This window comes from Amborella trichopoda, chromosome 2 (genome assembly GCF_054954075.1).
Source record: "Amborella trichopoda isolate Santa Cruz 75 chromosome 2, AtrichopodaSantaCruz75HAP2 v2.0, whole genome shotgun sequence".
In the NCBI taxonomy this organism is placed as follows: Eukaryota; Viridiplantae; Streptophyta; class Magnoliopsida; order Amborellales; family Amborellaceae; genus Amborella; species Amborella trichopoda.
In genome coordinates this window covers 50,176,355-50,248,443 of record NC_142337.1, presented here as the reverse complement: position 1 = coordinate 50,248,443, position 72,089 = coordinate 50,176,355, and the positions used below count along the sequence as shown (strand labels likewise).

At 39.8% G+C, this 72,089-nt stretch overlaps 2 protein-coding genes across 8 annotated transcripts; both read left to right on the top strand.

Annotated features, from left to right (window-relative positions):
- The first annotated feature begins 16,105 nt into the window (after positions 1 to 16,105).
- Positions 16,106 to 40,444, top strand: LOC148783308 (uncharacterized). 7 transcript variants are annotated; one of them, XR_016049488.1, is made up of 4 exons: positions 31,965 to 35,726; positions 35,819 to 35,937; positions 36,028 to 37,835; positions 38,761 to 38,883. XR_016049488.1 is itself a non-coding variant. In XM_088858446.1 (4 exons), the coding sequence occupies exons 1-4, from the start codon at positions 16,877 to 16,879 to the stop codon at positions 39,320 to 39,322; spliced, it is 795 nt and encodes a 264-aa protein (XP_088714572.1). In that variant the 5' UTR covers positions 16,106 to 16,876; the 3' UTR covers positions 39,323 to 40,444. The 7 variants fall into 6 exon arrangements, 5 of the variants coding, with proteins under 5 accessions (XP_088714572.1, XP_088714573.1, XP_088714574.1 ...); XM_088858446.1 differs by lacking the exons at positions 31,965 to 35,726; positions 35,819 to 35,937; positions 36,028 to 37,835 and adding exons at positions 16,106 to 17,159; positions 17,810 to 17,935; positions 39,311 to 40,444 and having other exon boundaries at positions 38,761 to 39,134; XM_088858447.1 differs by lacking the exons at positions 31,965 to 35,726; positions 35,819 to 35,937; positions 36,028 to 37,835 and adding exons at positions 16,179 to 17,159; positions 17,816 to 17,935; positions 39,311 to 40,444 and having other exon boundaries at positions 38,761 to 39,134.
- LOC18431615 (uncharacterized) lies at positions 39,333 to 71,675 on the top strand. Its single transcript, XM_088859854.1, has 6 exons — positions 39,333 to 39,873; positions 40,067 to 40,251; positions 40,473 to 40,621; positions 40,783 to 40,879; positions 40,976 to 41,030; positions 66,568 to 71,675. The coding sequence occupies exons 1-6, from the start codon at positions 39,367 to 39,369 to the stop codon at positions 66,643 to 66,645; spliced, it is 1,071 nt and encodes a 356-aa protein (XP_088715980.1). The 5' UTR covers positions 39,333 to 39,366; the 3' UTR covers positions 66,646 to 71,675.
- The last annotated feature ends 414 nt before the right edge of the window (positions 71,676 to 72,089 follow it).

Here is a 72,089-nt window from a genome sequence, read left to right as displayed (position 1 = left end):
CGTTTGGATACTGTAAAGCTTTTAAGGATATTTACAGTAAAAAAAGACCATAAAGATTATTACAACAATTTTTTTACCGTAAAGATAAAACTAAGCTTTACGGTAAAATAAAAACCGTAATTATTTTTTCACTTTTTAAAAAAAAAAAAAAAATTTGAATATGCCACACATAAATTTGAACATGCCACAACACATTAAGTCTTCATTTTAAAATTGAATATCTTTTTTAAAATTAAACAACACATACTTTTTTAAAATTGAATATCTTTCAAATTAAACAACACATAGCTCAAATCGTTGTAAGGAATTGTGACACATCCAAGCTATCAAAGGTTTTCATTCCAATAAGCATATACGATGCAGTTATCACAAAAATATAAAAATATCACAAAGAATAACGACTACGGCTATTGTACATAACACTATTGCGGCTATTGTCGGCCATATTTTCTTAGATATCAATAATTTTTCAAAATAAATTAATTTCAAAAAAAGAATCAATCCCATAACAAAAAAAAAACATCAATCCCATAAAAAAAAGAATCAATTTACCACATCATGTGAACACTGTATAGAGAAAGAGCGGCAAATCCCATAACAAACCATGAAAAGGATATAAATAAACCTAACATTAACAATATATGATGTATTTACCCTAAATTGGTTGAAATTCTACAAAGTAATCCAAAAAATAAAATTGGGGGAAGATTTCTTGCCTCAAAGATCTGATGAGGTGATGGAAATGATGGAGAGAAAGAACCCGTGAGAGATAAAATTGACAATATATAATGTATTTACCCTAAATTGGTTGAAATGCTACAAAGTACTTAAAAAAATAAAATTGGGGAAAGGTTTCTTACTTCAAAGATCAGATGAGGTAACAGAAATGAGGGAGAAAGAGACCCCATGAGAGATTGACTGCCAAAATTGTTGAGGTGGGAAGGGAGAATAGAGCCCTAAAACAGTAGAAACAAAACCATAAAAGTGAAAATAATATCTAGTTAGGGTTAATAAGGGTCGATAGTATTACGACATTTCGAGTATCGTAATACAAAGTCTACTTTTTACATTAATAAAAATATCGTACAACATGGCTAGAGTTTTACGGTACTTAAAGTACAATAATATTACTTCAAGTTATTATGGTATTTTAAATACAGTATAAAATGTGATACATATTACAGTAGTACGACTATCGTGAAGGTCATTTTAGTAAAAAAAAAATCGAAAATGAGGAAAAATGATGTAAACGAGATTTACGAAAGTTTGGGGTTTTTTTTCAATTAAGTTAAAATTAAGGTATATTTACGATAATTACCCAAAAATAACTTATCTATTATATATTAAGCGAGTGGAATACACCCTCTATTTTTATACCACATGTCCTATTTTTCCTCTTCCTTAATAAATCTCCCCCTTTACCTACAAGATTCAATCTTACCATGTGTTCCATTTTCCCCCTTCCTTAATAAATCTCTCCCCACCCCCGCCCCCCCACCCCCTCTCATCATTTTATCTCTTCACTTGCTCCCAATTACCCCTTTCTTTAAATCTCTTCCCCTCACTTTTGTGCCACATATCCCATATTTCTTCCTTCTTACTTTAAATATCTCCTCCCACTTTTGTACCATGTGTCCCATATTTCCTTGTTCTTAATAAATCACTGCCTCCAACCCCGGCCCCCTACCTTACACGAATTTCTCTCTCTCTCCCTCTTGTACGTTCTCCTTACTTACAAGATTTTATCGTATATTTTTCCTTATTTTGGTGCCACGTCTATTATTGTTCTTCTTCTTTAATAAATCCCATTCCTATACCTACACGATTTTTTTTTTCTCTCTCCCTCTTACAACTTTCCTTAAAAAATATCTTACGTCTTTCTAAAAAAATGTGAAATAGAGAGAGAGGAGATAAAATCGTGTGGGTGTGGGGAGGGGGATTTATTAAGGAAGAAGAAAAATAGGACACATGGAACAAAAATAAGGGGGGAGAGGAAAAATAAGATATATTTCACAAAAATAAAGGGGAGAGAGAAGATGAAATCTAGAAGGTAAGGGGAGAGATTTATTAACGAAGAGGAAAAATAGGACATGTAGCACAAATATAGAGAGGGTATTCCTCTCATTTAATATATAACTAGTAATATGCATGTGCGTTGGACGTGATATTTAATATTAATCACAAAAACCTATTTATCTGTGAAAAATATTTTGAATAAAATATGGTCTTAGATATTATTGATTTTAACGTCATAATTGAATAATTTTAATAAATATTTATGATTTCTTTAAAATTATGAAAGAAATAAATAATTTAGTTATACTATTTGTGATAAAATAAGAGCAACAAGACTCAAAAATTTTAAATGATGGAATTTATCTTTAAAATTGAATATTATATCAAAAAAATTATAAATTTGGGGGTAGGGGTGGGGTTTGGATGCATTGATTTAGTAGGAAGCAGGAAATATGAGACACACACAAAAAAAGGGGAAGATATTTAAAAAAAAAATGTAATAGGGAGAGTGAAGACAGAAAATCATGTGAGTGGGGGAGAGAGATTTATTTAGGAAGAAGAAAATTGAACATGTTACATAAAAATAAGGGGAAGAGATAAGATAAATCATATTGGTAAGGGGAGGAATTTATTAAGCAAGAGGAAAATTAAGACACAGGACACAACAATAGAGGGGGAAGATATTTATTAGGAAGGAGAAAATATGAGACATGTTACACAAAACAGGGGGAAGATGCTTAAAGAAATGTGAAATAGGGAAAAAGTGAAGAGAGAAAATCAGATGGGTAGGGGGAGAGGTTTATTAAGAAAAAAGAAAAATATGACACGTGGCACAAAAATAGGGAGAGAGAGAAGATGAAATCTAGTGCACAAAAATAGAAGGGGTATTCTTCTTGCTTAATATATAACTAGTAATATGTGTGTGCATTGCAGACAATATTTAATATTAATCACTAAAATATATTTATCTGTGAAAAATATTTTGAATAAAATATGTCTTAGATATTATTGAATTTATCCTCATAATTTAATAATTTTATTGAATATTTACAATTTCCTTAAAATTATGAAAGAAATAAATAATTTAGATATATTATTTGTGATAAAATAAGATTACAACGAGACTAAAAAATTTTAAATGATAGAATTTATCTTTAAAATAGAATATTATATTAAAAAATTTATAAATTTGGAGGATGGGGATTGGAGATGGTAATTTATTAGGAAGGAGAAAATGTGATACACGTGGCACAAAAAAGAAAGATGTAATAGGGAGAAAGAGAGGGGAAGATATTTAAAGAAAGGTGTAATAGGGAGAGAATGAAGAGAGATAATCATATGGGTGGGGGAGAGATTTATTAAGGAGGAGAAAAAATGGGATACCACAAAAATAGGGGGGGAAAGAGAGAAGATGAAATCTAGTAGGTAAGGGGAGAGATTAAAGAAAGGTGTAATAGGGAGAGAGTGAAGAGAGACAATTATATAGGTGGGGGAGAGATTTATTAAGGAGGAAAAAAATGGGATACGACAAAAATAGGGGGGGAGAGAGAAGATGAAATCTAGTAGGTAAGGGGAGAGATTTATTAAAGAAGAGAAAAATAAGATACGTGCCACAAAAATAATTGGGAAAGATATTTATTATGTATGAAGATATTTAAAGAAAGGTATAACAGCGAAAGAGTGAAGAGAGAAAATCATATGGGTGGGTGGTGAGATTTGTTAAGGAATAGGGAAAATGGGACAAGTGGCACAAAATTAGGGGGAGAGAGAATATGAAATCTCGTAGGTAAAGGGAGAAATTTATTAACGAAGAGAAAAAATATGACACGTGACATAAAAATAGATGGGGTATTCCTCTCGTTTAATATATAACTAGTATTAACGCACGTGATATTTAATATTAATCACTTAAACATATTTATCTTTAAAATATATTTCAAGAAAATATGGGTTTAAATATTATTGAATTTATCCTCATAATTGAATAATTTTATTAAATATTTACTATTTCTTTAAAATTATAAAAGAAACAAATAATTTAGATATACTATTTGTGATAAAGTAAGATTACAGGGAGAAAAAATGAATGAATTTATCTTTAAAATAGAATATTATATCAAATAATTATAAATTTGATGTATTATTTTGGAAATATCTATTAATTATGTCCATGAATCATGTAAATGGAATTAGTGTTCGTAAATAAAAATCCTAATTTCAAAGTCAGACATGCAAATATTATTATAAAGAATGCAAATATTTAATATATAGCATTAACTGAACAATATAAATTTTTATAATTACCTAAAATCGTAGCTTATTCGAATAGATTGAAAAATCCATAATGAAGGCAAAATGCACATTTATGAAGAAGTTTTCAATTATGACATACCGTAATGAAACCTTAACTTTTTCATTTCATTAGAATTCAATTCAATTATTTCCTAAAAACGGAGTCTTCACATCGAATGAGAGATATTTTGTAGAACTCCAATAAAGAAATACAGTTAAGGGCCAGTTTGGATGTCAAAGAAAAAATATTCACGTTGAAAAAAAATACAATTTTTTTCCTCCTCAATTGAGAAATATTATCGTTTTATTTTATTATGTTGGTAGACTGTTTGGATGTCTATTAAAATATAAGAAGAAAATTTTATTTGTCAGATATGTTTGTTTGGATGCGTTGCAATAAATTCCAAATTCATATTTTTCCTTTATTTTTCTCATTACATAAAAAAGTTTTGACCAACCTTAAATAGCATGCATTTTATATACCTTGGACTCTGAACATGAAATCACATGTCTTTAAGCATTATAAAACAGGGAAATAATATGCTTGAGATAGCATGGTTGCAACAAGTAAGACTTCGAAATTACATGTTTTAATTGTGATCAAACCTTTTCATTTATTGTGCTATAAAAACTTTCCAAATATATTTTTACATAACTTCAAATAAATATCAAATTTGGAAACAAAACTGAAAAAAAAAATTGGGAGAAGCCCTTGAAAAAAATATAATAGGCTGTTGGAAACGATTGAAGAGGTATATTAGTTTAAGCATTATTTTTATTAATCTACTATTGAGGTTACGTTGTGTAATTTTTATTGTTTAAAAATTATTTTATTTGGATTTTATACTACTTTTTTCATGATAGTTGGATTGTATTTCCTTACCACTAATATAGTCATATTATATATATATATATATTTGCTAAAACATGTTTGCACATGAGAGATAAAAAGAATACACTCATATATCAAATCACTCTGTTTAAGACTCGGTTTAAATAGTTTAAACTATCATGGCAAGTCTATGCACGAAAGTACTAATAGACAATTTGAAAAACATCTCTTTCAGGGGAGATATAAGGGTTGTTAAATTTGATTTTCGAGGTGTGTTGTTATTTAGAAAAAAAATTTATAAATACCAACAAAAAAAAAAAGTGAATTTTGTAAAGTTCAATTCTGAATTTTGGAAAAGTATAAGAATCAATTCTCCACAAATTTTTTCTAAAAAATATTATTTGGATTTTTAAATTTTTTTTATTTTATTTTTTGCATCTTCTTGATCTCCATAGATTAGTCGAAAATGGCAGAAAAATAACTCAAAATATGAAATTTTAAAGAAATCGATAAGAAATACCAAACCCAATTTACACAATTTTATAATTTAATTATATTGATTCCTCTCTCTATATCTGCAGTTTATTCTTATAAATATAGGAGACAGAGAATGAGAAGAACCCAGAAAGCAGGAGCAGGGAGAAGTTCAATATTCTTATGAGAGAGAGTAACTTGATGGATGGACAAAAAGAAAGGTGAGACATCATCTACGTACTCAGAAAACTACTCCATTAAATTTAAATAGAGAAACTCTATGTTACAGAGAAAAACTTAACACTGTTTGAGAGTAGGAGGGAGGGCTTTTGTAAATGTGACTTAGAGCGAGAAGGTTTGGGGGAAAGACACGAAAAGGGCAACGAAAAAAAATTTCAGATGAGAGGAGCGAGAAGGTTAGGGGGAAAGGCACGAAAAGGGAAGCGAAAAAAAATTTCAGATGAGAGAAAAAAAGAGTTATGAGACCTACTTGAGAGTGGGAGAGAGGCTTTTATAAGTGCGACTCAGAGTGAAGGTTTGGGGAAAAGGCGCAAAGAGTGAAGAGAAAAAAATTTTGAGCGAAAAATTTTTGAGTCTAATTCAAATGTTTTTCGCTCACATTTTTGGGCAAATTTGGCTTAGCTTCATAATTTGTTTTGTTGGGGAATAAAATCAAATCAAGTTATCCAAACGGTTCCAAATTGTTATCTCAATCTTTTTTTTCTTGTCATTTAAAAATATTGCAATTTTGAGTACATCCAAACTGGCCCTTTTTTTCTTGTCATTTAAAAATATTGCACTTTTAGGTACATTCAAACTGGCCCTAAGGTTTCATTAGATAAATGATATCTTAGGTGAGGGTGAGGGTGGGGCTAGGGGTGGGGGTAAGGGAGATGGGGTTGGAAATGGGTGGAGACGGTGATTTATTAGGAATGAGGAAATATAAAACACATGGAACAAAACCGAGAGAAGATATTTAAAGAAAGGTGGGGGTACGGGTGGAAAAGAGAAAATCATGTGGGTAGGTGGAGAGTTTTATTAAGGAACAGAAAAACAATGAGACACATGGCACAAAAATAAGGGGAGAGTGAAGATGAAATCTGATAAGTAATGGGAGAAATTTATTAAGAAAGAATAAAAATAGAACACCTGCCACAAAAATAGAAGAGGGAGATATTTATTAGGAATGAGGAAATATGAGACACGTGACACAAAAACAAGGGAAAATATTTAAAGATGGGTGTAATAGGGAGAGATTGAAGAGAGAAAATCATGTGGATGGGAGGAGAGATTTATTAAGGATAAGAAAAAATAAGACACGTGGCACAAAAATAGGGTAAAATAGTAGATGAAATTTGGTAGATAAGGGGAGAGATTTATTAAAGAAGAGAAAAAATATGACATGTGACACAAAAATAAAAGGGTATTCCTCTAGCTTAATATATAACTAGTAATATGCATTTGCACGTAATATTTAATATTAATCACTTAAACATATTTATCTTTGAAAAATATTTGGAGTAAAATATTGTCCTAAATATTATTGAATTTATTCTCATAATTGAATAATTTTATTAAATATCTATGATTTCTTTAAAATTATGAAAAACATAAATAATTTAGATATATTATTTGTGATAAAATATGATTACAAGGAGGCTAAAAAAAATTAAATGAAGGAATTTATCGGGAGAGCTGGAGGCGGTAATTTATTAGGAATGAGAAAATATGAGACACGTAGCAGAAAACAGGAGAAGATAAAGAAAGGTGTGTAATATGGAGAGAGTGAAGAGAGAAAATCATGTAGGTGGGGGGGAATATTTATTTAGAGAAAAAATAAGATATGTGACACAAAAAATGGGGGAGAGAGAAGATGAAATCTGGTAGGTAAACGTGGGGAGATTTATTAAGGGAGAGAAGAAATAGTACACATGGTACAAAAATAGAGGTGATAAGATATTTATTACAAATGAGAAAATATGAGACAAGTGCATCAAAACATGGGGAATATATTTTAAAGAAATGTGTAATAGCCAGAGAGTGAAAACAGAAAATCATATCGGTAGGGGGAGATATTTATTAAAGAAGAGGAAAAAGAGACACATGGCAAAAAAAAAAAAAAAAAAAAAAAAAAAAAGGGGAGAGCGAAGATTAAATCTGGTAGGTAAGGAAAAAGATTTATTAAAAAAGAAGAAAAATAAGACACGTGACACAATAATATAGGGAGTATTCTTTGTGCTTAATATATAACTAGTAATATGCATGTACGTTGTATGTGATATTTAATATTAATCATTGAAACATATTTATCTTTGAAAAATATTTTGAATAAAATATGGTCTTAGATATTATTGAATTTATCATTATAATTGAATAATTTTATTAAATATTTAATATTTCTTTAAAATTATGAAAGAAATAAATATTTTATAAAATAAGATTATGGGGAGATTAAACTTTAAATGAATTAATTTATCTTTAAAATTGAATTTATATCAAATAATTATAAATTTGATACATTATTTTAAAAATATTTAATTAATTAGATTCATGAATCATGTCAATTGAATATTTATTCGAAAATAAAAATCATAATATCAAAGTCAAACATGCAAATGTTATATAAAAGAATGCAAATATTTAATATATAACACTAATTGAACAATATATATTTTTATAATTATCTAAATCGTTGCTCATTCGCATAGTTTGAAAAATAGATAATGAAAGCAAATTGTACATTTCTGAAGAGAGAAAATTAGGTGAAAGATTATTAGGAACGAGGAAATATCTAAAAAAAATGGGGAAGATAGTAAAAAAAAAAAGTATAACAAGGAGCGAGTGAAGAGAGAAAATCATGTAGGTCAAGGAAGAGATTTATCAAGGAAAATGAAAAAATGGTACACGTGGCACAAAAAAAAAAGGTGAGACAGATGATGAAATCGGATAGATAAGGGGAGATATTTATTAAATGAGAGGAAAAATACGACAAGTGGCACAAAATAGAAGATGGAGTATATTTATTAAGAAGGAGAAAATATAAGACATGTAGCACAAAACAAATGAAAGATAATTAAAGAAATGTGTAATAGGGAGAGAGTGAAGAGAGAAAATCATGCGGGTGAGAGGAGAGATTTATTAAGGAAGATGAAAAATGGGACACGTAGCAAAAATAGGGGGAGAGATGAGGTGAAATCTGGTAGGTAAGGGGATAGATTTATTAAACAAGAGAAAAAATATGACATGTGACACAAAACTAGAGAAGGATAGATATTAATTAGAAAAGAGAAAATATGAGACACACTTACCACTTAGATTAGTATAACCGATCGTGTTACCTCTTAATAAGATATTAAGATATTACCTCTTAATATCTTATTTTAATACCTCTTATTATCTTAAAATAAGATATAAAGAGGTATTACCTCTTAATAAGATATTAATAATATCTTATTAATAAGTTATTAAGATATTAATAAGATATTACCTCTTAATATCTTAATAAGATAATTAATAATAAGATATTATTATTAATAATATTATTAATACTAAAATTAATAATATCTTATTATTAATATTAATATTAATATCTTAATAAGAGGTAATATCTTAAGATAGCGGGTTAGCTCTTAATATCTTATTAATATCTAAGATATTAAGATATTAAGATATTAAGAGGTATTATCTCTTAATAAGATATTAATAAATTAATATCTTAATATCCTATAAGATATTAGGACTGTTGGGCACCCGATCTTGTTACCTCTTAATATCTTAGATCGTGTTACCTATTAATGACACACTATTAATATCTTAATATCTTACTTCTAAGAGGTAAACATGTCACGCACTCCAAAGATTTTTTTCTTTTGTCTGTTGCGCACAAAACAGGGAAAGATATTTAAAGAAAAGTGTGATAGGGAAAAAGTGAAGAGAGAAAATCATGTGTGTGGGGGAGATTTTTATTAACGAAGAGAAAAAATTGAACATGTGGCACAAAAATAGCCGGGAGAGAGAAGAAAAAATCTGGTAGTTAAGAGGAAATATTTATTAAGGAAAAGGAGGGGAAAAATAGGACATGTGGCACAAAAATAGATGAGGTATTCCTCTCGCTTAATATATAACTAGCAATATGCATGAGTTTTGTACGTGATATTTAATATTAATCACTTAAACATATTTATCTTTGGAAAATATTTATGGTCTTAGATATTATTGACTTTATTCTCATAATTGGATAATTTTATTAAATATTTACGATTTCTTTAAAATTATGAATGAAATAAATAATTTAGATATACTATTTGTGATAAAATAATTTTATAAGGAGAATAAAAAATTTCAAAAGAATGAATATATCTTTAAAATTGAATATTGTATCAAATAATTATAAATTTGGGGGGGGGGGGGGGGGGGGGGGGGGGGGGGGGGGGGGGGGGGGGGGGGGGGGGGGGGGGGGAGGGGGGATGGGGTGGGGTTGGTGGTTTGGGGGGGTGGAAGCTGTGATCATTAAGAAGGAGGAAATATGAGACAGGTGGCACAAAACAGAAGATTTATTAAGGAATAGGAAAAATGACACACGTGACACAAAAATAGGGGTAGATAGAAGATGAAATCTGGTAGATAAGGGAGGGATTTATTAAGAAAGATGAAAAATAGGATATGTGACACAAAAATAGAGGGGGTATTCATCTCAATTAATATATAAGTAGTAATATGTGTGTTGCACGTGATATTTAATATTAATCATTGAAACATATTTATCTTTGAAAAATATTTTGAATAAAATATGATCTTAGATATTATTGAATTTATTCTCATAAATAAATAAATTTATTAAATATTTACGATTTCTTTAAAATTATGAAATAATTTTATACAATTTTACAGGGAGACTAAAAACTTTTAAATAAAAAAATTTATTTTTAAAATTGAATATTGTATCAAATAATTATAAATAATTAATTAGATCAATGAATAATGTCAATGGAACCTGTATTAGAAAATGAAAATCATAATCTCAAAGTCAGACATGAAAATGTCATCAGAAAGAATGCAAATATTTAATATATAGCACTTAAACAATATATATTTTTATAATATGAAATGGGTGGGGGTGGAGGTGGCGGCTGTGATTTATTAGTAGAGGAAATATAATACACGTGGCACAAAAGAAGGGGAAGATATTTAAATAATGGTACAATAGATAGTCAAGAGAGAAAATCATGTAGGTGGCGGGAGACATTTATTAACGGAGAGGAAAAATGAGACATGTGGCACAAAAATAGGTGAGGGAGAGTGAAGATGAAATCTGGTAGCTAAGGAGAGAGATTTATTAAGAAAGAGGAAAAAATAGGACATGTGGCACAAAAATAGAGGGGGTATTCCTCTCACTTAATATAGAACTAGTAATATGCACGTACGTTGCATGTGATATTTAATATTAATCTTTGAAAAATATTGTTAATATAATATGGTTCTATATATTATTGAATAATTTTATCAAATATTTATAATTTTTTTAAAATTATGAAAAAAACAAATAATTTAGATATACTATTTGTGATAAAATAAGATTACATGGAGATCAAAAAATTTTAAATGAATGAATTTATCTTTAAAATTGAATATTATATCAAATAATTATAAATTTGATATATTATTATGAAAATATTAAATTAATTAAATCCATGAATCATGTCAATGGAATCAGTATTCGAAAATAAAAATCTTAATCTTAAAGTCAGACATACAAATGTTATCCAAAAGAATGCAATTATTAATATATATCACTAACTGAACAATATTGTTTTATATAATTACCTAAAATCGTAGCTTATTCGAATAGTTTGGAAAATCCATAATGAAGGCAAAATGCACATTTACGAAAAAAAAATTCAATTATGACCGCCCATTATGAAACCTTAATTTCTTCCTTTTATTGGAATTCGGTTCAATTATTTCCTAAATAACAGTTTCTTCACATCCAATGAAATAAGAAACAAATAGATATTTTGTAGAGCTCCAATCAATAAATACATTTAGGGGCCGTTTGGATACCTGGAAATATATTACTGGCGTAATACATTATTACATAATATATTACTTGCAAATGGATTGTCACTATTTGGGTAGTATTTAGATGCATATTGGGAAATACATCGCGACTGTTTTGCTATGTTTGGAAAAAATATGGGAAATGCATTACCAATATTTTATCAACAGTTGCCTATAAATATCATTTCTCTTTTTTTGTCACAAAATTCCACTGAAATTTAGAATTAAAGTATCATCACACCATTCTAAAAAGAAACACAAAAAAAAATCAACATGAGTGACTGAAATTATTTTCATTGTAGGCATTGAACAAATAATAATAGAAAACCTGAGTATCTTACACTATATTGATCAATCTCCATACAGATCAGAGAAAAAAAAACGAAGGAAATGCATCATGGTACATAGTTCACGAGATTAAATAATTAACAAAAATCAAGAGAAAAACATCAACGTAGATAATAAAGTGCATTCAACATCCCAATAAATCAAAAGAAAAAATATCTAGAAAAACAAAAAAAGTGCAGAAGGAATGCAACAAACGGTTAGCTTTGGCTCTAAGAAATGGGACGCCGAAACTAGACATTGATAACACAAAGTATTTTTATAATAAATGGCAAGCCTAAACTAGACATTGATGCTTATCATCAAATGATCGAAAATAGGTTGAAACCCATAGAAGATGTCTTGAAAGCTATGGTTTCGGCCTGTGCAAAGGAGGGGTGGCTTTTGCTCTAAGCAAATTCAGACAAATTTTGAAAGATCAGTTGCACGCTAATGCCATCGTATATAATACACTAATGAATTGCTTAGGACAAGTTGGGGAGGTTAAACTCGTTATTAAAATCTACAACTACATGAAGGCATCGGGAAATAAATGCGACACATTTACATGGAAGGCATTACTCAGTGCACTATTAGTGCAAGTCGATATGATAATGCTCTTTCACTTTTCGAAAGAATTGAAAGTTCACAGTTGAATATTTATATATATAAATTTCCTTTGATGGCATGTAAACGGCTAGGCCTTTGAAAACAATCCTTGCAGTTGCTGTGGAAGATGGAGGCTAATAAGAGTAGGCCTTCAACTCTATCTTAAAATCATGTTACTGGTGCTTGTTAAATTGCAAGGAAGCCAAAAGTTTCTCTACAAGTCTATGAACATATGCTTATGATGAAGTGTGCACCTGACACATTTACTTATGTATCACTTATAAGATTCCGTGCGGCAGCAACAAGAAAAAGTTGCTAATGCCATTTACAAGCCCTTAAAAAGACGGTACATCAAGATATAACAATTCGTATAAATTTCTCTATAGGAAATTACAATGTAATGCCTTACCATTACACTTGGCCATGAAAATTCTTTACAAGGCCAAGTAAACCATTGATTAATACCAAAAAAATAATACCATGGAATCATAATCCAGGTAACTAGCTTGCAAATAGATGCTATAGAGAAACCATCAAAATACATGTGCTAGGCAACTCACGAATATGTTGCTCTATACAAAAACCCCCAGCGAAGGGGCTAAAAAAATGCTTTACATCCAAAATATAAGCAAGAAGTTAAGATACAAAAAAAATGAGGGACATGTGCTAAAAAAGATGTCCAAAAACATCCCTTGTTTGCTATCTTGTGTTGTTCCCTCTTTAGTGAGAGCGTCGGATATTGAATTGGGCTCAAGTAGCTCCACAATAAAAGGGGGATCCATCCGAAAGGGTGGGAACAAAATGTTGTGGTTGTATCAAACTGCATTTAAAGAGTAAAAATATCATTGAGGTTGCACCAAACTACATTTAAAGAGTAAAAATATCATCACCTATTGGCGCACTCCATCACTTCAAATAGAAAAATGCATATAGTTCAAAAGACTTATCATGTGTTATAGTCTATACCACCATAATAACAACAAGTTCAATATAAAAAAGGAAAACGAAATCAATGTCCTTTGTAACTTCCAAAGAAAACTTAAAACATATGAATCAAAGTGTATGGATAACAAGTGCTCCATGAAAGTGATTTAATACATGTCACTAGATGAAAAAGAGAGCTACAATTGAGTTTGAAGAAATATTAAAGCATGCAATTAGAACATACATCCAACAATTAGAACATACATATAGTTGGGCTCTTGGAATTAAAAGAAAGCTTCTTTAATTCCTTTTCAAATTCAAAATAAGGTGATTCCCCAATAATGAAAAAATTAAAATAATCATCCATTGGTTATATGTTGGCTCTCCAACTTCTAGTTTGGAAAAATCTTCCCATTTAGGTCACTTGCCCGAGGGCATGAGCATAAAGCAATGCATCCAGACAACACAAAGTATAAGCATTCATTTTAACCGTTTGTAATTTTGAGTGAATGGTCTCTTTTTTCCTTTTGACGAGTGAGTGAATGGTTTTCTTCATTACCTATATTTACATAAGGGAAAAGTTTATATAAAGGCAAGGCTCTAAACAATCAAATTTGAACCTACCTCAAAAATTTCACTAAAAGAGATTGTTTTGGTGCCAAAATATCCTAAAATTAATCATCTCGACATCAAGATGCATGAAAATAAGAAAAAAATGGATATCAAGTTTTGGAAATAGTGTATTTTGTAATACATTTTTGGATCGTCAATTTTCAAGATTTTCAAGTTTTCATAGATCTATCGATCTACAATATTTTTGAAGCTTTAAACTTTATAAATAAAGATGAAAATATATTTTAAAGCTATCACAGATATTTTTAGTATTGAAACTACATTTCTCGACACTATTTGAAGGTAGGCTCTAATTTGATTGTTTAGAGCCTAGGCTCTATACAAACCGCACCCTTTACATAAACTCAAAAATAAATCAACAGAGCATTCATTTTAACAATTTGTACTTTCCGGAATGGTCTTCTATATTACCTAAATTTACATAAACTAAAAAATAAACCAATAGAACATGCTACCCATTGGGATAGAGAGAAATGTTGGTGTTTAAATCATTTAAAAATCACCTTCAAATTTCTGAAGAACGTATACGATCGTTGGGGTTCTCGAGTGGCAGGATAGAAATCCAAGCATAAATCAGCTTAAAAAATGACATATTATATAAACAAAATTCTTAAAAAAATGTCAATTCTTAAACCTAGAGAGAGACCACAAAACTAGAGAGTGAGCGCTAGAGAGAAAACATAGAGGGGAACCTACAAGAGAAAGATAGAGGAAATTGTAGAGAGGGGAACATTGAGAGAGAGAGAGATGCGGGAGAGAAGAATAACACTTGTTTGGTTCGATTGGGAGAGAGTGAGAGAAAGATGCTTTATTTTTGCCCCCCAATGGCTTTCTCTATCTGACATTGTCTTAAGGAAAGACGATGGGATGATGTTTAGGGGAGAGAATAGTTTGAATAGAGAAAAGAGAGAAAAAAGTCAAAAGTTTTTCAATAAAGGGACAGAGAGGGGCAGGGGTCTTCCTCTAGAGAGAGCGTGAGAGGGTGTAAGAAACAGGTTAGGAGGGGGTTTTTCTTTAAAGAGAGAGAGGAAGGGATCTTCCTTTGAGAGTGCTTGAAGGGTGAGAGGAGGAGGTTTTTCGAGAGAGAGAGAGAGAGGTAGGGTCTGCTAGTTGGGGCAGAGAGTTCCACAGAGAAGAGAGCGTAAGAGTAGTTTTTGCTTTCAAAAGAGTACTTGAGAGAGAGAGGGTCTTTGTAAGGTTAACGACCACTTGGTTGGAAGCCAGTTAGAAGGCAAGACTCCAATCTCATATGGTGATTTCGACATTTGGAAACAAATCTAACGGGCTATCCATTGGGGTCCTATGTGATTGGGTGTGGGAAAGTACTATAAAATCATTATTCTAATATGGAAAAAGTTTATATAAGGTTGCAACTTTAAATTGTAGAACTATGGATTTACCTCAAAAATCCTTCGGAAAAAATTATTTTAATGTTGAAAAACCTTATGATTGATCATCTCGACAGCGAGATGTATGACTATCAAAAATAAAAATATTTCGAGTATCAGAAATAGTGCATCTTACAACATATTATCTATACCGTCCATTTTCAAGATTTTCAAATGTTTATAGATATACTTGATTTTTATCGTTTTTTAAATTTAAAATTTTATAATTAGATATAAAAATAGAATTTGAGATAAGAACATTTTACATCAAAATTATATATTATGATAAAATTCGAAAGTGTATCTTAGTTGGATTGTTTAAAGTTGCAACCTTATAGAAACCATGCCCTTCTAATATTAAATATCATTGCATATTACTAGTATGAAACTAAAACTGAACTTTTATGACAGATATACAAAGAGTTATGATCATGTGAGACCCCAAATATTCAACACTAAATTTAGCTAGATTTTTAAAAAAATTATCACATGATATGGGACTTGACTTTTCTAAAGAACTATGTATAATTTGATAGTGATCTTGTGGGTCCTATACATGGCGGGTGAGTATGGGAGGGCCTCTCACAAGTTCATTTCCCATATATAAGACCTCATGATAAAGCTTGTTCCTTCGAAAGTTATGAATTTATGATAGTAGGGCCGAAGTAGCGAGAGTCACCCCATTCTGCTCCATAACGACGGCACCCCTCTTCCGTCCATCCATCTACAGTCATTGTCGAGGTTAAACCCCAAAAACTATGACCGGAGTATCGCTTTCTCGTTTGAACCCTTGATAATCTTTTTAAAAAATCTCAATCTCTCTCAATTCCAATGGAGAATTTCCCTTCTTAAAGCCTGCGAACTGTGAATTTCTCTCTTTTCAACCGTCATGGAACCTCCAGATGCTTCAATTACATTACCATTCTGTTCTCTCTATGCATATCGTATAGATTACCACCGCTCGGTAATCCCTCCGTTTCGTAATCCGAATGCCTGCCTCCTCGTTCTAGGAAGACTTTAGCTATAGAGAGAGGAAGCATCGTCGCCCACTAGCAATTGCACTGGAGAATACGAGAAACTTTCATGGAGCGTGTTTCTCTAATGAAAAAGGACTTAAAACCCTAGCTACAGAGCTTCTATGGATGCAAGGCGAGGGTATCAAGAATGGTGATTGATCCAAAAGTGAGACAAGTAGGGTTTGTTACTCCTGGTGCATCATCAGAGCCCTTAAAACACATCACTGAGTCATCGGCCATGGCTTCTTCGAGCTCTGAACTCACACAAAGTGGGAATTCTCTGTCTCCAGTTATGATTCCTCCTTCTAGGCATGCTATACCAGTTCCTGTTCCATCTCCTCTTCGAAGTCCTTCAATTGGTGATAACATGCCATGAGGGAGCTATAACCCCTCGGAGTCATGATGATAACCCTTACTCTGTTGATCTCTCTGATGAGCTTTCGCCTCAGTGGATTGATAGGGCGAATTCTGGTACTATTTCAATTACGAAGGTTGATGATTTTGGGCATAAATTGCCACAGCGTGCAGCTTCTTTTCCGGTTTCAAGCAATTTGACTACTGTGTCAATGGTTAAAATGCCACTGCCAAAGCGAGGTGAGGCTCATTTTATTTATTATATCCAATTGGTATTTTAGTTTACTCGCCCTGGGCGGCTGCCGAGCGCACAGGTGAAGGTGGGGTGACAAAAGTGGGGTGCGGGTTGTCAATTATGGAATCTATTTTCTTATAAACTTAATTTTACATGCTTAAAAAATAAAACTGTAAAATTGTTAAATTTTGATATCCATTAGCCATTTAAGCCACATAACTTCAAACTGTAAAATTCCCCAAACTTTTATCGTAAATGTACATACATAAGCATTTCAAATATTGTTCAACTTCAACACAATCCACTACCCAAAAAAAACCCTTTTGGGCGTGTCCTGTTTTCAACTCGCCAAAAGGGCCTAGGGCAGGCAGCAGGGTGGTTGTAGCTTGGCGCCCACCGAGGCGGCTTGTCATTCGCCCTGGCATACCGCCACGCCCAGGGCCATATAGCCCCAGAGCAGGATGGTGAGACTTGCTGGTCGCCTAGGCGGTTGGGCAGGCGATATTTTGAACATCGATTCAGGGGGTTGCTTTGACCGTAGTGGATTGGTATATGTTCTTTCTTGGATTTTATATTCTTTAATGGTATTTATCTATTTACTTTGATCATTTGAGCTTTTTATTTTGGTGGTCACATATGGGAATTGCTTCGTCAGGAGCAGGAGAATTGGAGACTAATCGTTCTATGAGTTCCAAGCCGTTGAAAGAGAAAACATCAACAGCCGAGAGGCGTGCTTTTCAAGAGGCACAACGAGCAGCCAAGGCTGCAGCCAAAGAGACTGGTACTTACATTATATACGTATTGTCATCCTATTGCTTTTGTTTTGTTCTTACTGTTATTGTGATCGTTGTTATTGTTCTTGCTACTTCCATTTGTCTTGTTACTAGTGTGAGCACTGTTATTGTCATCACTACCACTATAGTTGAAATTTCATTATTAGAGTAAGGGGGGTTGAGATGACCTATTATCATCATAATCTTCTTTTGTTATTGCTACTATAGTTTTTGTTGTTGGTTTTTTTTTTTGTGGGGAGCCAAATCGGACTCGGGTGAGTTACTCGGACTCGCCCTAAGGGCGAGGCTGAGTTCAATGTATGTTTCTACATATAATAAGTACGCAAGTATGCCCCTCTTATTACAAACTGCTGGTAAACGGCCTTTTGGTTAGCACTCATGGTCTATACGTTTCACGTTTAGGATTCAAATCCCTTCAGACACCGACCAAATTTTTTATTAATAAAATAAGGGATTTTTAATTAAAAAAATGGTTTTAACGTAAGAGGTATTCAAAATGATAACCATAGGCGGGATTTAATCCCTCCACCTTACCCTGGCTTAGTAGTCAGTGCACTACTTATGCCCTATGTGTTTAAAGTAAGTATTAAAGGTGGCAATGGGCGGGCAACCTGGTTCGGCCCGATCAAGCTAGTCTTTAAAAAATTAGGGCTTGGCCACAATAAATGGCTTGATTTCCTGGCCCGCCCCAGCCTGAATAGGCTAGGGCGGGCTTGGGCTAGGGCCTCATTGGCCTAGTTTGGGCTTGGGCAGCCCTATGGGGAATTGGGTCGAGCCTAGGCCAGGGTTGGCCCAGCCCAGGTCCGCCGGCCCTTGCCTTAGTATGTTATCTCAATTGTTCGAAAAATTGAAATGGCCTTAGAAACCTGCTAAGGGCCGGTTTTGAGTAATCGGTGAACCGGTCAGTTCAATCAGCCTAACTAGGCAAGTCTTGGCCGGTCAAAAAAGTGTTAAAAACATAAAAAATTTCAAATTTTTTAAAAAATTATGAAAAGTATAATAAAAGCATGATTAAACAAAGCACATCCAAATGAAGTTGAAAATTAGTGCAACAAATGGATTTTAAAAAATTGAATTGTGCTTAGGGTATTTTTGAAATTTTCCAAAAAAGATGGGAAAATGTAAAAATAAGTATTCATGGCTAAAACACTTTCCAATATTTGCCAAAATAATAAAAAAATTAAAAAACGCATTATAAACAAATCCCTTATTTTTGGGATTTTATATAATTTTAATTTTTTTAAAATACCCAGTGGATCACCTCAACCGGCCAAAACCGGAACCGGCTAGTGCCTGTTTCCGGTCTAATTGACCGGTTCTGAGTTGAACCGGTCGAGTTGGCGGACACTTGTTATCACTATTGTTTTTGCTTTTCTTTTTAATTTTTTTAAGGCCGGCCGGACTCGAGCGAGTTACCTGGACTTGCTCGAGTCACTCACCTTGGCTAATAAACAAAGTACCTTGGCTGAGTTGAGGCTTGATGCATTGGTTGTGACCATGTTAATATGGTTCAAGAACTTAGTTGTTGACTTTTGGGTACTCGATAGCCTATAAGGTAAAAAAATGTGAAGTCTAAGACCCAAATGAAACTTAGCGCTCCAACTATAACTAAGTTCCAAGGAAGGAACCTCGAACTTTGCTAAGAGCCAATGGACTAGGAGACATGAGATGCTCTTATTGTCTTTTAAGGCAATGTTTGATTATTAGGGCTAGTCGACCGACTTGAACTCTCGCATGTAACTCGGGCTTGGCTGCGTGCCTTGCCAGAGTCCCTTGGAAACTCGAGTTCTATAAAAATTGACAAAAAATATTTAAGATGAATTTAGAATTGATTTAACCTTTGATCAAATTAATTATAATTGACTTATTTCTATTTTTTTATATACTTCTTATGGTTTTGTGATTTTTAATCTTTTATTATTTTTCATCTTTGTTTTTTTGAGAAAAATTATATTTAACAATTTTTTAATTTCAAATTTTGAAGACTTTTTCCTCATCTTTTGTATGCCTTTTCCATCGTTATCATTTTATTTGTTTTCTCATACTTTTAGTTATTTTCAGGATATTCTTTTTTTCTTTTTCTTTGGTTTTTTGCTATTTCGTTGGTTCGGTCAAGCCCCTCTTAACTTGGCCAGGCAAGTTCAACGATAGAGCCAGGTTTGAAAACACATCTTTCGAGGTATTTAATGCCCATGACTTGGAGTATCCAAGATGCAATGGGATCATGATGAGAACAGCTCCAAGATACAATCAAGCCTCACGAAGCACTGTGCAATGTTCAAAAAAACGGATTCGGGCGCCTAGGCGGTTTGGGCGTCTGTCCGCTGTGGGACAGGCCCCCACCCCCCAAACATAAAAAACTTGGGAGTTCGTAGGGCATAGTTTATAGCCTTAGGGAGTTTTTAGGGCAATTTTAGAGCCCCAAACTCCTCTTGATCATGAAATAGACGAAACCATAATAGTACAATAGTACAATGAGTACAATCACATAACATATTTACGGATGAGACAGTCATACAAGTCTCAAACAGATTGTAACTTGTAAGTTGTAAGACGTTAAAATGCTTGAAATCCAAAATGTCATTGTAGGAAACTAGAAGTCCATACTGGAAACGAATCAATGCTATAGTCATACACAAGTCAACAAAGCAAAATCAATTATTTTGAGACTTTACAATAAAACTTAAATAAAAAACTGAATATATAAGACATTTTAAGACTTTAGTTTCACTTTCACATAAGACTTAACCCATTAAGATATCACATAATCAATTATCTATCAAATAAACTAAAACAAAAAACTAGAATATCAAAATAAGACACATTGTACAAAAAAGAAATCAATTATTCATAAAAAAATACGATATATGCTCAATTTCATCGTCCAAGTGAGAAAAAAATCAATAAATCACGAAAAAATCAATCTTTTAACTACAAACATGTAAATATATTGAAAAAGAAAAAAAAAAGTTAAAGAAAAAACGCATAATTCATAACATATTATGTTGTAGAAAAATAAAATCAAAACCCTCTTTCAAATATGATAATACTTTAAAAATATAAAAAATCAAATCGATTTCGGTGCAAACCTCGTCTAGTGGGTTGCTAAAAGTTCTCAAAATCAACTATTAGAAGCTCCAAATCCACCCACAAGCTATTGCCTTCGTTTTAGGAAGAAATCAAAAAAATAAAAAATTTATCGGTCTTTTGATAAATCACAAAATAGTGTTTTTTGAGGGGTTTTTCTCACCTTAAAGGCCACAGATTTTCTTTTGGGGGTTTAGAATACCCCCTAAAACCCTTTCCCCCCCTTTTAGGGGGAAAAAATTACATATTTTACCCTCACTCGAGGGATTTTTTCCGCCGCCCGCAAGTTGTCATGGGGTGGCGCCTAGGCAGGCGCCCAGACAATAGCGCCTAGGCGGCCCCTTGACCGCTTAGTCGGGCACCCAGAAGCAAAACGCATAATGCACACCCCCAAACTACACCTAGGCATTTTTTAAATTTTTTCGCCTAGGTGGTCGGGTGGCCGAATTTTCGAGCATTGGAACTGTGTAGACCTCTTTGAGTTGGATACTTGTGAAAATCATCTGAAAAACATAGTTTCTTATTGTGATTTGCCCTTGAACAGATTTGGCTTAGGTCAAGCTTCAATTTCATTAAAATTTGAAGGGTTTGGTTAGACAAATCTCAAGATACAGGGGCTCTTATGTTTAAACTGTAGTGAAAATGTAAAACATGGAAAGAAGACTCCAAAATCAATTTTGAATCAGGTACTTACAGAAAGGTATTGGATTGGCTATTGACATGGTGGAGGACACGTGGCAATCATGTGTCAACCCTTATCATAAGAGTGACACGTATAGGGCTTAGGACATGTAATAAAGCTCATAGGCAGTGAGGATAGAAAAAGTAACTGCCGCCAATAGGGTTAGCCGTTGTCAAAAGCCTTAATTGTGGCAAAAAAATCATGACGTTTAAGAAATGCTCTGAAAGGCCTTTGAAGGATTCACTGCTGTGAGAAGGATCAACTTCTCTTTCAACTGCAGTCAAAGGGTGATGAAAAGGTTTGGCTGGATAGGTTGAAAGCGTCTAGAGAGCCCCAAATTCTCTCTCTTCCAAGCCCCCAGATATCTAAGGATCCTTCCCACTTATAAAACCATTAAGAGGCTTATCTTTAGGTAATGTGGGATTAAAACTTTCATTTAAGTTATACTTCTGTTCTAACTGAAAAATGGCCAAACAATTTGAAAATTCCCTTTGTTTGTTTTGAACGACCTTTTCAATATTAATTTTAATGACACAGATCCAATCAGTGGTGAAGAAATATCTAAAAGAATTATTTTCGATATCTTGTGTTGATAATCCAGGAGAATGGAGAGATTGAGGAAGATGTCACGTATAGAATTAGAGCTGGGTGGGCGAAGTGGAGATATGCATCCGAAGTTTTATGTGATCGCCACATACCAATGAAACTGAAAGGAAAGTTCTATGGGATGCCGTTAATGGTGGCATGTTTTATGGGACAAAATGTTGGGCAGTTAGGAAACAACATATCTATAGGATGAGTGTAGCTGAGATGAGGTTGTTGAGATGGATGAGTGTCAAGACAAGAAAGGATAGAATTCGTAATGAATAAATCTGAGGGAACTTAGGCGTGGCTCCAATAGGCGCTAAATGAGGGAAAGTAGACTTAGGTGAGCTAGCCATATGCATCGTAGAACTAATACAGCTCTAGTTAGGAGGGATGATTTGGTTTAAGTGGAAGGCTCTAGAAGGGTAAGTGGAAGACTCAAAAAGGCAAGTATGGAAGTAGTGAGAAGAGATATAGTGAATTATGGTCTAACTGAAGGTTTGGTCGTTGATAGAGCAGCATAGCAAAACAATATGCAGAGCAATATTCGTATAGCTGACTCTAAATAGTTGGGATAAGGCTCAAATGATGATGATATGACAACATACATCCAATCAATATTTGACTAATGACTCTTGTTTTGGCTCTATGTCAATGTAGTAGCTTGCCAGTCTTAATATTGTTTCGAATAAATTCATTTTGTATTGCAATATAAACTTACCACTTGTTTTTTGTTTACTTCTTGTTCTTTTGAACATGGCATATTTCCCTTTTTCTTTCACAATTCATGTTTGGGTTTTGTTCACATGATTTACAACCTTGGGTTGATTGAAGAAGTCTGGATACTATGTTTAATGTGATGGAAACTTATTTTTTAATTTTTAAAGTTTTGGAGGTCCTATTGTTGGGCTCTGCTAATTATATTTAGTAGTACTTTTTCCGAATTTGTGTTCCACACTGTCTCAAAATTTGGTGTTTATCCTGTCCAATGGTCAGATAACTAATGTCGTGGTAGTGATCGTATTTGATTTTTCAATTAAGGCAACGATTCTATTTTCAATTGGACTGTGGGTGTATACCTGTTTGACGTTATCTTAAGAATCATTTTGCCTTAAGCCAACTTGAAGGAGTTGGGGGGGCAGCCTCTGAAGGATGAGTTGTCATTTGTCAAAAGTGAGATCCTTAAATGGTTTGGAGGTGGAAGGGAAGGCTAATATTTGCTAAGGACTTTCTTAATGTGTTCCCTCTCACCATTATAAGGGCTCAGTTTTGATGTGATTCAATGGGTTATGAAGAAGACAACTCGTCCTATGGAGGGTGGGATCTGTCTTTGCAAAGGTTTTTGGGCTGTGAGGAGAATGCCCAATTCTTCCATCATGTTGTGCTAGTGAGGCTTCTGATAATTGGCTATGGGAGGAGTGAAGTTGTTGGACCTTCCTGTTTTATTCTTCTCTATTCCTTTGTTTTTACAATTGGGATGTTCTTCATACTTGGTGCACGTTTTTTTGGACTTCACATTTTCTCTTTGTATTTTTCTATTGTCATCTTTTCTCAAGGAGGGGTTGTGCCAGTGAGGCTTCTGATAATTGGCTATGGGAGGAGTGAAGTTGTTGGACCTTCCTGTTTTATTCTTCTCTATTCCTTTGTTTTTGCAATTGGGATGTTCTTCCTACTCGGTGCACGTTTTTTGGACTTCACATTTTCTCTTTGTATTTTTCTATTGCCATCTTTTCTCAAAGAGGAGGAAAGAAGCTCAGACCGGAGTTCCTTTGTACGTGGTTGAAATATCGGAGTTGTACACAAAAGTAAAGTTTGTGGTGCAGGAAGAAACAAGGATCACTCCTTTTCACAATTGAATGGCTTGTATGAGGAGGAAGATCGATGTTCTTGTGGCTATGGTTGGGGGCAGGGTTGGGTTGGGCCGCAGTTCTAGTATGATACTGTTAAAGTCTGATGAACTTTAAGATAGTTGTGGGCTTCAACAAAGGATTCTAACCTATGAATGGCCTTCATTAGATTAAATGAAGAAGCAACGTATCCAAGTTTATGGCAACAACTTTTGAGCGATGTCTGGCAACAACTTTTGCTTTCTTGTCTTTAGCTGGATAACGATCACTCATAACAAGGGATGCAAGTCCGGTGATCATATGATGTATTGAGGCATTGCCTGGAAAGCCTATTTGGAGGCTTACATAGCAGCAGGATTAGGGTTCACTTAATTTGATGCTTGTTTCCTTTGGGAAAATAGAATATGATATGGCGCATGAGTGAAGGATAGTTTTCCTGGAGAAGAACAGGGGCTCAATTTTGCAGTTCTTTGCATGTCTTGGATGGGGACCTAAGGAGGGTAATAGTTAGGTTGAGTGTTGGCCTAGGCAATAGAGTTATTGAGTTTTGAATCTTGTTGAGTTTCTTTAATGAGCTATATGCAGTAGATGAATGTGGCATTTATGATGACCAAGGTGGAGAATCTCTGAGGGGGCCATGACTTCGACAGATTGACCAGTTAAGGGGGAGATCTTTAGTGGTGATCATGTAAAGCATAGGATATACTAGTTGCCAAGAAAAGGGTTAACACTTTTTTTTTTTTTTTTTTTGGAAACTGTTGACATTAGGTTAACACCTCTTCGTTATGAGTTTGCATATAGTGAACTGTCTTCCTGAAGTTTTTTGTTTGTATGGTTCCTACGAGACAATTAAGTCTAATACTTATGTAACTTTACGCCTACAGCAAGTTCATCTCAGTCCATTGGACCTCCACTGCCACCTCCCCGCTCGGCACCATTCGACTCCTGATCGAGGCACTCATCTCGGCTCACATTCCCAAATTCCTTTTGGCTAGAGGTCGATAACCCCTTCTTTAGAGTCCCGGTTTCTTGGTCGACTGCATCCCCTCCATTACCCAGTCATGTCCATGACGACGGTCTCTTAGGGACTGGACCACAATTCACAGATCAATGGCCTTCTAACGTGTCCCGCATAGAGTGGACTATGGTGACCTGAAGGTCGAATTGTCGCCATCGTTTCAGAAATCATAGGGTTCCAAGGGAAGATCGATCTGTGGCTATGATGGTCCCGTCATTGCCAGCTCAAGTTAACACTTGGGCTCAACCACCTCTGCCGTCGTTCAACCAGTAGCCCCCAGTGATGACTCATTCTCGTTGCAGCCATCTGACGTACACGTGGAGCTGCCCCTTCCAAACCATCTTCATGTGACACGTTCCCTCCATGACATGTCCCAATCGCGTGTTGATGCCTCTTTTGTCACTACTTTCCTGTTGTTGCCCCTGGCTACCCTCATGGCAACGGCCCCCTTATCCAATCAGCTTTCTTTCATAGACAGGCAGGCTGCAAATTCATCCCTTGCCTGGCCCCTCTACAGCTCACCTGGCCCCTCTACAGCTCACTTTCAAGCCACCAACTCTAGCACACCTCTGTACGATCACGTGGCCACCTCCCCACCATTAATTCCTCCTTCCCCACGTGGCAAGGGTGCTCCTCATCCAACGGTTATCTTTTCCAAATCTCAGGCAGCTCATTTGACCTAGAGGCAAGTGGCTCCCCTGGCCACGTCTACCATCAGCTCCTTCTCCGACTCCATCTCGTGCGCTGGCTCTTCTTCCTTAGCCCCCACACCCTTCGCGGCCTCTATTCTCGGTCATCCTACAGCCACCTTAGCACCAAGGCAACTGCCCCGTCTTTCCTTCTTGGCCTCTTGTGCGGAACACGGGTGGTTCGACTCTGGCGATCTCACCTACTGAAAAGCCCTTCTCACCCCCCAGGAATTGTAACCAGCGCACTCAGAGCCCCTCCTTGACTATCCTCCTGGACCGTCTACAAGTTCCCTCTTCGTCAGCTATGGGCTCGACCTCTACTCCCCCTCCACTCCCTGCTGGCCTGCATTGGGCTCTCAACCCCTTCTCCCAAGGCCTTTCCCTTAGCTCTTGGCTCACCTGTCCTTTAGACCACTTTCGCCTCAATCCTCCGTTGTGGGGCTCCTCACCTACCTCTCGTTTCTTTAGTTTGTCACCCTATCAGAGTCAATGAGAACCCATCAATAAAAGTCGGGCCTCAACCCCACCCTGTGATTTGCGAAGTCCTCATCCCGTCATAAACTCATCCAAGGAGGTGATGGAGCTGGCCTTTCTCCTTTTTTCACTCCATCAAGCTCCCCCCACATCCTCTGGCCCATTCCATCAACCCTTGCTCCTTTCCCCTGTAAACCTTAGTCCGACCCCTATTTGTTCACTTCCCTTCTCATTACCGCTGGAATTCTCTTTGATATCCTCATTACCCTCTCTTCCCTTGCCCTGTGGACACAGCTCTCCACCTCCAATAAACTCTTTTGCATTGTCCCTTGAATCCTCAGTTTTATTTAGGATTTCACTCGACAGCTTCCAATCAGAATGGACGGCCTTGGTCGATTCCTCTTTTGTTCATAACTTGGACTATGCCCAAGGCGACGCTTTGGAAGTCCTGAGGGTCATGGGGTCAAATTCAATGGCCCCAGGGAGGTTTTGGAAGAATTCATAGCTTCTGAAATCAACTCCCCATCCAAAGCCAAGAAAAAGGGCAAGACGGAACCATCTAACCTCCTCGCTTTTGGGGTAAATTATGACAAAGGACAACCACCGGCCCCCAATCTTCACCTGCCCCTTTGGCTTCCTCAACTAGATCTCAGTCATCGCGTCCCCGCCCCATGAGGCGCTCCGACCAATCTCGTCTCTCCCAATGAGAATCTTGATGTGGAATATCCATGGCGCGGGCCACCCACAAAACAGAAGTGTGGTCCGAGACATCTGTGCTAAGTGCTCACCCTCCTTCTTGGCCTTGATCGAAACCAAGCTCCCCTCCCCTGCCCTCCCTGATGTCTGTAACATTTGGGGATTCTGACCTTGTAGGTGGATTGCCCTCGAAGCACAAGGGAGCTTCAGGCAGAATTTGGATTCTTTGGGATCTCACCCTTCATGATTTGCTCAATTGTTTATTGGCCAATTTTTGGCCACAGTAATTCTTTCTAGACTCTCTGACAAGCTGCAATGGAAGTGCTCAGCGGTCTACGGTCCTAATGCTGATAACCTCAGGCCCACCTTCTGGGCAGAATTGCAAACTATTTCAGTTAGGCCTCCAGCCACCTGGTGCTTGGGCGGGGCCTTCAATGTCACCTGTTGGTCCTATGACCGAAACTCCAACCATTCCATATCGTCGGGTATGGTTCAATTTTCTGATTTCATTTTTAACAACCATCTTATTGATGTACCTCTTGAAGGAGCCTAGTTTAGATGGTCTAACCATTCCATAAACCCCTCCCTCTAAAAGCTAGATCATTTTATCATCTCTTTGGAATGGGACCAAGCTTTCCCAGGCACCCATTTTGTTGTTTTTACCCAAACCAACCTCGGACCATCGCCCAATACTGCTTGACACCAAAGCCGTCCCTTGTGGCCCGAAACTCATTCGGTTTGAATCTTGGTGGATCAATGAGCCAAACTTCAAACACTTGGTGGCAGCCTCGTGGAACTCCTTTAAAGTCCATGGATGGGCGGGGTTTCGGGTTCAAAGAAATTGCAGCTGCTGAAATCCACCCTGAAATCCTGGAAGGCCCAACATCCAGGGAATTTCCGGTCTTTGAAGGAAGCTTTGCTTCATGACATTCAATTGTGGGATGAACTGGAGAAGTGTACACCTCTATCACCATCTTTGAGCGCGAGCAGCTTTCAAAGGCCAAGCTTGACTGAGGTATACTGAGCCTAGAGAGCCAAGGTCAAATGGTTAAAGCTGGGAGACTTGAACACGTGATTCTTCCACAAGATAGCGAATTGTAGGAGACGAGAGAAAATGATCACCCATCTCAAAGTTGATAATTCTATTATTAACCGACCTCATCTCATTGAGCGGGCTGTTGTGCTCTTCTTCTCCAATCTCTTTTCTTCCTTCTCTGGCCCGAGACCCATAATGCATGATATTGCCTTCCTTTCTCTTCCCCCCGAAAAAGCTGCCTGGTTGGAACGACCTTTCTCGGAGGTCGAAATACTCATGACACTTAACGATTTGAGTCCCGATTGAGTTCCTGGGCCAGACGGCTACCTTATAACCTTCGTCAAAGCTTTTTGGGAAGTCATTCGCCCCGCCATTATCAAGTTCTTTTCAGAATTCGATTCCAGAGGGGTCATATACAAAGCTATGAATGCAACGTTCCTCGCCTTCATCCCAAAAATTGAAGAGGCCAAAGAACTAAAGGATTTCAGGCCCATAAACTTGGTCAACAGCTCCTACAAACTCCTATCCAAGGTTCTTGCATCTAGGCTTATGGCTGTTTTAGACTCAGTCATCACCCCTACCCATGAGTGCATTCATTCTCGATCCATCTCAAACACCTAGACATAAAACTAGATTGGGAGAAAGCCTATGACCATGTTGATTGGGCAGTTCTTGATGAAACCCTCAGAAGTATGGCTTTTGGACCAAAGTGGAGAAGTTGGATTAGAGCATGTATCTCTAACCCCATTTTCTCGATCCTCCTAAATGGGACCCCTAAGGGCCTCTTCTCAGCTAGTAGAGGTCTCCGCCAGGGCGACCTTCTGTCTCCGTTGTTGTTTGCAATTTTGGCTGAGGTCTTCAGCACCTCTATCTCACGGCTTTACCAAGCTGATCTATTGCGAGGATTCCACTCAAGTAATCACGGCTCCCCGCATCTCCCACCTTCAATACGCAGATGACACCCACACCCTCGTTTTCTGCGATTCTTCGGTACAACATATCGACACTTTGCTGTTATTTTTAAAGTGTTTCGAGATGGCTACCGGGTTTAAGGCAAACATTACCAAGTCCAAGATGATGGGAGTTTGCACTAACCCTTCTCTAGTCCATTTCCTAGCTAGAAGCAGTGTTTTAAAATGCGGCCGCATCATGCGGGATGCACTTGCATCCACATCACAAACTGACGCATATGCACTTTTGACAGATGCAGCCGCATTAGGCCGCATCTGTTTTTTGTGGAAAAAATTATCGATTTTGCCCCTCAGGGAGGGGCAAAATGGTCTTTTTGAACTTCCAAAGTTTAGGGAAACTGTTTGGGAGGTTATTATACCCCCTTAAATGAAGATTTCCAGCCACTTTTGTGGCTTTTTTTGCATCAAATCGAGGGAAAAAACATTTTTGGTGGAAATTGTTTTTCATCCAAATCAATTGATTTAGCGGTTGTTTGATACTTGGATGTTCATTTGATGCCTTTGATTGTTGATTTGGGGACTACTTCACAGAGTCGGTAACTTTTTATTCCCTCTTGTACAATAATACTGTTATACTTATTTTTGGGGCAATGTCTTCTTCCCAATCTTCTAGTATCAAGGATCCGGCTTGGAAATATGCTAAACTAAAAAATCCGAAAGAAAAAAATTGTGTGATATGCTTGCTCTGTGGAAATACTTATATGGGTGGTATTTTTCGACAAAAAGAACATTTAGCTGGAATTTCTGAGAATGTAAGAGCATGCCCACAAGCTACAGATGATATAAAAAAGGAGATTAGAGAATATTTGGATAAATTGAAAAAAGATAAAGGGAAAAAAAAGAAAAAAAAGAAAGGAATTACTTGATGATATGCAGTTATTTGATGATGTTGATGATGATGAGGATGATGATGATATGTCTGAAGTTGCTATGAGGCAGAGGGGTACTCATACTCCAACCTCAAGAGAGAGGGTTATAAATATTGGTGGTATTGCTGAGAGAAGAACACCTCTCTCTAAGGGGCCAATGGATTCGTTTTTCACCCCTAGCCCCAAAATTGTGGTTCAGGAGAGAAAGAAAAAAAACAAAACAAACCACAATTGAAAATAAAGATAAGAAAGAGCAAAGGAAGTCGGTATGTAAGTACGACATTCCTTTTAATACTATAACTCTGGATAGTTTTGCATGTATGGTTCAGGCAATTGGACAATATGGCCCAGAACTTATTCCTCCTCCACTACATGAGGTTAGGGAGCCCTTGTTGAAGGATGTTGTATTTGATGTGAATAAAATTTTGATTTCTCAGAGAGAAGGGTGGGAAAAATATGGGGCCACTATTATGTGTGATGGTTGGTCCAATGGCAAATCAAGGGCATTCATTAATATTTTGGTTAACTGCCCAACAGGTACTTCTTTTGTTAAGTCTATTGATGCATTAGACAAGTCACATGATGGTACACACTTATGTGGCTTGATGGATGAGATTGTCGATTTTCGGGGAGCAAAATGTGGCACAAATTGTCATTGACAATGGTGCCAACTATGCTGTAGCTGGGCATTCTTGGCTTTGAAAAGGAAGCATATGTTTTGGACTCCTTGCGCAGCTCACTGTGTTAATCTTATGCTTAAGGAAATGGGTACAACATCTTTATTTAGTGGGGTGATTTCAAGAGCTATGTTTGTTGTTGGATTTATTTACAATCACACCATAGTCCTAAACATGATGTCTTTTACAAAGAAGAGAGAATTAGTGAGACGGGGTATCACTAGATTTTTCACGTCATTTCTCACTCTTCGAAGCCTAGCCAAGCAAAAAAGTACCTTGAGGACCATGTTTGCTTTAGAGCAATGGAGTCAAAGCATAAGGATGGGAGAAAGGCTGAAAAAATTATTCTGAATACATCTTTTTGGAGTCAAATAATTCTTGCATTGAAGGTGGCTCGCTGTTTAGTGAGAGTGCTTCGACTGGTTGATGGTGATGTGAAGCCCGCCATGGGCTACATACATGAGGCGATGACTAGGGCAAGAACTGAAATAAAAGATGTTTTAAAGGATGATGAAAATATGCGCAAGGCTATACTTGAAATTATTGATAGGACATGGGATACCCAGCTTCACAGGCACCTCCATTCAGCCGGTTACTTTCTAAACCCATCTCTTCACTACAAGCACCCATCCATTGAGTCAGATCGTATAATAAATAGTGGGTTCTTAGATGTGCTGGAGAGGTTGGTGCCAGACAAAGATATCCAGGATGACATCCAGAGCCATGAATTGATTAAGTTCAAGTTAGTCTTGGAAAACTTTGGGAGAGATATTGCCACTCGAAATGAGGACACTACAGATCCAGGTAAAGGCCAAAAGCCCAAAAATAATCTTACTTGTCTCTTACTTTATGTATAGTTCCATTGTTTATTTTATACCCTTAATTTTTAACTATATTCTAAATTATAAAATATTATACAGCTGCATGGTGGGCATTATATGGAAGCGAGACACCAAATCTACGTCTTGCTATTCGAGTGTTGAATCTGACATGTAGCTCATCTGGTTGTGAGCGCAATTGGAGTGCATTTGAGCATGTAAGTCCTTTACTTCTTATTCCTTAATCCTTATTTCTTGAATTTCATTTTCTAATCTAAAATCTAATTTATCTGATTTCAAATTTCTACCACAGCTCCATACAAAAAAAAGAAATAGGTTGGAGCAGAAAAAGTTGAATGATTTGGTTTATGTGCGGTATAACGAGCGGCTTAGGGAGAGGTATGAAAATCGCACGAAGCTCAACCCTATTCAATTATATGAAGCTGATGGTGATTCCATAAGTGAGTGGACCATTGATCCAAGACAAGAGCGTGTGTTTGAGGGTGAGGATCTTACATGGCTTGATGTAGAGCTAGCAACAAGGCCTAATGAAGAAGATTGAGCTAACACTAGAGCACAAAGGAGTAGAGGAGCTGCTGGGTCTAGTCGCACTCACACATTAACTTTAGAGGTCGAGGAGGAGGAAGCTGACTCAAAGGCGACTGATGCAGAAGAATACATGGAGGCCGTCGAGGATGATATTGATGATGCACATGACGACTCTCAAGATGACTTGTCTGATTGATATTTGACAAAATGAAGTTCAAATTTCAAAATTGACTCTCAAAATGGATGATTGTATTAAGTTATTAACTATTAACTCTTTTTAAGCTTGACTTTTGGTTTGTATTTTGTAATATCAGTATTTTGTGCTTATGGTGCAAATTTGTGCTTATGGTTGTTGATTGTTGAATGCTTTATGAAGCTAGTTTCAAGTTTCTAGTTTCTCTCAGGGGATAGTGGATAACTGGATACAGAATCTCCGACAGTTAATAGTTTTGAAGTTGGTCAGTAAACTAAAATACCTACTATCACGTATATCACCTTCATATTTTTTTTCTATGAATTATTTTTTTAGATTTGTTCGAATTTTTTTACATTTATTGACCGCATCATCGCGATGCACCCGCATCCAAGCCGCATTGCCGCATCAAGGCCGCATCCCACATTTTAAAACACTGGCTAGTAGATGGGGTTCCTCTGTGGAGACTCTACCCTCTTCATACCCTGGACTCTGCCTTTGCCTTGGGATGCCCCGACTGTCTCAGTGGAGCCACATTCTTGGTAAATTTGACTAGATATCTGCGGGCTGGAAAGGCAGGTTCTTATCCAAGGCGGGCAGGCTCATGCTCATCAAAGCCACCCTAGCCAAACGCCTGTGTTCTAGATGTCGTTATTCCGTGTTCCTGCCTCTGTAGCTGCTAGACTCGAGCGAATGATGCCGGAGTTTTTTTTATCTGGGGAGCACGGGTACAAGTTTCATCTCTCATCGCTTGGCCCAAACTGTGCTTACCAAAGTCTTACGGGGGTTTGGGTATTCACAATCTTAAAGCCCAATAATGCCCTCTTGGGCAAGTGGTGGTGGAGCTACACGACCCACCCAAGCCACCTATGGAGGGATGTTATCAAGCACAAGTACTGCCATGGCATTGACCACTGGATTCTTGTTTGCAGAACTAACGGCCAAATTTCTAACTTCTGGAGGTCATTCTAAGATGTCGTGATCTATTCTTTCATCACATTCGATTTCGCCCAAGGGAGGGGACTAGGGTGAGGTTTTGGATTGATACTTGGGTTGGTAGTAGACCTCTAAGGGATCAGTTCCCTAACCTTTTTCTTATAGCACGTGATGCACAGTCAACTGTGGCTGAAAATTTTGGGATCTCAGGACCTCATAGATCTTGGACGACAAATTTCAAGAGACCCCTAAATGATTATGAACTCGATGATTTCGGGGCTTTGGCAGAAATACTTCATTTAGTGTTCCTTTCATCTCTGGAGACGATAATGATCATTTGGGAACCATCAGCCACGGGGATCTTTTCGGTGTGTTTTTTCTTTCGAACCCTCACCTCCAATCGCAACTGCTGTTCCGAACCCCTCTCTACTATCTAGTGATTCAAAATGCGGACCGCCCAGCGCCTAGGCAATCCGAAAGGCCTGGGCGGTCGATCCCTCGGCGTCCGCCCAGGGGCGGAAATAACTTTCGGTAGGGGTAGTTTTGGTCACTTGTTTTTGTTTTTAAGGCCCAAAAATTAGGGTTTTAGGTTCATTTGAAACCTAAAACTTGTTGGAGCCAATTTTAGAGAGAGAGCCCCTAAAAAACTAGTTTTTTGTGTATTTTTTAGGATCAAAGGGTTTCTCAAAGTTAACAAAAATTGATCAAAACATCACTCATTGATATTAGATTTACTTTTTGATGTTTTGCAAAGTTATTAGGGGGTTTTTTAGAAGATTTTGAGTATTTAGAAGCATCTTTGAGGTGAAATTTTGTAGATTGAGCAATCAAACTCAAAGTAAGAGATTTTTTTAATTGCTTTCGTAATTTGCATTATTTTTTGGATGTCTTCTTCGGGTTTTAATAGGAGTGGTGATCCCCAGTTGGACATATGACTAGCCAGATCCTAATGATAAAAATTGCATAAGGTGCAAGTTTTGTGAAAAGGATACAAGAAGGGGCATAAACCGGTTCAAGAAACATCTTGTCGGTATCAGGGGGGATGTTGCCCCATGTAAAAAGATTCCTGATGCTGTTAAAGAGGAAATAAACAATTTTTTGAACATGGTAAAAATGGAAAAAGATGAGAGATTTACCTCTATAGCAGAGATTAGGTCTGGGGTTTGGGTCAATTTTGATGATGATGATAGTGATGAGGAAAAGATTGGGGAGGATATCAAGAGGTTGAGCAATCCATTATTAGGGGAAAGGGAAAGGGAGTTGTAATTGCTTTTGGTTCTGGGACTAAGAAGCCTCGGTTTAGAGGCCCTATGGGAAGTTTCTTACCTCGGCCTGACTTTGAGGTTGCAGGAGAGAAAACGAAAAAGCAAACCACCATTGAAAATAAAATCAAGAAGGAAGAGAGAGATAGAGCTGCGTATTATCTTGCTACATGGTTTTATGTGGCGGGCATTCCTTTTAATACCGTTCGCTTAAGCAGCTTCTATATTGCGGTAGAGGCAATTGACCAATTTGGCTTTGGGATGAAACCCCCAACCCTATATGAGCTTTCAAAGCCTCTGTTTAAAAAGGCAGTGAGTGCCATGAAAGAAGCTGTAGAACTTAAGAAGGATGCATGGGCTCAGTATGGGGTTACTATTATGACTGATGCTTTGAATGATAGGAAGCGAAGAAGTCAGATGAATTTGCTTGTGAATTGTCCTGCAGGGATTTTTTTTTTGAGGTCTATTGACACCTCTAATCATATCCATGATACCCATTACATATTTCAAGTGATAGAGAAGGAAATCAAGGAGGATGGGGAGCATCTTGTTGTACAAGTTGCTGCATCTAATTTGTTGCGCATAGCTTATCCTAGAATCTTTTGGACACCATGTGCAGCACATTGTATGGACCTCATACTTGAGGCTATTGGCGGTTTAACCGAGATACCAGGTGCAGTGAAGAAGGCCAAGTTAGTTACAAATTTCATTTATAGCCACCATCTCACCCTCAGCATGATGCGTACCTTTACAAAGAAGAAAGAGATTGTGAGGCCTGGGGTCACGAGATTTGGGATATGGTACTTATGCCTAGATAGCATACATTTGAGGAGAGTGCAGTTGAGGCAAATGTTTACCTCAGATGAGTGGAGAGCGTGCAAGTGGTCTAAGGATCAGGTTGGGAAGAAGGTGAGAGAAATTATCCTTTTTAAGGCTTTTTGGCGAGGGCTAAAGGCGTTCTTAAGGTATTTTTTCCTCTTATCAAAGTCCTTCGCATGGTGGATAGTGACAAGCCTTCTATGGGCTACATATATGATGCTACGGAGAAATGCAAAAAAGAGAGAGCCCAAAATTTCAATGATGAAGAAACCCGCTACAAGCCTGTTTGGGAGATTATTGATGAGAAGTGGGATAAGTAGCTACATCGGCCATTGCATTGCATGCTGCTGGTTATTATATGAGCCCAGCTTTTTTTTTATATTAACAAGGATATACAAACAAATGACACAATTATGAATGGATTTAATGAGTGTGTAGAGGTGCTAGTCCTTGATCCTGATATGCAAGATATTATATGCGCTGATGAGCTGATAAATTACAAGTGCTCATTAAAGTCTTTTGGGAGTCCAAGTCCAATGGCGATGAGGCAAAGGACCAAAACTAATCCAGGTATTAATAATATTCTTAAGTTCATCTTGATTAAGTTCAAGCAATCAAGTAAGTTTATTATTTATTTATAATTTTTTTCTATATCTTTGCAGCCCATTGGTGGAGCCAACATGGGTGTAGTTTTTCAAATTTACAAAAGTTGGCCATTCAGATCTTAAACCTAACCACTTCTTCATCCTATTGTGAGCTCAATTGGAGTACTTTTGAAGGGGTAAGGCCGTAAGGGTAATTTTTATAATTTTATAAATTATACATGAACCATAGATATTAGATTTTAATTACTTTCATTTGATTTTGTTAGATTCATACAAAGAAAAAGAACATGCTTGAATCAAAAAGGCTCAATGACCTAGTCTATGTCAAGTACAATCGATTTTTGAAGGACATGTTTGCTAAGAGAGATAAGAGAGACCCCATCAGATCAAAAAATATGGATCATGCTATGGAGTGGTTAGTTGATGATGTTGAGGTCGAGGGGCATGAAGGATTGATATGGGACATGGTCATGGATGCTTCAGGGACATCAGCTGACCCTCCTAGGGCCACTATATCTTCTGCACAGAGAACAAGGATGCAGGAAGAGGAGGAAGAAGAGGCTGATTCAGAAGAGACAGAGGAGGATGGGGACGACCAATATGTCGAGGAGGGTGACGACTCTGATGAATATAATGCCAATGCAGCTGACCCAAGATTTTCTGATGATGAATGTTGATTTTTGAATAATTATTGAACTTTGAAGTTTGAACTTTGATTGAAGTATTGTGTATTGAACTATTGAAGATTCTTTTGAGTCTTCAAGTATTACTTTCATAGTTTCATAATTCAATTTTGTTTTCTTTCTCATGGTGGTGTACTGCAGTACTGGTGTGATACTATTTGATAACTTGGTTTGATAATTTGGTTGGTTGGAAAGTTTTAATTTTTAATTGGATATGGAGTATGAACCGACTTATGGATTATGGTTATGCTTATGGAGTGTTTGCTAAATGCTAATATGTAGTATAATTTGAATTTTTTACTGCAATACATATAACTAATACTGACATAACTGCAGAATCCTTATTTGGATTCAACTGGGCCGCCTAGGTTCTGGGCGCCCGCCTAGGCGTTGGGCAGCCTGGACCCCCCAGGTCACCTAGGACCCGCCTAGCGCTTTTTGAAACACTGCTACTATCTAAAGCCTGGAATTTCATTTTACCACCAAGGATTCAGGTGTTATGCTGGATAGCTCTCCAAAGAGCCGGTAGATCTTCTTCAAAGAAGAGGATTGCATTGCCCTAATAGATGTACCTTGTGCATGAAGGCTGAAGAGTTCAATGCCCACTTATTCCTCCATTGTGAGTTCACAAGGTCCTTATGGACCTGTCTTTTGGGCCTATTCCACTGGATATGGGTCACTCCAAGCTCCATCCCGCACTTGTTTCAAGCTTTCCTCTATACTCCCTGGCCTAAGGCAGGAAGAGAACCTTGGAAAGCTTCTGTTTCGGCCACAATGTGGGTTTTATGGATAGAAAGGAACCAACAAAATTTTCAGAGGAGAGAGATGTTCGGTTGCGGTCTTAGCTGACGAAGTTAGTAACTTAGTGGCCTTCTGGGCCACGAACCACGAATTGTTCAAGGATTTCCCCTGCATTGACTTTTATAGGAATTGGCACAACTTACTACATGTGGCTGATCCCAGGATCTCGCGGGTATCACTTTGGAGACCACCTGAGCTAGATTCCATCAAGCTGAACTTTGATTGTTGCTCCCTTGGAAACCTTGTTCCATTTGGAGTAGGCGGCTTTTTCGATCTACTAATGGACAGACCTTGTTAGCCTATTCCTGCTGCATTGGCGTCGCGGATTCCACTCTAGCTGAAGCCCGTGCCCTATTGGAAGGCCTCCAAAGATATGACAACACTTGGAGTCGTAACCTGCTGAAGGGGACTCCAAGAACGTCATCACTGGGGCATCCGGTCTCTCTTCTTGGCCATGGCATCTAGACAACATCTTTGACGGGATATCCCAGCTGTCCCGGGGTTTATCAATCTCATGACGCCATGCCCATAGGGAAGCCAACTCCGATGCTGATCGTCTTGCTAGAGAGGGGGCCTATTCTAACTCCTTGGTGGGGCTTTAATCTTTTGTAGTTACCCTTCTCTCCCCCACCCATTTCCCCAGAGTTGTAATACTTCTTTTGCAACGCTTCTTTGGACCCTTTGGGGCTGTATAGGGTGCCCTTTCAGAGGGCCTCATTTTTTGTACACTTTATTATCCAGTAATGCAATTATAGTCAACTTCTCTCTCAAAAGAAAAAGGAAATTCATGGGGATTCCTGGGTTCCTATTGTAGTGTGTTGAATCATATTACCATGTGCTAGAGCTTGCCCATTTCATTCTCTATTCAAGTAGTCTTAGGCTTTCTAAGATCATAAATTATAAAAGGAAAGGAAAACATTGAGAACCTAATGGCAAATAACCTTTCTTTCTTTTATTTTTTTAAAAACTAGATATGACAGTTCTAGAATAGCAGCCACGTACGCCTTACGACGCTTTTCGTGTCTTGGTGCCTGTCATGAATGCTAATGAATCTTGTGGAAAGGAATAATTTAATTTATTTTTTTGATGGAAATGGATAATTTGATTTATTGTTTTTGCTGTTAGTTTGCTTCTTTTGAATGAGTGTTCTCAATAGTTCTGCTTACTGGGCAACTCAAAATCAGCCACTGAAATGTTATATTTTGAAACTGAAGTGGCAATAATTGTCAGTTTCCTTAGCAAATAATTGGGATAAGGCTTGGATGATGATGACAATTAAGATTTTTTGGAGTTGTACTCAGGATATGCCTAGTAAAAAAACGAAGAAAAAGAAGATCTTGAGGCTGTGGAAAATTCCAAAGACAATTACTTTGAATTTGTAATGGATTGCCAATAGTGGTGTAATTTCTTGAGAACTTGTATGTTATGGCCTGAAAAGTTATATTTTCAGTCTCGCTTTGTCAACTCTTTATTATGTATCACCATGGTTATAGTGCTTCTGGATACTTGATGCAGGTGGAGATAAGCCAGCGGCTGCTTTAGGAGAAGGAGCTAACCCTAATGCTAAACAGGCTAAGTCTGCAAAGCCGCCTCCACAGAAGAAAGATGGTGCTCCTGGTGCTAGTTCTGGTGCAACCTCTGAAAAGAAAGGAGTTGATCGTCCTCCTGAAAGGAAAGGAAGAAAGATGTTCGTGCTCCTCGTATGCAATTTGATGATACACAGGGTGGAGAAGACCAAAAGGCGTGCGCTGGTTAAACCAACTGAAACAAAGAACAGAGTCGAATTGTTTAGACATTTACCTCAGTATGTTCATGGAGCCCAGCTCACTGTTCTTGAATCCAAGTTCTTTGAGGTTGACCAGATGCATCCTCATCCTGCTGTTTACAGGGTATTGTTTGAGTCATTTCCCTTACTTCAGTTAGTTGTTTCTTTGTGTGACATAGTTGAACAAATATCATTGATAAACAACATGACTGAAGAATTGTTCATTTAAATGTGGAAAATCTTTTGTTCTTTTTATATTAATTATCTTCCTCTTAACTCTCTTACTCTTTGTCTCAACAGGTTGGGTTGTAGTACTTAGCAGGGATATATCTGGTGGCAATGCCCGGTGTATTGCAATGCTTATGGCATTCCAAGAGGCCATTAAAGACTACACTACCCCTTTGGAGAAAGCTCTTGTACGAGATTTAACTGCGAAAATTAACAGCTATGTTTCATTTCTCATTACATTTAGGCCCCTGTCAATTAGTATAGGGAATGCAATTAAGTTTTTGAAAGCTCGAATTGCCAAGTTATCTGCGACTCTCTCAGAGTCAGAAGCAAAAGCAGCTCTTCAGTCAGATATCAGACGTTTTATTAATGAAAAAATAGTGCTTGCAGATAAGGTTATTGTTAGGCATGCAGTAACAAAGATACGAGATGGGGATGTATTGCTTACATATGGATCTTCTTGTGTCATAGAAATGATACTATGCTATGCTCATGAGCTTGGAAAACAGTTCCGTGTTGTGGTGGTGGACTCTCGTCCAAAGCTTGAAGGGCAGGCACTGCTTCGTAGATTGTTGGCAAAGGGTCTCAGATGTACATACATTCATATAAATGCTATTTCTGACATCATGCATGAGGTAACACGAGTTTTCTTGGGAGCTTATTCGGTGTTATCAAATGGCACTGTTTACTCAAGGGTTGGCACTGCATGTGTGGCAATGGTGGCTCATGCGTTCCATGTTCCTGTTCTAATTTGCTGTGAAGCATACAAGTTCCATGAAAGAGTGCAACTTGATTCGATTAAATGCTATTTCTGACATCTTGCATGAGGTAACACGAGTTTTCTTGGGAGCTTATTCGGTGTTATCAAATGGCACTGTTTACTCAAGGGTTGGCACTGCATGTGTGGCAATGGTGGCTCATGCGTTCCATGTTCCTGTTCTAATTTGCTGTGAAGCATACAAGTTCCATGAAAGAGTGCAACTTGATTCGATTTGCTCCGATGAGCTTGATAAGTGACTGACTGCGATTATTCAAAATGTTCAAGTAGAGTGGCTAGTCTTGACTCTGGAGAAATTACTTGTTGGCTAGTTGAGTTGGAAGTCTATGGGAAATTTCGTGACATCTTTTAATTTCTTAAACCTTCTATATAACATTTCAAAGAAATAGAAAAAATAAAGGATACAATGCTATGCGTAATTGCATCTTTAGTTATTTTTGTACACATTGGCCCCAGACTTGAGCAATTTGAGATCCAGTTTAATGCTTTCGAAAAAAACAGTGTTAAAGAAGTCACAAAAAAGGCAGGAGGGTGTTTTCATGTCACCTGTTGGCCCCCTTCGGGCAACTTGAGTTGTGTTGGAGACACAAGTTCAGATGGCCTGAGTCTCTAAGCATAGCATCAAATGATTTGTCTTTAATCAATGCATTTGTCTAAAGTTGTGTTTAATCAAGGCATAAAGTCAAACTAGTATCTGTTTGGTGTTTAATCAAGGCATTTGTTTAATGCTGTTGGTTTGATATTGTTATGGGCCATCATTTTATAGAGGACCTGGATGCCATATCGAAAGTTCATGGTAGGAAGGACCTGAATCATATGGAGAATTGGGATAACAATGAAAAGCTACAACTTTTGAATTTGACGTGAGTATTCAAGCTTTGAATTAGTTGAGTAAAACTTATGCTTAGGATTTTCTCATTCTTCTGCAACTGAACTGATTATGCCATTGCATATTGCAGTTATGATGCAACTCCCTCGGATTACATATCCATGATTGTCACTGACTATGGCATGGTAAGTAGTCCTGACTCTTTAATGTACTTCTGTTATTTAAGACTGATAAGATGCATTGTAATCAGTTATGTTCTTTCAGTTGTGGTATGAATGAAGTTGCATAATTGTTTTGGTCGGTTGATGTTTATCAACGTGGCAACAAAGTTGAGTGTCTAGTCTGAAAGAAGGTAATGGGTAGCATCTGTCTATGCGTGGTAACTTCACACCTTCTACATGTGCATATTTATCCCATTGGGCATTCATATATTAATTGGTTTCATGTCATGGTTCATGCCAAGATATGTCTAGCAAGCTTGTGCCATTGGTACACAGGAGGTGAAAGTAATCCACTGCTTACTCCTTTATATGCTTTCCTTGCCCTTTGTTTTGTACTCCTAGTTGAGGGGCTTTTACCATTATAGTTGTGAAACCTCCCGTTTGAACAAACATCGTTCCTACACATGATGACAGACAATACAATAATATTCTCTGTTCCAACCTGGGAAATCATTATCTGTAGTCATTATTACTTTAAAAAAAGACAAACAGAAAACAATTCTGGAAGTCATCATCTGACAAACTCATGAGAATCAACTTGAAATTGTTAATTCATTTCTTTTGTATGACATCATATACTTGCCCTCAAGTTTATTCCCTACACATTATAAACACATACCTGCTTACCTTGGGAACATTTTTACTCTGATGGAAATATGATCAGAAATAAGCATTCTTAATTATAGAGAACCCCAGTGGAACCACCATTTTGTCGAAACTGATTGATTAAGCTGGGCCTACCAGCCATGCATATTTACTTGGATTAGGCTTCTTTAAACGAGTTTTGAAAATCTTCAGTTAAATGCTTGTTAATTTTTTGCAAGTGGCTCCCCTACTTCATGATGCCTTTACTAAGACTGAGTGGCCTTATGGCCTGGACCCATGGTATTGACTTTTGACAATATATTTTTTGAGGAAGTTAACCTTAATAAATAGTTAAAGAGAGTACAACGAACCAAAAAGTATAGGCTATCCACAGGGCGGAAGCTCTATTTACAAAAACCCCTTCTAGAATGGGGGCGAGAGAGTAGAATCAAATAGCCATCTTTTTAAAAGTTACAATGAAGTAGTAGCAAGCCATCCGACAAAACGAAGCCAATCCAAAAGAAAGATGCTAAAGGCCATCCTGGGTTGCCGCCTCCTTAGCGAGTGTCCACTGCCTGGTTTGATTCTCGCCAGGTATACCTATTTGAGGGTATTTTTCAACACTTGTATCCCCGATGCGAATAAGGAGAGAGCAGTTCGCGACCGAGGACCACAGGTACCAGAACACCTATGGACTATGGGAGCCAAAAGACAATAAGCACTAATCCAGAAGTGAAATTTTCAATACTCTCAGAATGACCTTAAAATGTGCAGGAACGTGGCTAAGGGTCTCTTAAGATCACCTGTCAAGTTTTGTCACACTCCGACGAGTTTAAGGCAGTGCAGACGACAAAACTGTTTTGGGAAATTTTGCCTCTATCATGCTGAAAATGGACTCTGAACTACAACACCATAATCGGAGCGTCAAATGATCTCTAGATCACCACCGTTGGATTCAGAACGTTCAAAAACCCTTGGGTACCAATTTTCGACGCATTCGGATGCTTCTGAAGCAAGTTATGGTCATATTACCTAAAATAGGTAGGTCGTACACTATTACGGTGCACCCTCAGTGAACCAGTTTCCATTAATGGAAATTGTGCTTCACCATTTTGGGGACAAACATTTCATGGTTGTATCTTCCTCATCCCGGGTCGGATCGAGCTCAAATTTTGGGAGCATGTTCGTCTCGTTGACCCGCTCGATTTGATATGCGACACACATGATGACATGGCCCGAGCCGAGAGAAATCGAAGAGAGAAGATCGCCAAGAAATTCTAAAAGTAGCAGGGAATTTCCAGCAGCACGTCTCAAATGGCCACATCACGGCTCTTGCACTTCGGATCGACGTGTAATCGGACGCGTCACGACCACAAGGTCCAGAGCTTCCTCTGGGTCGAACCCCATGCATGATGGACAGTCAGATTTGTCAGAAATCGGGGATAAACAGTGGCAAATTCCGGCCACCAAAATCCAAATTTTGGTCAAAATTTCCCAATTTGGAAAATGGTGGTTCAGGCACCAAATCGAGCCGTTCTTTTTGCAGAATGATCGTGGTGACCAGCTCGTTACGCTACAACAAAGAAATCGATGAAAAACACTGAGAAACAGGCGGAATCTAAGGTTGCACGTGTTCCCATGTTTTGCTGTGTCATGATCATGCTTCAAAATTTTGATCCATGGCTCGAAATGGATGCCAAAACGACCGTCTTCTCGAGCTCATCAAGAATACAATAATCTTTTGGCCGGATGGTAGTTGGGTTTTGAATCAGCCACGAAAAGCTCGCACGGATGAATGACAATTACAGTGACTGATTTGGAATTTCACAGATTGTTGGTACAGGGGCAAAATCATCATTTTGCCCCTTTTTCTTAGAATTTCTTTAATTCATTTAATTGTTAATTTTCATCAATTAGGTCAAAATTTGATTATCCACCCATGTTTGGGCCCCAGTCTATATAAGCACGTACTCAACTCATGTAAAGGACCCTTCTTCAATCAATAAAAAATTGGGTTTTTTGCTTAAGCTTTTGGGTCATGTTTCACATCTTGGGAGAGAGAGGAGAGAGGAGAGAAGATTTAGGCCAGTACTCTTGGGCATTAAGGTAACTTTCTCTCCACTCTTTCTTTCTTTCTCTTCTTTCTCTCTCTTCTTTTTCATTCTTTCTCTCTCTTTGCAGGGACAACGACGTGGGCCTACCCTTTTTGGCAGGCCTCGTTGCCGTCTCTGTTTTCTTTCTCTCTCTGTCTTTTTCTCTCATCGCAGGGACAACAACGTGGGCTTACCATTTTTGGCGGGCGTCGCTGCTGTCGCTGTTTTCTCTCTCTTTGTCTTTCCCTCTCCTCACAAGGACAACAACGTGGGCCTACCCCTTTTGGTGGGCCTCACTGCCGTCTCTATTTTCTCTCTCTTCTCTTATTTTCTGTTTTTTCTTTTCTCTTTTTCTCTCATCTTTTTATTTTCACTTTCTTTTCTCTCCTCTCTTTCATAGATGGCAGCATAAGCTGCTGTCCATGTTTCTCACTTCTCCCTCTCTTCTTTCCCTCTCTTCATCCTTTGCCTTTTCTCTCTTCTCTCATTCTTTCTTCTTTTCTCTCTTTCTCTCTCATCTTTTTATTTTCTCTTTCGTTTCTCTCTGCTCTATTTCATAGACGGCAGCATAAGCCGTCGGCCATGTTTTTCTCTTCTCCCTCCTTTTTCTCTCTTCATCCTCGACCCTTTCTCTCATGTCATCCTCTACCCTTTCTCTCTTCTTTCGTCTCTCCTCTCTTTCATGGATAGTAGCATGAGCCGTCGTCCATGTTTCTCTCATCTCTCTCTCATCTTTTCACTCACGACACCTCTCTCTCTCTTCTCTACACTCACGGCGCCTCTCTCTTTCTTCCTTTCACTCACGTCGTGCACCTTCGTGACCAGTTACTTTCTCTTTTATGGTCCTTCACGGTAGTCCACTCTTTCCTTCATTCACACCGTGAACCCTCACGTCCACCTATTCCATCCTCCTCTTTTGCTCATTCAAAATAAAAGGAAAAACACAGATGGCGGCTTGAAACTGCCATCCATGTTTTTCCTCTTTCTTTTCCTTTTCTCTGTGCACCCTCGGTCCATTCTTGCTCTTTCTTTCTATTTCTCTTTGCACCTTCGGTCCACTCTCTCTCTTTCTCTGCTTACCCTCGGTCCACGCTATCTCTCTCTTTCTCTGAGCACCCTCATGTCCACTCTCATCTTTTGCTCACCTAAAGGGAAAATACAGACAACAGCTTGAAGCCGCCGCCCATGACCTTGCCTTTACCTACCATGCCCTCCTTTTTTCTCTCCAACATTCTCTCTCTTCCCTAAAAAAAAAAAAACACACACACGACCGCCTCGGGCTGCCATGTCACTTCTCCCTCTCAACTCCCAATCTCCCTTTTCCATCTCCCTCCCTTTCCTTTGTTTTTTCTTGTCTTTTCCCCCTTTTGTCCTCTTCCTATCTCCTTCTCTCTCTTCATGTCCAACTACCTCTTTTCTTTTGCATACAACCGCATCATCAAACTCCCTCTTGTCCACTCTTTCCTTATCTATCCTTGTGATCCCTGACAACCACCTACCTACCACCACCTTTTTTTTTTTTCTTCTTCTTCCTCACCCACTCTCTCAAAACCCAATATTGAGCTATTCATGTTCTCTTTCTCTAAAACCCAATAACCAACTCCCTTTCTCTTAACCAAATCGCCCCTTTTTTTTCTTTTATTATTTTACTTTACTTTCTTTCATTCATGTTCTTTTATTTCATTACTTCTTTCACCTTGATATTATTATTTCATCTTACTTCATCTAATTTCTTTTTACCCCTTTCATTTTATTTTACTTTATTTTATCTTTATTAATTTTTTAATTTTTTTAATTTTATTTCTTTCTATTTTATTTTCGTTACCTATTTTACTTTATTTCTTTTTATTTTATCTACTTTTTATTTTATTTCCATTACCTCATTTTATTTTATTTCTCTTATTTTATTTTACTCTTTCCTTTCATTTTATTTTACTTTACTTCATATTATTTTATTTTATGTCTTTCACCTTTCATTTTATTTTATTCTAATTCTAGTTTCTAATTTTATTTTTTTAATTTAATTCATCCCTTTTCACTTCATTTTCATTTCATTTCACTTTACTTTTCATTTTATTTCATTTCACTTTACTTTTCATTTTATTTCATTTCATTTTATTTTATTTCATTTCATCTTTGACAAGTCAGGGTCTTCAAACCCGCTTGTTTGGACATCTTACATGTGTGTGCAAGCAGGAACGCAGAAAAATGAGTCAAGGGAGTTGATTCCGAATCGGCCTCAGGCCAGGGGGCATTCTTCGTAATTCAAGAGGACGCCCACACGAGAAGCTCGAGCGTGACACGGACCCACGTGAGGTAGGTCCCGCCTCACGACATAATTCTTCTCTCACCGGTTGGTATTCCTACTCACGTCCTCTTTACGTGGTTCTCGAGTGAGCGATCTCCGATCTTGGATCTATCTCGAACCCGGAACCACTCCACCAGGTCATCCCGACCTGGAAGGTGACATCGGGGCACCTAACCAGCTACATGGTGGTTCAGAGTGATGGAAAATGGGGAGTGGCCGTATGGCGACCCACAAAAGCACTGACGGTCGAATTGCCAATTGTGGAAGAGGGGGGGGGGGGTGACCCCTTTGGCTGCCTCGAGCCAGACGACCGGCAAGTAACTTGCTGGTAGCTGGGTGAATGCTGTGATAGGCGGCTATTGTACCACCTGTGCAAGTGACACCAATGATACGCTTGTCGATGACGAGAAACAAGGAGTTAGGGACTTACGAGTCCCTCCTTGCCACAAGCCAAGTAAGAACCCGGGAGCACGACATTGAATCGACGCTCAAAATGAAATCGGGGAACGAGATTTACGGAACTGGTCCCCGAGGGACGGACTTCCAAATGCGGGGAATATAAAATCCTCAACTCGGAAATATGGGTTGAATAACCCCAACGGTGTATGTGTGTGGAACAACAAAGAACTTGTCAAGCAAGATGAGTTGACAATGGGGTAGCGTGTCCCCATTGGAGTCATCAAGCTGGTTAGGTGCCTCAATCTCAACTTCTGGGTCAGGATTACTAATGGCGTGGGTCCGGGTTCGAGATAGACTTGGGATTGGAGATCACTTTCTCGGGAACCGTGTAAATAAGATGTGGGCAGGAATACCAACCAGTGAGAGAGGAATTATGTCGTGAGGCTGGACCTACCTTACGTGGGTCCGTGACACGCTCAGGCTGCTCGTGTGGGCGCCTTTTTAGATCACGAAGAATGCCTCCCTGGCTTGAGGCTGGTTCGGAATCAACTCCTTTGAGTCATTTTTCTGCATTCCTGCACACACACACGTAAGATGTCCAAACAAGCGGGTCTGAAGACCCTGACTTGTCGAAGATGAAATAAAATGAAAGTAAAGTGAAATGAAATGAAATGAAAATGAAAGGGATGAATTAAATTAAAAAAATTAGAAAATGGAATTAGAATAAAATAAAATGAAATAAGAAAAAGACATAAAATAAAATAATATGAAGTAAAGTAAAATAAAATAAAAGGGAAAAGTAAAATAAAATAAGCGAAATAAAATAAAAATAAAATAAAATGAGGTAATTGAAATAAAATAAAAAGTAGATAAAATAAAATGAAATAAAGTAAAAGAGGTAACTAAAATAAAATAGACTGAAATAAAATAAAAGAAATCATAGAGATAAAATAAAGTAAAATAAAATGAAAGGGGAAATAAGAGATTAGATAAAGTAAGATGAAATAAGAATATTAAGGTGAAAGAAGTAACGAAATAAAAGGGCATGAATGAAAGAAAGGGAAAGTAAAATAATAAAAGAAAAAAAAAAAGGGCGATTTGGTTAAGAGAGAGAGGGAGTTGGTTATTGGGTTTTAGAGAGAGAAACATGAAGAGCTCAATATTGGGTTTTGAGAGAGTGGGTGAGGAAGAAGGAAAAAAAAAAAAAACGGTGGTAGGTTGGTGGTCATGAGGGATCACATGGAGAGAGAAGAAAAGCGTGGACATGACGCAGTACGCAAAAGAAAGGGGGTAGTTGGACGTGAAGAGAGAGAAGGAGATGGGAAGAGGACAAAAGGGGGAAAAGACAAAAAAAGGAAGGGGAAGGGTGACAAAGAGAGAGGAAGGGAGATGAGAAGAGGACAAAAGAAAAAACGGAAAAAAAAAGAAAAAAAAAGAAAAGGGAAGGGGGAAGCGTGACATGGAGAGAGAGAAGAAGGGGGATGGAAAAGGGAGATTGGGAGGTGATAGGGAGAAGGGGTGTTTTTCTTTTTAGTGAAGAGAGAGAATGTCGAAGAGAAAAAGGGGGAGCACGACAGATAGAGGCAAGGTCATGGGCGGCGGCTTCAAGCTGCCGTCTGTGTTTTCCCTTTAGGTGAGCAAAAGATGAGAGTGGACGTGAGGGCACACAGAGAAGGAGAGAAAGAGTGGGCCAAGGGTGCACAGAGAGAGAGAGATAAAGTGGACTGAGGGTGCACAGAGAAAAGGAAAAGAAAGAGAGGAAAACATGGACGGCGGCTTTAAGCCGCCGTTTGTGTTATTCTTTTGTTTTGAATGAGCAAAAGAAGAGGATGGAATAGGTGGACGTGAGGGTTCACGGTATAAGTGAAGGAAAGAGTGGACTGTCGTGAAGAACCACAAAAGAAGAAGTAGGTGGTCACGAGTGTGCACGGCGTGAGTGAAAGGAAGAAAGAGAGAAGTGCCATGAGTGTAGAGAAGAGAGAGGTGCCGTGAGTGAAAAGGGGAGAGAGAGATGAGAGAAACATGGACGGCGGCTTATGCTGGCGTTCATGAAAGATAGGAGAGGAAAGAAGAGAGAAAGGGGAGAGGATGAAGAGAGAAAAAGAAGAGAGAGAAGAGAGAAACTTGGACTGCGGATTGTGTTGTCATTTATGAAAGAGAGGAGAGAGAAATGGAGAGAGAAAAGAAAGTGAAAATAAAAAGATGAGAGGGAAAAGAAGAAAGAAAAAATAAGGGAGAAGAAGAGAGGAGGAGAGAAAATAGAAATGGCAATGAGGCCTGCTAAAAGGGGTAGGTCCACATCACTCTCCCTATGAGGAGAGGGAAAGACAGAGAGAGAGAAAATAAAGACGGCAGCGAGGCCCGCCAAAAAGGGTAAGCCCACGTTGTTGTCCTTGCGATGAGAGAGAGATAGAAAAAAAATAGAGACGGCGGCGAGGTCTGTCAAAAAGGGTAGGCCCACGTAGCTGTCCCTGTGAAGAGAGAGAAAGAAAGAAAAAGAACAGAGAGAAAGATGAGAAAGAAAGAGAGGAGAGAGAAGTTACCTTAACGCTCAAGGGTACTGGCCTAAATCTTCTCTCCTCTCTCTCTCTCCCAAGATGTTAAACGTGACCCAAAAGACTTTGCAAAAAGCCCAATTTTTTATTTGTTGAAGAATGGTCTTTTACATGAGTTGAGTACATGCGCTTATATAAACTGGGGCCCAAATATGGGTGGATAATCAAATTCTGACCTAATTGATGAAAATTAACAATTAAATAAATTAAAAAAATTTTAAAAAAAGGGGGCAAAATGACGATTTTGCCCCTTTACCAACAATCTGTGAAATTCCAAATTGGTCCTTGTAATGGTTGTTCATTCGTGCGAGCTTCCGTGACTGATTCAGGGTCTTCCAGCTACCATCCGGCCAAAAGAATACTGTATTCTTGATGAGCTCGAGAAGACGATCGTTTTGGTATCCATTTCAGTTTTGGACCATGATCATGACGCGGCAAAAACATGGGAACACGTGCATCCTTAGATTCAGGATTCAGCCCGTTTCTCAGTGTTTTTTGCTGATTTCTTCATTATAGTATAACGGGCTGGTCATTACGATCATTCTACAAATGAACGGCTTGATTTGGTGCCCGATCGACCATTTTCCAAATAGGAAAACTTTGGCCGGAATTTGGATTATGGTGGTCAGAATTTGCCACTGTTTATCACCGATTTTTGACGAATTTGACCGTCAATCACGTGTGGGGTTCGACCCGGAGGAAGCTCTCGACCTTGTAGTCGTGACAGGCCCGATGGCGCGTCGATCCGACGCGCGACCGCCATGATGTGGAGGTTCGATCGAGGGGACGTGTTATTGGAAATTCCCTGCTACTTTTAGAATTTCTGGCGATCTTCTCTCTTTGATTTCTCTCGGTTCGGGCCATGTCATCGTGCGTGTCGCGTATCAGACGTGTAGGCGGGTCGACGAGACGAACATGCTCCCAAAATTTGGGCTCGATCCGACTGGGGATGAAAAAGATACGACTATGAAAAGTTTGCCCTCGAAATGGTGAAGACAATTTTCATTAATGGAAACTGGTTCACTGAGGGTGTACCGTAATAGTGTACGACCTACATATTTTTGGTAATGTGACCATAATTTGCTCCAGAAGCGTCCGAATGCGTCGAAAATTGATACCAAGGGGTTTTCGAACGTTTTGAATCCAACGGTGATGATATAGAGATCATTTGACTCTCTGATTATGGTGCTGTAGTTCAGAGCCCATTTTCATCAATGATAGAGGCATAATTTCCCAAAACTGTTTTGGCGTCTGCACTGCCTTAAACTCGTCGGATTGCGACGAACCTTGATAGGTATTCTTAAGAGACTCTTAGCCATGTTCCTGCATGCTTTCGGGTTGTTCTGAGACTATAGAAAATTTCACTTTTGTCTGTCATCTATTTTTGTAAATAGAGCTTCCGCCCTGTGGATAGCCTATACTTTTTTGTTCGTTGTACTCTCTTTAACTATTTATTAAGGTTAACTTCCTCAAAAAATATATTGTCAAGAGTCAATACCATGGGGCCAGGCCATAGGGCCACTCAGTCCTAGTAAAGGCATCATGAAGTAGGGGAGCCACTTGCGAAAAATTAACAAGCATTTAACTGAAGATTTTCAAAACTCGTTTAAAGAAGCCTAATCCAAGTAAATATGCATGGCTGGTAGGCCCAGCTTAATCAATCAGTTTCGACAAAATGGTGGTTCCACTGGGGTTCTCTATAATTAAGAATGCTTATTTCTGATCATATTTCCATCAGAGTAAAAATGTTCCCAAGGTAAGCAGGTATGTGTTTATAATGTGTAGGGAATAAACTTGTGGGCAAGTATATGATGTCATACAAAAGAAATGAATTAACAATTTCAAGTTGATTCTCATAAGTTTGTTAGATGATGACTTCCAGAGTTTTTTTCTGTTTGTCTTTTTTTAAAGTAATAATGACTACAGATAATGATTTCCCAGGTTGGAACAGAGAATATTATTGTATTGTTTGTCATCATGAAAACCCGGAAGGGCGCAACATTCGGCGTTCGTGTGATCCGGTGGACAAGAAGAAAACTAAAGTCGAAGGACAAAATTCCGAATGTTGTGCCCTTCTGGGTTTTCACTTGGATAGGGGAAGCGGTTCCGTAGAGACGGTTTTCACCAACCTCCTTTTTATTAGGCTCTTTTGCTCATGACCTGAGGGCCATGTCTGCTTTTTTTCCATTTTTGCTCACGATGCCCTTTTGGGTTTTCACCGTGCCTTACGGAACACTCTTACTCATGGTTTGGTGACCATGCCCGTTCGTCATTTTTGCTCATGGCGTTCCCCTTTCAAGTTTACATCACTCTTGTTTTTTTATTTTTTGTTGTGGGGGTGTTTTTAAGGTCATTTTTCCTGGATCTGGGCTTTGTTTTAAGGTCATATAGCCTTGACCATTGTGCGAAGCAGTTTAACGTCATGCGGTCAGGACATGCGCTATAGTTTAGGGTCATATAAGTCGGACCGTGATGAAAATGGATGATGGTCTGTGAGGCCATAAGTGAGTATGTTGGTGGTTTGACTCACTTGGGGGAGATGGCACGAGACTGTCTATGGATGATGGGTGCTGTATGGAAGATGGATGATGAGTGACCCACTAGCTGTCGGTGAGTATGGATGATGGAATGGCTCACTAGGGATTCGTGAGCATGGGCCTGACTCACTAGGGAATGTCGTGAGTTTATGTAGAGCAACGGAGATGGACTCACTGAGGAGGAAGTGAAGGTGGTATGCGCGTGCATGCGTGGTAGGGCATGCAAAAGCTGTGCACGCAGTGGAGGGGGGCACATGTATGTGGCGGCGTGTTTAAGGTCATGCCACCTGGACCTGGGCTCGATTTAGGGTCGTATAGCCTTGACCATTGTGCAGGGTAGTTTAACGTTGTGTGGCCAGGACGTGCGCTACAGTTTAGGGTCGTGCAACTGAACCTTTGTGCGAAGCAGTTTAACGTCATGCAGCCAGGACAGGTGCTGCAGCTTAAGGTCATGCAACTGGACCGTGGTGCGAAGCAGTTTAACGTCATGCAGCCAAGACATGCGCTACAGTTTAGGGTCGTGCAACTGGACCGTTGGGCGAAGCAGTTTAACGTCATGCGACCAGGACGTGTGTTACAGTTTAGGGTCGTGCAATTGGACTTCTGTGCGAAGCAGTTTAACGTCATACGGCCAGAACGTATGCTACAGTTTAAGGTCATGCAACTGGACCGCTGTGCAAGTTGCCATATATGTGGGTAGTTTTTGTGAGGGTGGACTCACTGGGGGATGTGAAGTCGATGAGGCTCCATGGGGAATGAGTCTGTGGATGATGATCTGACTAAATGGGGATGAAAATGGCTAAGACCATTTATAGGTAGTGGGTACAGACGATGATGGTGGCCTAGTGAGCGATGGTAGGTAAAAGCGAACTCATTGGGGATTAGGGAGTGAATGTGACTCCCTGATAATTAAAATGGGTCTACTCAGTGAAAGGGGGCATGAGTATGACTCCATGGGGATGAAAAGGTGATGGGGGTCGAGCCTTGCCGATGCGCACACGAACGGGCCAGCTAGGGAAGGCATGCGTGGGGGCGCATGCAAAAGGCATGTGCGCAGTGGCAGAAGGGTTGCGCTCAGCAGTACTTCAGGGTACGCCTGCGAGGGACGAGCATAAAGGTAAAGTAGGCGGCAGCTCGGGACATGTGTGCGTGAGACGCACGCGATTGGGAGTTTGTGAAGGACCTCGGGCTCGGGCTTGGGACCTGGTGCCTCGATCGACCCGGCTTCATGGGGAAAGGTCGCATGTGGTTGCTAGGGCACGCATGCGAGGGACGCGCACGAAGGACACGCGGGCGGCAGCTCAAGACACGCGTGCGAGGGATGTGTGTGAACGGCGGCTTGCGAAGGACCTCGGGCTTGGGCTTGGGAGCTGCTGTCGCAATTAACCTGGCTTCATGGGGAACGGTCTTTTAACGTCTTTTGCCCCGAATAGACCGTCGAGAGGTGCTTTTAAATGTCTTCACCCTTGTTGGATGTGTTGAGGGAAAGTTTAAGGTTTTCACCCACTCTAGACCGTTAAGGGGTGCTTTTAAAGTCTCACCGTTGTTGGACATGCTGAGGTAGGGGCACGCATGACGAGGGGCGTGCTCGGCGACTTGCGCTGATATGTGAAATGAGTAAGACTGATGGTGAAGGTGCCCTTTCAGATGTAGGGGTATAAAGTCACACGGTTGAGGCTGCGGTACACCTCTTTGGGATACGGGCATCGTAGAGGCGATCACATGCCTTGCATGCTTTGCTTTGAAGCCTCACAGTTGAAACTGTGGTACACCTTTTTGGGATTTGGCATTGTAGAGGTGGTCACATGCATTGCATGCTTTGCTTTGAACATAGTACATCTCTTTGGGATATGGCATTGTAGAGGTGGTCGCATGCCTTGCATGCTTTGCTTTGAAGCCTCACAGTCGAAACTGTGGTACACCTCTTTGGGATATGCCATTTTAGAGGTGGTTGCACGCTTTGGCGGTTGCATGCTTTGCTTCGAAGCCTTATAGTCAGAATTGTGGTACACCTCTTTGGGATATGGCATTGTAAAGGTGGCCGCATGCCTTGCATGCTTTACTTTGAAGCCTCACAGTTGAAACTGTGGTCTGCCTTTTTTAAGGCGGGCGCATGCTTGCTTGCTCTGCTTTGAAGCCTCATAGTTGGAACTATGGTCTACCTTTTTGAGAGGCAGGCGCACACTTGCATGCTCTGCTTTGAAGCCTCACAGTCGGAACTGCGGTCTGCCTTTTTGAGAGGCGGGTGCATGCTTGCATGCTCTGCTTTAAAGCCTCCCCCTTTTTGAGAGGCGGGCGCACGCTTGCATGCTCTGCTTCGAAACCTCACAGTCGGAACTGCGGTCCACCTTTTTGAGAGGCAGGCGCATGCTTGCATGCTCTGCTTTAAAGCCTCTGCCTTTTTGAGAGGCGGGCGCACGCTTGCATGCTCTGCTTCGAAGCCTCACAGTCGGAACTGCGGTCTGCCTTTTTGAGAGGCGGGGGCATGTTTGCATGCTCTACTTCGAAGTCTCACAGCGAAACTGTGGTACACCTCTTTGAGATATGGCATTGTAGAGGCAAGCGCATGCTTTGAAACGCACGATGTGCTTCTAAGCCTCACGGTCGCAACCGAGGTACATGTTGATTAGGGAGGACACCTTGGAGGGGTGGTGTCCTTTCACTGGGGACATTATGAAGAAGGATATGGTAGGGGATGTGTAGGAGGGTGTCATGCATTAACCCCATGGAGACATGTAAGAACAGGAAGCAGATTATAGTCGTGCGAATGGACTGTATGTTGTGCAGTTTAACATCTTGCTACAGGGACGTGATATTTATACTCGTGATGACCCGTAGGGCAGGATCAACACGCCCATCACTTGAGTACAAGTGCCTCGAAGGGTTTTCACCACACCTTTTTTATTTTCACACTCTTGCCCATAGTACCTTGCGGGTTTTCACTATGCGCATCTTTTCTTTTTCTTTTCTTTTTTTTGGCATATTTTGCCCATGGTGGCCTTTGCGGTGCACACCCTGTTCGTCCTTTTTTCTTTATCCTTATTGTTTTTTTTTTGTTTTTTGACATTTTAACCCTTGATGCCCTTGTGGGTTTTCATCATGTCCATCTTCCTTTTTTTTTGTGGAGGCGTGTTTAAGGCCATGCCACCGTGACTGTCGATTAGTGTGATTTAAGGTCATCCGCTGAGACCTGAGGGCATGCTTAAGGTCGTGCTGCTGAGACTGTATGTTGTGCAATTTAATGTCGTGCCACTAAGACGTGTGCTATAGTTTAGGGTCATATAGCTTGGACAGAGTGTGGCACTGGATCAGATGTGAAATCAGGCCCCTAGTTCAATCTCCCATTGTTTGTGAAATTCTGGATGATGTCTTTAGCGGCATGGCACTCCTTGGTCTTGTGACCAAGTCTTCTATGATATTGGCAGTAATTGGGTTTGTTTTCCCTTCCGACTTCCCCCGGTCTTTTTAGCACGATTAGCTCGATCATCCCCTTCTGATAGGAGGGTCTCAAGCAATTTGGGGACCTTGTGCTTGTCGAAGGAATAACTCTTATGCCGACTTTGACTTAAGGTGTGCATGGTATTTGCCATGGCAGCTGGACTGATCATCTTCATTGACCAATATGAAGGGCCCAGATATACTTCCATGGTGCTTGAGCAAGCCTTCGATTTGTATTGCCTTGTTGACCATTGGTGAGTGTAGCGGGCCATGATGAAGTGAAATAACAGGCCAATTCTGGGTGCATCCCGTCTTAGTACTCCATCTCTTGAGGCTCACGTAATGGTGTGGCCAAATTGATGGCCCGAGTGCGCCACCTCTCGATATACTCGATCACTGGCTCATGTGGCTTTTGTTTTACCTCAAGAAGCTCAAAAAGCTGCACTTTTTTTTCTCTGTCACAGAAGCACTTGAGGAACCCTTCTTCCATTTGCACCCACGATGAGATTCCCTGGTGGTAATCGAGAGTACCATTTGAATGCAGCTCCCGTAAGGGTTTCCACAAATTGCCAAAGCAATAGATGTTCATTGTTTACCGTATTACCACATGCAGCAATGAAGTGGGCTATATGTTGTTGCGACGAGCCAGTGCCATCGTACTTGGGGAAGTCGAGCCTTCGGTAGCCCGGTGAGAATGGAGTTTGATCAACATAGGCTGGGTAAGGTTTTTGATAGCGGTTCAGCTCCTCCATCACTGGGATATTGTACTTATTCAATGCTTCGGCTACCATGCCCTTTACTAGTTCTCCATTCCCAAGTTGAGTCGGTGAGGAAGAGACCAGCAATGAGGGAGGCGAGGACGAGAGTGGCTCTTCTTTTGATGGTGCTGTTTCAATGACCAGACACGGTGCTTGAGAACGGTAAAGAGGGTTTGGGGCCCCGAGGGGGTGCGCTCAAGCTTACGAGACACTAATTCCTCTTGGCACAAAGTTTCCATCATTTCATCTTTTGACCTCATCTCGGCTTGTAACTGCCTTAATGTGGCCTTCAGCTGCGCAATCTCGTCTCTATAGGATTCTGGTACTTCATTGATCACCGTAGCCTTGACAACCGCCGTGCTTGGAGATTCTCTTTTCATTTGCCCATCACATGCCTCTTGTTCAACGGCGCTTACAATCTTGGATTCGACTGCTGCTACTTCAACAACATCATCGGTGAGGATCCTTGAGCCTTCCCTCAGGCCAACTTCATTTTCCAAGGCTTGAGTATCCTCGTCATCTAATGAGAATGTGAAATTCTCATAAGACGAGGAGGTTACATCATCATCATTGAGGGAGCTTTTTTCGAGACATAGGAAGAACATGCAATCGTCCTCATAAGGAACCACGACACCTTCAAGACATGGAGCCCATATGCAGTCAGCCTCATAAAGAATCATGGCGTCTTCGGGAGCTGGAGATGCTATGTCAGCAAAGGGAATGCTGCTCATGTTATCCTCTATTAAGGAATGGTTTCCCTCGAATGAGAGTGATGAGCTCTCATCAGAGGTAGGAGTCATCGGGTGCATGAGGGTGAGGGAGGTCGCACTATCAGAATTGAGCTCTTCATCACCAAACCACCCCCATAGGATGATGAGCCCCCATTGTTATCATCAAGAGCACACATGGGGCATTCATGGCATGGGGGAAGCATGCAGCTGGCTTCGCAGCGAATCATGGTACCTTTAGGACATGGAGGAGCCATTTCAGTGTGGCTACCAGCGGGAGAAGTGCAACTCATCCCATCCAGTATTGGGGAGTGGCTTTCCTCAAATGAGAGTGACAAACTCTCAATAAAGGTAAGAATATCTTGATGAGAGAGGGTGACGGAGGCCGCATCATTAGAACCATCCAGAGGAGACGGCAGTCCATCACTTCTCCGAGATTCTAGGACGAATCCCGATGAAGGCTGGAAGAGGGTGAACCATGGCAGAGTCTCCTTCTTGTCTATAAGGTCGATCTCGTTAATGAGTTTCTCCACCCTTTGGAGCAGGTCAACAATACCGGTTCTCTTTTCAGTTTCATCTTGGGGAGCTGGGATGTCGAGGTAGACTTTGGGAGGAGCTGGTGGATCATTCTCTTGCATCATGGGAAGAAGATCAGTCCCTTCATAATTAGAACTTTCCACCATCAAGGGATCATGGGCAGCATCCTCGGTAGGTTTGGCTTCCATCTCACTTGAGGCTCTGGGACTGCCCCGCAGCGGTGCCTTCCGGCTCAACAAGAGTCTAGGGGAAACCGATTTGGGCCCATGAGCTGCCCCGAGCTCAGTCTGCTCGAAAAGGCCATTGCTCTCGGTGCCCCAACCTGAAATGGGTTCGGGTGTCTGATCGCGTGATGCCTCAACTGGCTCAGGATTGACGGGGTCATTGTGGTCAGACCGGCTCTTTGCCCCACCTAGAGGCTCGCCTTTGTCCAGAGTCGAGCTTCGATCTTCATAGATAACCGGCTTCATCATGCCTTGAGCAATCGTTTTAGTGTTCGCCTCGAGCAATCTTTTTGGTGTTCACCTCATGCCATGCTTTTCCAGCATCATCCGCATCAAGGGCAATGAGAGGGGGGAAAGGGCTCACATCTTTGAAAGGGAAGTTTCAATCACTTTTTCTTCTTTGTCCCTGAGTTGGGCTTTCAATGTCCTGGTCTCCCGGCCCCATTTCCGGGCTTGACCATGATTTCCCTTCTTCATAGCTAGGTAGAACTGCCTTCGAGCAAAGGCGAGTTGTTCTTCCAACCCTCTTTCGTGAATGCCTTCAAAACCAGGGGGGGCCTTGGATCTGTGCGTGTGTACACAGTGGAAAGGTGTGTTCAGGGCGGTACTAGGACTGCCCCGAGAAGGGACAAAGGATCCAGCTTTAGCAATGCCGGCCTTGTCGTGAAGTGTGCACGAGCGCGGTGAACAGACATGTGCTTTGGTGGACCATGGCTAAACCATTGGTCGTGTGCTCGTTGGGACATGGCTTGTGAACTGTCCGGAGAAGAGTGACAAAGACGCATCGTGCTTGGCGAGGTGACCGTTGGGTTACCCCTGTGTGTGGGGCCACGCTCTAAGAGACCCAGCCCGTGATGGTGGACCGGGGTAGCTTTAGGGCTGACCTGAGATGTGGACCTTGCAGAAGAACCGCTAGTCCTTGTGAGTGGGTGAGAGGGGATAGCTTTAAAGCCTCCTCTTTGTGTCGAACCTTCTGACATGGTGGTTCAGCGTGATGAAAAATGGGAGGTGGCCGTATGGCGACCCACAAAAACACTAACAGGAGAACTGCTAATTGTGGAAGAGAGGGGGGCGACCCTTTTGGCTGCCCCAAGCAAGACCCCTGACAATTAACTTGCCGGTAGCTGGGGGAATGCTGTGAGGGGCTGACACTGACGATACGTTTGTCGATGCCGAGAAATAGGGAGTTAGGGACTTACGAGTCCCTCCTCGCCACAAGCCAGGTAAGAACCCGGGAGCACGACACTGAATCGACGCTCAAAAGGTAATAGGGGAACGAGGATATAGAACTTGGTCCCTGAGGGATGGACTTCCGAATGCCGCGACTATAAAATCCTCGACTCGAAAATAGGGGTTGAATAACCCCAACGATGTATGTGTGTGGAACAACAGAGAACTTGTCAAGCAAGATGAGCCGACGATTGGGTAGCGTGTCCCCAGTGGAGTCACCAAGCTGGTTAGGTGCCTCGATCTCGCCTTCCGGATCGAGATGACTTGGCGGTGTTGTTTCGAGTTCGAGATGGACCAGGGACTGGCGATCGCTCTCTCGGGAATACCAACTCGGGTTGCTCTCGTGGGCAGGAATACCAACTCGGGTTGCTCTCGTGGGTGCCCTCTTAGATCACGAAGAATGCCCCTTGGCTTGAGGCCGGTTCGGAATGAACTCCCGTGAGTAGTTTTTCTGCGTTTCTGCGCCCACACACACGTAAGATGTCCAACCAAGAGGGTCTGAAGACCCTGACTTGTCGAAGATGAAATAAAATAAAATGAAAGGAAAGTGAAATAGAAAGGGACGAATTAAATTAAAAAATAAAATTAGAAAATGCAATTAGAATAAAATAGAATAAAATGAAATAGGTAAAAGACATGAAATAAAATAATATGAAGTAAAGTAAAATAAAATAAAAGGGAAAAATAAAATAAAATAAGAGAAATAAAATAAAATAAAATGAGATAATGGAAATTAAACAAAAAGTAGATAAAATAAAATGAAATAAAGTAAAAGAGGTAACTATAAAATAGAATGAAATAAAATAAAATAAAATAAAATAAATAATAAAGACAAAATAAAGTAAATTAAAATGAGAGGGGTAAAAAGAGATTAGATAAAGTAAGATGAAATATGAATATCAAGATGAAGTTATGAAATAAAAGAACATGAATGAAAGAAGGTAAAGTAAAATAATAAAAGGAAAAAAAAAGGGTGATTTGGATAAGAGAGAGAGGGAGTTGGTTAATGGGTTTTAGAGAGAGAAACATGAAGAGCTCAATATTGGGTTTTAGAGAGAGAGAAACACGAATAGCTCAATATTGGGTTTTAAGAGAGTGGGTGAGGAAGAAGAAAAAAACAAAAAAAAGGTGGTAGGTAGGTGGTCGTGAGGGATCACAAGGAGAGAGAAGGAAAGAGTGGACATGAGGGAGTTTGATCATGAGGAAGGATGCAAAAGAAAGGGGGTAGTTGGACATGAAGAGAGAGAAGGAGATGGGAAGAGGACAAAAGGGGGAAAAGACAAAAAAAAGAAAAGGAAAGGGAAGGGTGACGAAGAGAGAGATAGAGGGAGGGAGATGAGAAGAGGACAAACGAAAGGACAAAAAAGAAAAGGGGAAGGGGAAAGGGTGACGGAGAGAGAGAGGAAGGGAGATTGGGAGGTGAGAGGGAGAAGGGGCATGGCAGCCCGAGGCTGCCGTGTATGTGTTTTTTTTAGGGAAGAGAGAATATCGGAGAGAAAAGGGGGGGCACGGTAGGTAAAGGTAAGGTCATGGGCGGCAGCTTCAAGCTGTCGTCTGTGTTTTCCCTTTAGCTGAGCAAAAGATAAGAGTGGACGTAACGGTGCACATAGAAAGAGATAGAGTGGATCGAGGGTGCACAGAGAAAGAGAGAGATAGAGTGGATCGAGGGTGCACAGAGAAAGAGAGAGATAGACTGGACCGTGGGTGCACAGTGAAAAGGAAAAGAAAAAGAGCAATGTTTCAAAAAGCGGACCGCCTAGCGCCTGGGCGGACGCCCAGGCGGTCCAGAAGGCCTGGGCGCATCGCCCAAGCCTAGGCGGATATCCTCAAGCACCCACCTAGGCGCTCGGGAGCCCGCTTAGGCGGCAGCCTAGGGCTTGTGCTCCTCTCAGGGGTGGAAATGTCGCTCGTTGAGGCCATTTTTGGGTCATTTTGGGTTATTTTTTTAATACTAAAGGTACAAAATATTGGGTTTTAGGTTTCAAATTAACTTAAAATCCATTAGAGGCTATTTTAGAGAGAGAAAAACCCAAAAAAAAAAAAAAAAAATTACTGGGTTGCCCAGGTTCTGGGCACTTGCCTAGGCGCTGGGCGGCCTAGACCCTCCCGACCGCCTAGAACTGAAAGAGAGGAAAAACATGGACTTGTGTTTTTCCTTTTGTTTTGAGTGAGCAAAAGAAGAAGAGTGAGCAAAAGAAGAAGATGGAATAAGTGGATGTGAGTTCACGGTGTGAGTGAAGGAAAGAGTGGACTGTCGTGAAGGACCACAGAGGAAATAGGCGGTCATGAGGGTGCACGGTGTGAGTGAAAGGAAGAAAGAGAGAGGTGTCGTGAGTGTAGAGAAGAGAGAGAAGTGTCATGAGTGAAAAGATGAGAGATGAGAGAAACATGGACGGCGGCTTATGCTGCCGTCCATGAAAGCGAGGAGAGAGGAAAGAAGAGAAAGAAGAGAAATGGGAGAGGATGAGGAGAGAAAAGAAGAGAGAGAAGAGAGAAACATGGACTGCGGCTTATGCTGTCGTCTATGAAAGAGAGGAGAGAGAAAAGAAAGTGAATAAAAAGATGAGAGAGAAATAGAGAAAATAAGAAATAGAAAATAAGAGAGAAGAAGGGAGAACAAAAATAGCAGCAAGCCCCGCCAAAAAGGGTAGGCCCACATCGTTGTCCCTATGAGGAGAGGGAAAGACAGAGAGAGAAAATAGAGACGGCAGCAAGGCCCATCAAAAAGGGTAGGCCCATGTCGCTGTCCCTGCGATGAGAGAGAAAGACAGAGAGAGAGAAAGAAAACAAAAACGGTGGCTAGGCCCATCAAAAAGGGTAGGTCCACATTGCTGTCCCTGTGAAGAGAGAGAAAAAGAAAAAGAAGAGAGAGAAAGAGGAGAGGAGAGAGAAAGTTACCTTAATGCCCAAGGGTACCGGCCTAAATCTTCTCTATCCCAAGATGTGAAACGTGACCTAAAAACTTAAGCAAAAAGCCCAATTTTTTATTGATTGAAGAAGGGTCATTTACATGAGTTGAGTATGTGCTTATATAGACTGGGGCTCTAAACATAGGTGGATAATCAAATTCTGAACTAATTGATGAAAATTAACAATTAAATGAATTAAAAAATTTCTAAGAAAAGGGGCAAAATGATGATTTTGCCCTTGCACGAACAATTCATGAAATTCCAAATCAGTCCTGTAATGGCTGTTCATCCGTGCAAGCTTTCTGTGGTTGATTCGGAGCCTTTCCAGCTAACATCCGGCCAAAAGAATACTGTATTCTTGTTAAGCTCGAGAAGACGGTCATTTTGGTAACCATTTTGAGCTATGGATCAGAGTTCTACACCATTATCATGACGCGGCAAAACATGGGAACGCGTGCAATTTTAGATTCAGGATTTAGCCCATTTCTCAGTGTTTTTCGCCGATTTCTTCATTGTAGTGTAAAAGGTTGGTCACCACGATCATTCTGCAAAAAGAACGTCTCGATTTGGTGCTCGGACGACCATTTTCCAAGTTGAGAGACTTTGGTCCGGAATTAGGATTTCGGTGGCCAGAATTTGCCACTGTTTATCCCTGACTTTTGACGAATCTGACCGTCCATCACGCGAGCGCCGTGATGCGAGCGTTCGATCATGAGGATGTGTTGTTGGCAATTCCCTACTACTTTTAGATTTTTTGGGACGATCTCTCTTTGATTTCTCTCGGCTCAGGCTGTGTCATCGTGCGTGTCGCATATCAAATCGACCGGGTCGACGAGACGAACATGCTCCTAAAAGTTGGGCTCGATCTGGCTCGAGATGAGGAAGATATGACCATGGAAAGTTTGCCCCCAAAATGGTGAAGCATAGTTTCCATTAATGGAAATTGGTTCATTGAGGGTGCACCGTAATAGTGTATGACCTACCTATTTTAGGTAATGTGACCATAACTTGCTCCAAAAGCGTCCAAATGCGTCGAAAATAGGTAGGTCGTACACTATTACGATGCACCCTCAGTAACCAGTTCCATTAATGGAAATTGTGCTTCACCATTTGAGGGGCAAACTTTTCATGATTGTATCTTTCTCATCCTTAGATCAAGCCCAAATTTTGAGAGCATGTTCGTCTCGTCGGCTCGGGCGATTTGATATGCGCACACACGATAGCACGGTTCAAGCAGAGAGAAATCGAAGAGAGAAGATTGTCCGAAAATTCTAAAAGTAGCAGGAAATTTCCAGCAGCACAACTCCTCTATTGAACGCCCGCATCGCGGCTCTCACGAGTCGGATCGACGCGCAATCGGACTCGTCATGACCACAAGGTCGAGAGCTTCCTTCGAGTCGAACCCCACGCATGATGGACGGTTAGATTCGTCAGAAATCAAGGATGAACAATGACAAATTTCGGCCTTCGGAATCAAATTCTGGCAAAAGTTTCCTAATTTGGAAAATGGTCGTCCGGGCACCAAATCGAGCCGTTTTTTTTGCAGAATGATCGTGGTGACCAGCCCGTTACGCGACAACGAAGAAATCGGCGAAAAACACTGAGAAACGAGTTATATTCTGAATCTAAAGTTGCACGTGTTCCCCTATTTTTGCCGTGTTATGATCATGGTCCAAAACTCCGATCCATGGCTCGAAATGGATACCAAAACGACCGTCTTCTCGAGCTCATCAAGAATACAGTATTCTTTTTTGCCGGATGTTGGCTTGAAAGGTCCCGAATCTGCCACGATTGTTGGTTAGGTCTCGAAACAGCTATTATAGGGACTGATTAGAAATTTCACAGATTGTTGGTACAGCGCAAAATCGTCATTTTGCCCCCTTTTTTAGAATTTCTTTAATTTATTTAATTGTTAATTTCATCAATTAGGTCAGAATTTGATTATCCACCTATGTTTGTGGCCCCAGTCTATATAACCATGTACTCAACTCATGTAAAGGACTTTTCTTCAATCAATAAAAAATTGGGTTTTTTGCTTAAGCTTTTGGGTCACGTTCACATCTTGGGAGAGAGAGAGAGGAGAGAGAAGATTTAGGCCGGTACTATTGGATGTTAAGGTTACTTCTCTCTCCTCTCTTTCTTTCTCTTTTTTTTTTCGGTCTTTCGCTCTCTTCATAGTAACAGTGACGTGGGCTTACCTTTTTCTGCGGGCCTCGCCGCCGTTTTCTCTCTGTCTTTCTCTCTCATCGCAGGGACATCGATGTGGGCCTACCCTTTTTGGCGGGGCCTCACTGCCGTCTCTGTTTTCTCTCTCTGTCTTTCCCTCTCCTCACAGGGACAGCAATGTGGGCCTATCCCTTTTGGCGTGCCGCGCTGCCATCTCTGTTTTCTCTCTCTCTTATTTCTTTTCTTCTTTTCTCTCTTTCTCCCTCATCTTTTTATTTTCACTTTCTTTTCTCTCTCCTCTCTTTCATAGATGGCAGCATAAGCCGCTGTCCATGTTTCTCTGTTGTCTCTCTCTTCATCCTCGCCCCTTCTCTCTTCTTTCCTCTCTCCTCTCTTTCATGGACGGCAGCATAAGCCGTCGTCCATGTTTCTCTCATTTCTCTCTCTCCTCTTTTCACTCACGACATCTCTCTCTCTTCTCTACACTCACGGTACCTCTCGCTTTCTTCCTTTCACTCACGTTGTGCACCTTCGTGACCACCTACGTCCTCTTTTGTGGTCGTTCACGACAGTCCACTCTTTCCTTCACTTACACCGTGAACCCTCATGTCCACTTATTCCGTCATCTTCTTTTGCTCACTCAAAACAAAAGGAATAACATAGCCGTCCATGTTTTTTCTCTCTTTCTTTTCATTTTCTCTGTGCACCCTCGGTCCACTCTTTCTCTGTGTACCCTCATGTCCACTCTCATCTTTTGCTCACCCAAAGGGAAAACATAAACGACAGCTTGAAGCCGCCACCCATGACCTTGCCTTTACCTGCTGTGGCCCCCCTTTTTTTCTCTGATATTCTTTCTCTCTTCCCTAAAAAAAAAAAACCACACCGTACCCCTTCTCCCTCTCACCTCTCACCTCCCAATCTCCCTTTTCCATCTCCCTTCCTCTCTCTCTCCACATCACCGTTCCCCCTGCCCTTTTTTTTTTTTTTTGTCCTTTCTTTCTTTTGTCCTCTTCTCATTTCCCTTCCTCTCTCTCTCTCTCTCTTCGTCACCCTTACCCTCCCCTCTTTTTTTTTTTTTTTTTGTCTTTTCCCCCTTTAGTCCTCTTTCCATCTCCTCTCTCTTCAGGTCCAACTACCCCCTTTCTTTTGCGTACTCCTTTATGATCAAACTCCCTCATGTCCACTCTTTCCTTCTCTCTCCTTGTGATCCGTCACGACCACCTACCTACGATCCCTTTCTTTTTTTTTCTTTCTTCCTCACCCACTCTCTAAAAACCCAATATTGAGCTCTTCATGTTTCTCTCTCTAAAACCCAAAAACCAACTCCCTCTCTCTCTTAACCAAATCACCCCCTTTTTTTTTTTTACTTTACCTTTGTTCATTCATGTTCTTTTATTGCATTACTTCTTTCACCTTGATATTCTTATTTCATCTTACTTTATCTAATCTCTTTTTACCCATTTCATTTCATTTTATTTTACTTTATTTTATCTTTATTACCGTTTTCTTTTATTTCATTCTAATTTATTTTAGTTACCTCTTTTACTTTATTTCATTTTATTTTATCTATTTTTTATTTTATTTCCATTACCTCATTTTATTTTATTTTTGTTTTATTTCTCTTTTTTTTTTTACTTTACTTCATATAATTTTATTTTATGTCTTTTACCTATTTCATTTTATTTTATTTTATTCAAATTTTATTTTCTAATTTTATTTTTTTAATTTAATTCATCCCTTTCCATTTCATTTTCATTTCATTTCACTTTACTTTTATTTTATTTCATCTTCCACAAGTCAGGGTCTTCAGACCCGCTTTTTTGGGCATCTTACGTGTGTGTGCGTAGGAACATAGAAAACGAGTCAAGGGAATTGATTCCGAACCGGGGGAGCTTCTTCATGTTCTAAGAGGGCGCCCACGCGAGCAGCCCGAGCGTGTCACAGACCCACGTGAGGTAGGTCTTGCCTCACGACATAATTCCTCTCTCATTGGTTGGTATTCCTGCCCGCGTCCTCTTTACGCGGTTCTCGAGAGAGCGATCTCCGGTCCCGGGTCCATCTGAACCACGCCACCAGGTCATCCCGACCCGAAAGGCGAGATCAAGGCACCTAACCAATGCCTCCATAAGACGAGCATATCCCTACAAAGGTAGTTAATCTCATAAAAAAATATGAGCCAAAACCGAGGAAGGGGGGGGGGGAGAATTTTAGGCGTAGGCAATAACATTCTTGGAATGCTCCCAAAGAGCTCTCACAGTGGACCACCTCCAAATGATAGGGATCCCGATCCCCGTTAGATGTGCTTTGTGCATGTGCGAGGAGGAATCAAACCCCCATTTATTCATTCTCTGCAAGTTTACCTATGAACTTTGGAGCCAAGTGTTGCAACTCTTTGGCATCAAATGGGTCACCCCCCTGCTGTCAAGGCTTTGATATCTTACGATCAAGATTCACATTGGCCGAAGGTGGGAAGAACCTTGTGGAAGGCTACCATAGCTGCAACCATATGGACCATCTGGGTGGAAAGAAATACTAGAATCTTTCAAGGTTTAAAACTCCATACCTCAGCACTCCTATGCAAGGCAATCTCTATGGTCACTTTCTGGGCCTCTAATGACAAGGTCTTCTCGGGCATCCCAGGGAGCTTTTTCCTCTGTCAATGGGAAAATATTCTCCATCACCAACTGCGACTGGCATCAAGACCCAACATCTGGCACCCACCACCAGAAGGCCGCATCAAGCTGAATTTTGATGGTTGTTCCCTTGAGAATCCTGGCCCGGCAGGGGCTGGGGGGGTCGTTAGAGACCATCAATGCAACATCCTCCTAACTTTTTTTGAGCATCTCGGTCTCAAGGATTCCCATCATGCAGAAGCCTTGGCCCTCCTACAATGCCTGAAAAGTTTCAACCACTGTTGGGGCTCACACTTGATAGTTGAAGGAGATTCACAAAATGTTCTCTCCTTGGCAAGTAGGATGACTCCTCCACCATGGCACCTAACCTCTATTTTTGATGAAATTGATCATATTTGCAGGGCTATGGGCGTCTCTTGGAAGCATATATGGAGGACATCCAACGAGTTTGCAGATCTCTTGGCGAAAGAGGGAGCTAAAATCCAAGTAGAAGATCAAGCCGGGTCCAACTCTTTTTTTGCTGCGGACCATTGGCACATAACATAAACACCTTGTAGTTTCGGCAAATTTCAGCCCTGCTGTAATTTTTGAAAGCTTCATGTAAATCTTTGTAATCGAGCGGCCTCTATAAGCCCATTTTTTGTACATGATAAACTAATGCAGTTTTTATCGAGTCACCCCTAGCGGGTGAGTTCGGACTCTCACGTCCATGTAAACATCACTCATCAATAATACAATGTTAACCTTCTCTCAAAAAAAAACATTCTTGGAATCTCCCTCTATTATAATAGAAACTATCTTGTGGGAATGAAGAAGCTTGAGCCCCTCAAGTTGAGTCGTCGCTTCCGCTTCCATAGAGTCCGTATGATTGATGTTTTTAGAAATGGAAGCAATAGTTGAGCCAAGGTGGTCCCTAAGTATAGCTCCTATACCCGCAAGCTTGGGGTTTCCGAAAGAGCAACCATTGAAATTGAGCCTGAATTGACTCGGTTCTGGTGGGTCTCCAATTTGGCGCCCGAGGTAGGCGCTTACGACTATGGTGAAGGATAGCAGTCCAGTACTGATAAAAGGCGGAGGGAGGAACCCCTTTGAAACTATTATGGTTGGTTGCCCAAAACACAACTGAGGATTTAAGCTTGACAAGGGTATTGTACCACTAGGAGTACTAACCCCGGAAGATCTTATTATTGCGTTCTATCCAGATTGTCCAAATAGAGGCTGCCACCGAGGATTTCCACAACAAAATTCATGTGTTTGGCCAAGGGAAAGGTTGGAGAGAGTTCAGGATAAGGGGTACAATGGCCGGTAGAACCCACTGAACATTGATAAGGGGTACAGTGGCCGGTAGAACCCACTGAACATTGAAAAGGCAGAGAAGTTCTTCCCAAATCTTAAAAGCGAACGGGCAATGCAAGAATAGGTGGGCATTACTTTCCTCGTATGCCAAACAAAGGGTACAACTATTAGGTAAAGGAATTCCTCTTCTTTGTAGCTGGTCAACCGTGAGCACCCTCTGGGAGAAGGCTAACCACGTGAAGACTTGGATTTTGGGAGGGGCAAAAGAGGACCAAGCTTGGGCTACAAGGAAAGTAGGAGATAAGGGGAAAGTGGGTGGTTGAATAAGTTTTTGGTGAAAGGAGGAAACAGTGAAAGCACCTGAGGCACACAGGGTCCAAATATTGTTGTCCATTCCTTGTGTGGCAATAAAATGAACTTGTAGGGCAGCAACAAGGTCCAGGAAGTGAATTGTCTCGGAATCATTAAGCGCTCGTCTGAAAACTGGAGAGTTAGGGGACCCAGCCTTAGTCATCTCATCTGCCACTGTTACCCCTTGTGAACAAGCGAGCAAGTAAAGGTTTGGGTACCTCTCCCTGAGAGGTGCTTGACCAAAGCAAAGGTCTTTCCTAAAAAGAATCTGATTACTAGCTTTTGGGTGAAACCGAATACACCTTTTAAACAATTGAAAGGATGAGCAAATTGACCTCTAAATCCCAGAAGATCTATTGTTTGGTCCTGCAGTCAGGTAACCAGGGGGAGGAAGGGATGTGATAGTTGTGCCTGAGGATATCAATCCTAACTGATCACTTTGGGTAGCCACGAGGCACCACCACTTTCCAAGTAACACCGAGTTATGTTTCCTCAAAAGTTTGATCCCAAGTCCCCCAAGCCTCTTAGGTCGACAAAGTGTTTCCCAAGAGATGAGGTGGAATTTGTGATTCGCAGCTTCTCCTGACCAAAATAATATGCGAAATAACTGCTCGAGTCGAGAAGTCACCGTCACAAGCATATGGAAAATTGACATTTGGTATACGGGAATGTTGACTCTGACAATATTAGCTGCAATAGATTCATAAAACAGCTTGAATCAAATGGGCATTGTTAACATTAAATGCAACCCCAGCTTGATGAAATAATCTAGTTATGTATTGACAAACTTTGTTCTTATCTTTCTTATAACTATTTTCTATGGGGGACTACTTTTACTTGAAAGAAAAGGAAGGTGTGCTTGCTTTAAATTTATTTGCCACGGCCTACTCGGGATTAGAATCTATCTATAGGAGTCTAGAGGTCTATATGTAATCTGCATCTATTTGTAATCTATTACTAGTATGAATGCTGCTAGTATAGGTAAATCATGTCCCTGCCCTACATTTTCTTCCTTTCCTTCAATACCTGAAAATGTCATCTAGGCTTTTGAAAGCCTGTTTTCTTCATTTTGAAATTTTTTGCCTGCTCCGTACGTATTATCGCTGGATTCTTAATTAAAGATTTTCTTACTTTTGGTTGTGTGGGTAGAGTAATGAACAAGATGCTTTTATGTTGATTAATCCTATCGTTGCATCTTCTTAGTTTTCACAGGAATCATGCATAGCAAAGTTTTTGCCTTTGCGCGTTTTAGAATATGCCTATGCTTTCACCCCCGACATCTTACTTAATAGCAGAAAAAATAGGACTTAACAATCTGTTGCAATATTGTTCGCGGATAACATAGTTTTGATTGATGAGACTAGAGACGTGTCAATGCAAAGTTAGAAATTTGGAAGGATGCTCTCGAATCTATGTCAGACTAAGACAAAATATATAGAATGCAAGTTTAGTAATAATAGGAGAAGAAACAAGGAAGTAGTTAAGATTGATGGCCAAGAAATACCTAAAAGAGATTATTTTCGATATCTTGGGTCGATAATCCAGTTGAATGGAGAGATTGATGAAGATATCGCACATAGAATTATAGCTGGGTGGACAAAGTGGAGATGGGCATCTGGGCTTTTACGTTATCGCCGCAACCAATGAAACTGAAAGAGAAATGCTATAAGATGGCCGTAAGACCAGCCATGCTTTATAGGATGGAATGTTGGGTGGTCAAGAAACAATATATCCATAGGATGAGTATAGATTGTAGCTGAGATGAGGATGTTGAGATGGATGCGTGGCCAGACAAGAAAGGATAGAATTCGGAATGATTACACCTAAGGGATCTTAAGGGTGGCTCCATTAGATAATAAGGAAAAGAGAAGTAGACTTAGGTGGGCTAGCCATGTGCAGCCTATACCTAATACATCATTGTGTGCGGAGGGGCATTAGGTTTTTAATTGGAAGGTTCTAAAAGGGCAAGGAGAAGGCCCAAAAGACATGGATGTATATAGTGAGAAGAGCTATGGTGAATATGGTCTGACTTAGGGTATATGACCTTTGATAGAGAAGAATAGCGGAACAAGATCCATGTAGCCGACTCCAAATAATTGGAATAAGGCTTGGATGATGATGATGATGATGATGAACAATCCGTTGCAACAATATATCTTGGATTTCTAATATTAAAATAAAGAAATAACATGAATGACCCTCAAAAAGCAAAAGTTTTTCTTTGCACATTATGTAATAGGAGCATCAAAATGGAATTCATAATTGATCTTCCTTTTATTTTTTTTCCTTTTGAATCAATCCCACCTGGGCGAGGCTTTTTTTCTGTTTTGAGTGAATCTGACCTGTTATGGATGACACAATGCATAAAATTCTCTAAAACTAACGGCACCATTGTGAATCCTCATATTTGGGGTCCAAGTCCTTTTCCTTAGGTAAGGAGCTCTTGCTTCAGTGTGTTCCTTAGGCAAGGGGCTATTCCCAAGTGGTCATGGGATTGCTTGCCTAGAAGTTTAGACGAGGTGAGATGGGCTTGTGCTCTCCTTGCTTGAGGCAATCACTTTGGCAACCTAGTCTCTTGTCTCCAACAGCACAGGTCAAGTATAGTGTGAGAGAGGCAGGATGGGATGTTTAGAGGAGTGATGGGAGTTATTCTTAGATAACAGGGGCATGGGGAACAACTGATTGGGTTGGACATGGCTTCTATCTTGAGCTTTAGGTTCGGAAAGGGGCATAAAGTGTCTTTTCAGGAAGAACTGTATTGTTGGGGAGAGTTTTTTGGGTTCAGGTTCTTGGATTGTTGAGTAGCACAATAGGAAGAGAGGCTGGAGTCGGGGAATATTTTGCAAGGTTGAGTGTGGTGTGGGTGTTACTATAAAAGGATCGCGTATCCATGCCATCATAATTCTATTGCTTTGATGTACCCCTTGTTCACCCTTTTGGGCATCAGTAGAAAGAGATTTTTTTTGTAGTTCCATTAATCAAATTTAAATACCGTGAAATATGCACGAGTTAAATTCTTGTCATAGACCTTATGGGTTGGTAATACTTTTCTTTTTCAATACATAGAAGTTTTATTCTATTTTGGGTATTCTTTTGATTTGAACTTGATGGGCATCAGAGGGAGGGTGGAAGTAATTTGGGAAAGGTGTAATTATTTTCTTTGACATAGGGAGCATGCCTTTCCACCTGCCCCGGTTTTATTCGTCTTCTGGCTTTCTCAGTGGTTGGATGGATGATTCAACTTTTGGGGAATATGTTCATGTTTTTGGATAATGTGCACAATCCATTTAAAATGAGAAAAAAGAATGTTGGAAATTAGGTATGCTGCTGCACATTGATAAAAACTTTTGTAATTGCTCCAGGTGCCGCCTACTAGTGTACCGGTCATCGTGCGAGAATATCTAAGAGAACACTTGTTTATATAAGAGGCCTCTTTTGTGGGAGTCTTCTTAATTAAAAAACATATTCACACCCAAATTCAAATTAAGTCCCTATAACTGCTTTTCCATCTATAAGAGAACTGAACTTTGGAAGTTGTTGATCTTTGTTTTATTTAAGGGCAGCGCTCGAGGTAAAAAGGGTTGGTCATTGGTTCTTGTGTGTGTGTGTTTATCTTTGTTTCATTGGTTCTTGTGTGTGTGTGTGTCACACGAGTGTGTGTTATTGTTGCTGTTGTGGGGTATTAGATATCTGATTTGAAGAGTGGTATTTATTAGCCTTGTGAGGCAATTTTGGGGGATAGTCTGCTCCTGCTGTGTTTTACTTATTTGATGGTGACTTTTGTCAACGATGTTGGGGTTCCTTGCATTTGGTATGTATTAATGCATACAGTTTTTAGATAATGGAAGACATTTTTTTGATAGATTGGTTATGAGTTTGAAAGTTGGATTGGAAAGCCGTTTCTAACACTTTCAGGTTTAATGAATTAACCAGAGTAAGAGCTTGAAATTCCGAACTGTTATTACTGCTTGGTCTTTGTTCACTTGTATCTTGAGATCTTTTTTTTGTGCATTCAGAGTCTTGAGAGAGAGAGAGAGAGAGAGAGGTTAGTTTTGGACATCATCACGGTAATTGATGTATTCTTTTAAACATGGAAGGATGTCACGTGTTGAATAAGTTTATTGAAAATTGGGATTATTTGCAATGACACCCTCCTTTCATACACAAGGTTAACGGCCCTAGCTGTTTAGATGTGAAATCGAGTGGCTGAGGTATATCATTTTTCCATCGTAGTGTTGTCGTTAAGGTTACACATCAGCTGAATTCTATTCTACCT

Excerpts from the sequence above, each read along its gene's own strand:
- LOC148783308 (XM_088858445.1), top strand. The coding sequence starts at position 30,882 with ATGGAGTCAAAGCATAAGGATGGGAGAAAGGCTGAAAAAATTATTCTG. Across the intron at positions 31,384-31,499 it reads TGAGGACACTACAGATCCAG|CTGCATGGTGGGCATTATAT; the intron begins GTAAAGGCCAAA and ends AATATTATACAG. Across the intron at positions 31,616-31,710 it reads ATTGGAGTGCATTTGAGCAT|CTCCATACAAAAAAAAGAAA; the intron begins GTAAGTCCTTTA and ends TTTCTACCACAG.
- LOC18431615 (XM_088859854.1), top strand. The coding sequence starts at position 39,367 with ATGCTTATGGCATTCCAAGAGGCCATTAAAGACTACACTACCCCTTTG. Across the intron at positions 39,874-40,066 it reads TTTCTGACATCATGCATGAG|GTAACACGAGTTTTCTTGGG; the intron begins GTAACACGAGTT and ends ATCTTGCATGAG. Across the intron at positions 40,880-40,975 it reads CTACAACTTTTGAATTTGAC|TTATGATGCAACTCCCTCGG; the intron begins GTGAGTATTCAA and ends TGCATATTGCAG.